The sequence below is a fragment of the Taudactylus pleione genome, unplaced genomic scaffold (genome assembly GCF_031769625.1).
Source record: "Taudactylus pleione unplaced genomic scaffold, aTauple2 ptg000070l, whole genome shotgun sequence".
Classification (NCBI taxonomy): domain Eukaryota; kingdom Metazoa; phylum Chordata; class Amphibia; order Anura; family Myobatrachidae; genus Taudactylus; species Taudactylus pleione.
Window position 1 is genome coordinate 9,384,324 of NW_028284472.1, and position 72,089 is coordinate 9,456,412.

General features: G+C 45.2%; 1 protein-coding gene across 1 annotated transcript; it reads left to right on the forward strand.

Annotated features, from left to right (window-relative positions):
- Positions 1 to 597: 597 nt before the first annotated feature.
- LOC148533755 (cytochrome P450 2C5-like) lies at positions 598 to 50,150 on the forward strand. The gene is made up of 10 exons (XM_088467243.1): positions 598 to 685; positions 7,431 to 7,609; positions 12,612 to 12,774; positions 29,726 to 29,875; positions 32,232 to 32,392; positions 35,557 to 35,733; positions 39,523 to 39,664; positions 43,447 to 43,631; positions 43,903 to 44,044; positions 49,029 to 50,150. The coding sequence occupies exons 2-10, from the start codon at positions 7,436 to 7,438 to the stop codon at positions 49,205 to 49,207; spliced, it is 1,473 nt and encodes a 490-aa protein (XP_088323369.1). The 5' UTR covers positions 598 to 685; positions 7,431 to 7,435; the 3' UTR covers positions 49,208 to 50,150.
- Positions 50,151 to 72,089: the final 21,939 nt, after the last annotated feature.

The window sequence follows — 72,089 nt, forward strand, 5'->3', positions numbered from 1 at the left end:
AGACAACATTCAGATGCCTTAATTTCATTATATGTCACCCTCATAACACTATACTTGCTATAATGTCAGTTGTGTCCTGTGTTTTAATCTACATACACAAAGGGAGCACTGTTGAGCAGTCACACCACTCATGCAGAATACACTGAGTTGGGAGCTAAACAAACAAATAAGTAACTTTGCACCTGGGTAATACCATTTTGCAATGCAAGGGGTACATATATATTTATTATATATTTGGATGCAGGGTAAATACTGGCTTCTTTTGCATATAACCCACAAATGTTGGACAGCTTTATTTTTATGCTGCAAGATAGATTAGAGCTAGGACACGTCCCTCAAAAATCTAAGTCTCCCTGCAAATTTTATCCACTCTTCCCCCATATGCAGTGTAAAATGGTTTACCCAGGTGCAAAGTTACTTGTTTTTGTTTGTGCATTGCTCGAAAGCCTCACAGAGTACAGTGAAAGATGGTTATACAGTGTTATTAAATGTCATATGTTCACAAGAGCTTGTATATGTGTTTACTGTGGGGTGGAGTCCTATGGAATTTATCTGGCTCTCTGTTGTGTAGTAATCCTATGGGTTACACATTCACCAGAGGTTATAAGCACGCACACAGCTCGCAGCACGGGGACAGGATAAGGAAACCGAAGCAGCACTTTGTCTATACTCTGCAGCGCACAAAGTAAGACAGAAAGCAACATTATGGGCTTTTTATTTTTATACAATATTTTGGCTTAGCTGTATTCTGTGACGTATCAGTGTTTATAACAATAAGTACATATCAGTGTATTTCCTGCTAAACGAAGAGCTCCTGTGGCTAAACGGTGTCTTCTAATAGATGTAAATCTGTATGACTATTTCTTGCTTCTTTCTATCATATTCCCCAAGCTGAATATCTCAATAACATGTACTTAATCTTTTATTTAGTGTTACGGCTGTGTATATCACCCACTGAATGGCTTTAGCGTTGCTTATAATTAGTTTACTGTGTAGTAGCATAGAGACTTAGGGGCTCATTCAGCGTTGGACGCATTGTAATGTAACTAGAGAAAAGATGCTCACAAAAAGAGTGTTTTTACATGCATATGCTCAGTCAGACACATCCCAGGCGTAATTCAGATATATTCTTGATAATGTTATTGTGAAAATCTCCAAGAATCCACAATAGGTCTAGTGACTTTACAGGTTCGCAACAGCAGTATTCCTCTTCAGAGAGGCAAGTTCCCCCTACTAGATCTTAGTCCAGGCTTGCCGAATTTCTGGCTGCCTCTTCCGGGAGAAGTAGCAAGCTCGGCACAGTTGGGAGGCGTGGCAAAGAATTGAGGGCGGGCCAGGAGCGTGACATTGCCCCTGGCAACATAATGGCTGTAATTTCGGCATCGTGTTGCCAGTGGCGGGGCCACGATGACGCAATTTAGTGCGAATCACGTCATCAGCCCCACCGCGCCCCCGCTGCAGGTAAATATTTTTTCTATTACATCCGGCGGGTGGGAAGGGGGAATATCTTCCCGGGACACATGCCTACTGTTCCGGTGAGGTCGGGAGCGGCACCCGATTTTCGGGAGGCTCTCGACCAAACCGGGATAGTAGGCATGTATGTCTTAGTCTCTAGATTTAAGTCAGTCACAGGTATTAAATTCAAATTTAGAATTCAACACAAATAAATGATCTGTACTATTTCACTACATGTTCACCCATTTATCCAACACCTTATAACATTATAATTTGGCGCTATTCTTCAATATGCTATACAGAACAACTTCTATGATGCTGATGCTCACTTCCAGCTGTCACATGTCTGACCACCTGACACTGGTCATGTGACCTGCTGCTGACCTCTTCAGTAGCTGCAGAGACTGCTGGAAATTGTGCTCTGCCTGTGTAATGGCCCCCAGCATGCGCTGCACTGTGTATAACCCACATAGTGGGGTATTACATTATTAGTAAATGCTAAAGTCACATAATCACATCTGTACACTATATAATAAGGTCCTGGAGTTTCATGTATAGAAGAGAGAGTGTCAGACCATACTTCTATGTAATGACTGTGCTATCGCTGCACTTTATATAGCCAATGTTTTATTTTATTTTTCTCGGTAATGTCATTGCATGATCTAATGATTCTGGGCGTGATACAGAGATTCACACTATTGCAGCCACGGTTGTGACTTTTTGTGGAGTTGCGGCGGCGATAATGTGGTAATACTACTTTTAGCTCCCCCTGTGTATTAGCATGCGCTGAGCTGTGTAACCCCTGGGACACCCACTTTCAATGCTCGCCGGATGTCATGAACACTCCACAAACGGCGCACCATCACATGCACCATCAACCCTTTCACCAGCCTTTGGCAGACATAGTGTTTCCTTTTGAAATTCCTCTATAGCTGTGGCTGAAAATGCGGCCGCTTTCACTGACACGCCAGCAACACTTCCATAACACGTCTATGAGACTGACTTTTTTTGCGTTCACTTCAGACCACCTCCAAGTCACCACCCAACATCCATGGTTTTGCCTCGCCATTCCTACTGCCAGTGACTCTGTACACAACAGCGTACACTCAGTGGGAGGTGTGCACCATAGAGGTTTTCAGAATTTTTTGCGCAGTAGCGGTGTGTACAGGATGCACACTGATCGGATCATTTGATCTGCAGAGTGATCTGCAAAGTGTGTGCCCAGCTTTACTGTAACATACATGTGTAATACTACTCACCCTGAAATAGCAGTGTAATTATGTAACACTAACTGGTGTATCCGGTTTCACCCGGGTAGACCTTAGATATTTTAATTTCCTTCATACCATTTTAACTTAATTTATATGCTTAGTTTATTTTTTGACTCTGGTGAAAAGGAGCATGCTAGTCTCAAGATTATGTTGTCACAATCCAGTGCATTAGTTCCTCTGTGGAGGGGTTAGGGTGGCTAGGGAACAACTAGGTAAGTGAAAGCTAGGTCTCCCTATTGCGGCCAAACCCAGGTTTGGCTATACCTGCCCAGAGGCGCGGAGTCTAACTCACTTGGTGGTCTTCACCAATGACCCCTCCAATCGGGATTTGGGTTTTGCTGCACCAAGTGGGCAGGTCGCGGCCCTCTGGACAGGTACCTGGGAGTGGCAGATAGACCGGAACTAGATTAAATCAATTTGTATATACAAAAAGGTACTTGAACACTGGAGATGAACCAAAAACTTGAATATTGGAGATGAACTAAATACTTGAACACTGGAGATGCACTGAATACTAGTAGACTGGAGATGCACTGAATACTTGAACACTGGAGATGAACTAAATACTTGAACAATGGAGATTAACACAGGGTAACGTGCTGGTAATTGCTAGAGATCCAGGTGCTGATATGCATAGAGAAACTCAGAGAAATGTGGACACAGGCATGTACTGGGATTTGGTAGAGGTTCGGCTTAAAGCTAACTGGTAATTAGCAGGAAATCTGACACCTCAGTACCACAGAGAAGCTGCAATAGAGGCTGAGCAGCACACTACAAGACACAGGAATAATAACATAAAACACTGGAATTCTGAGAGATAGCCAAAGTCTCAGACTGAGAAATAGAATGGAAGCTAATACAAGAACTACTGGAGAACTGTGATTAGGCTGAAGCAACACTCTGAAGGATATAGCACAGAGCAACACTGGTGAGTATTCACAGTCACTGGATCAGCAAAGTTGAACAGCAGTTTCCTGTTCCTGGAGTCAGACATAAATACCCCTGGGTAGCCTGTCATTGGATCAGAGGATCAGTCCAGTGACCACAGGACTTACATTGGGAGAGACTAGTCAGGTGATATGGACCAACATGGCTGCACCCATGCCCTGCACCTTGGAAACCAGGACGCACGTATGGAAGCCCTAGCAGACCCCAGGGAGAATACTCTGTCACCACTCACCTCCACTCCCAGTGACTGAACACCTAAGCCCAAGGACGCCGTCGCAGAGGGGAGTAGCGGCCAATCCCAAGCTGCATCCTGAAATACATAAATTAAGTTTATTTAGTCCTTAGCAGTGACTGCTCCAGAGGGGGGGCTGAAGTGCAGTCTAATATTCAAATAGGGGAGCAACACCAAGTGTCACCTTCACCCTAAATTCTGGCAAACATCACTGGCAGTTGGTGAGGCTCCCCTATTTAAATATTGGACTGTGCTGCAGACCCTCCTCTGAAGCTGCCACTCGACCCAGACAATGAGCTTACAGTCCCACAGCACTTGGTCCTTGTTTCTTTGTCACCCAATCACCTCAGTTGAGAGGAAACATTTTACCACTGTTCATCCCCTTAAGGGGTCGAATTTAAAAAAATCCCTACTTACTGGGTGCTTATGGCATAGAAGGCATATACTCCCTGAATTTCATGTTTCTAGTTCAAGGGGTTTGGGCAGGGTGTTTTTCACTGTCCTGCGGGCCAACCCTCAAGATATGCCCAATCTGAGAATCGCCACCCGTGACTTTTACAGGTTACCTCAGCACATGTGGTTCACTGAACCTGGTAACTGCCACCAGCAGAAGAAAATTGTAATGGTAAAGCATAAGGTGAACTTCTGCTCTCACCTGCATACACAATTATCAATACTTAGAAAAATAGGTAACATGAGCCATGTGAGGCCTTGGGTCATAAAAATACAAATCCAGAACTAGAATTAATGTTTAATTCAAGAATATCTTGAAGGTTATGTACAAAAAGTTACAAAGAATATAATAATGTTAAAGAGAATCACACCGTTACTTACAATTTCCAGAAAATAAAATAAAATAACAAATTGGAGAAACAAACCACTCAAATCACGTTAGATTAAATGGCTCTGGGACGAGGTTTTCCAGTGATGAATTAGGGATCATCTGTATCCTTTGATAGCCTCACACATGTATCCCTGCTTTTCCAGGCACCCCCTCACCCCCTCCCTGAGGATGCCTTTAACCCTTTTCAGCTCAGAGTGGATTGTCCAGCTGGCTGAAGCTCAGGGTTTCCTGGCCATATGAGCAGGGGTTCTTTGAAGTTGGGAAGCAGGCTGAGGTCCATAAATGTGCTCGGCGACTAGGTGAAGAAATTCACACCTGCTGAGACCAAGTGTCTCCCTGTGTAAACAACTATTTTTTGATCACTGTTCCCACACCAAACACAGGGCTCTTAATGACTTTTATCAAGGGTCTGGCCTATAATTTCCACAGACCTTCCTATAACCTCTCTTGCCCAGCTTCAAAAGGCTTGTCATCTTTCCACACGCAAACAGATGCTACATAATTGGACAAGAGAAATTTACATGTTTTTACCAACACAATATCATGTGCAGTTATGCCCATGCTGATGTGAAATGAGCTTTTCCGCTACAGTGTTGATGAGTCAATCAATCTGGGCATTGCACAGGGGGAGGAAACATTTTAGCCCTTTTCACCCCCTTAGGAATTGAATTTCAAAAAATGTCTGCTTAGTGGGTGAATAAGTCATGGAAGGCATATACTCACCAAATTACATGTTCCTAGGTCCAGGGGTTTCAGCTAGGCATTGATGAGTCAGTCAGTCAGTCAATGAGTCAGTACATTTGCATATACGAGGTCTGTCTAAAAAGTTTAGTGAATGGTCTGATATATTTGTATGCAATTCATGCAACAAGGTCTTGCATGTGCGCTGAAATGTATGGACATGTCTGGACCTGCCCCCAGTCGGAGTTTGCCCCACACTGCCATTACATTCATTTCAACAGAGTGTCCCGAGCAGTGTCCGTGCACAGCAATGAAGCAAAGGAGTTCATCTTCCACCAATTCCTTGCCACTGCGAAAGCATGCATAACAATCGTACACCCATTATATATATATATATATATATATATATATATATATGTGTTGCAAATGCCGGCACTCCACAAGAATGACAAAAACTATTGGTACCCCCGGTGCCCTCCTGGGGCCACTCACGTGTCCTGAATGTAGACAGATGATGTAAGGCGGCACTCGTGGGTTTTTGGAAAATAACAGCCAGAGACACTAAGTCTGGTCCAACGTTTCAGTCCTTCCGGACTTTTATCAAGAACACATGTTCAGTCCGGAAGGACTGAAACGTTGGACCAGACTTAGTGTCTCTGACTGTTATTTTCCAAAAACCCACGAGTGCCGCCTTACACGCCTTACATCAACTGTCATATATATATATATATATATATATGAGAGAGAGAGAGAAAGCGGAGGTGGCACTCAGTGGGACTTGGACAGAAATAACATTGCTACCACGGCAATACTGTCTAACATTTCAGTTTATTCCAACTTTTCTCAAGGACAAATATACAAAAATAACTCTTACTCTTAATAGACTCAAACCCTGTGAATAATCCATAGTCACTAAAGCTGGGTACACACCTAAAGATTTTCTGTCCAACCATCTAACTAGTTGATTGGTTGGAATGAAAAACTTATAAGGTATGAAAGCAAATGAAAATCAGCAATTTGCTCCCAAACACCAGAAAATGGACAAAAACTGTTGTTTGAACAAATTGTTTAAATCAAACATTTAACAAACTTGTCTGAACGACCATTTTCATCTGTTTTCCGGCATTTGGGACAAATTGCTGATTGTAATTTGCTTTCATACCTTACCAGATTTTCATTTCAACCAATCAACTAGTTGGATGGTTAGACAGAAAATCTTTGTGTGTACCCAGCTTAACAGAGGGTTTGCAGGGTAGGTCCGGAGAAAATGCAAGAAACAATCACCTAGCACTGTTTGCTAAGTAAGACCTCATTATAAGCACAATGGAGTGTGGCTCTAATCACCGGTAGGTTGTTGGTAACACCTGTGCCGCTAGTTTAACATCATGACAGGAGCTAGGCATCTGTCTCCACCTGAGTGTGATGTTCTGGAACTCCTAAGAGTTATTTAGATGTAGTGACACAAGTTCTGAGCAAATATTTTAGTAACTATTCTGTGCCTGTGACATCAGGTGCCCTGAAGGGCCCATTATTATTATGTGTGATGATTGTAATTCAATCATATTACATAATCAGACTCATTCCATGTGACTGTTTAATTGTGAGAAATTGACTTACAACTACATTATGGACCCGTGACTCAAATGAGTAGTCATGGGACAAAATGATGTAAAAGGACATTATTTACAGTTATACCCATTGTTTAATACATTATAACATTCCCATTCTTAATCCTTATTATCTACTAATTCTAAATGATGTCGGGAAGAGTTAATTAGAAGACCGCTTAAATAGGCCTATACAGGCAAACTTTTAAAACCAGTAGATTCTGACACCATACAATCATGGTAGTTACACTGGCGTCCATACACAGGAGCCAGCCTTCCAACTTCTGCTTCTCTCTGGTGGGAAGACCTGCATGAGGACGAAGATAGATCTTTGTTGTTTGTACAGTATATAGATGATGTGTGTAATAAAGAGTCTCTGCTTTGTTTTACAGAAAACATGGACGCTGTCACAATTGTTCTGTCCGCTGTAGTCATCCTATTCTTGACCTATGTTTATAAGAATCGGAATCACCACAAGTACAAGAATTTTCCTCCGGGACCGAAGCCATTACCGATCATTGGAAATTTACACATGATGGACATGTCAAAGCCTAATAAAACACTTTTAGAGGTAATACAACACTTCTGCTGAAATATCACTAAATCATTAAATTCCCTATAACCAGAGGTCAGATAATATATAAATCAACCAAACTTAATTATAAATTAAAAAACAGAACTGGGATCTTAACTGAAAACTGAAGATCTCAGGGCCTGGTTCAGACCCGCTCGCAAGCGCTTGAGTGCTCGCAAGCGGGCTGATGGTGGCCTCTGCACACGCGCAGCGGCCACACTGCACGTGCGCAAGCCCCGGAGCGAGAGAGAAATTCTCTCGCTCCGTGGCTCACTACAAAAGGGGCGGCTGTCGATGTTGATCGACAGCTTGCCCCATTTTGTAGATGTGGCGGGGGGGGTGGCTTCACAAATGCAGGTGTTCCCAAGCGAACACCTGGCGTTTGTGGGTGGCCCCACTGACATCACCAGTGATGTCAGTGGGAGAGCTTCCTGCTCTATTAGAGCCTGAAGCTCTCTGGGGCTTGCGGCCATGAGACCCTACCACCTACCACAAGGGTCTCATCGCAAGCCCGATGGTTGTGAGGGTCTTGACCATCGTGACCATCATCCTGGCTGCTTGCAATAGCTCTGGGTGGTCACCCTCAGCTATGCGAGCGGCCAGGAGGCCGCACCAATAATAAAAAAAAAAGCCCTGATTCAGAGCGAGTGCTCTTTCAGAGCGTCCGTCTCTGAATCAGGCCCTCAGTTCCTATCCGGCGCTCCCTAAATCACAAATATATTAATGCAAACATGCAAAGATTGGAGGTGTGGTATTTGTAAATTATGATGGTAAGTTCAAAACAACAATAAATCTTCTATACTACCAACAGCGCTGCGTACCATAATGTCAGTTGCTAGTCTGACACACACAGCAAAAACTACAAAAGAGAAAAGATAGGTTGCGCTGCTGCTGCTGCTAGATACTGAAAAAATGTTTAGTTGATCCACATAACAAACTTCTCTGAATCACAAAACATTTATTACACATAATAATATTGACATAATAATAGATAAAATATCTCTATAGAGAATAAATTCCAACAAAATTGTTGCAATTACTGTGACAGCTTTATATAACTGGAATGTATGTATCAATATTTAGATACACTTGGATTCGATTGCTCGCCGCTCAATGTATCAACTTTATTGAGTATCAAATAAGTTAATCTAAAAAAACAGCATGTAGGCTGGTGCTTGCAACACATAAAAGCTCCTTGTGTTTGAATAAAAACTTTTAAAGATGTGCCACCATAGATCCACCAAGGCGACTCTTCCTACAGTGAAATGCACAGTAACAATCCCCCTTTCAGTAGGATATCCAGCTACACACGTAGGTCTGTGTCTGGCTGGGATCTGTGGTGCGCCAGTGCTGTTTTTGTAAACTTAATTATAAACTTATTTAAAATGAAGACATTATGTGACATTCAAAAACTGTCAACTGTATTTATTACAAATGTATGTTCCAGAGGAAAGAACTGGCAGATGTTCAGCACCTCACTTGCTTCTCTGAGATCACACCACAGGTTGTAATGATCATCTAACCCTCTGTCAGCACAAGTGGGAGATAACAATCTTGCAAGGGCCAATTATCCCTTTCAAAGCAATCAGGAGATAACAAACACTTGTTCCAATACACAACCAGGCCTACTTAGGTGAGAGGTGACATGACCTATGTATGGTGAAATCATTCTACCCTGTGTATTGAAAGGGAGCGCACGCCCAGACTATAGCAAGATGCGCGCTGTACTGCTGCTTTTTCCCGCCATGATACAACTAACTACCTAACACACATTACCACTCACTACTGCAAAAAACACTCTCCAAAAACAAAAACAGACCCTCCTTTATCGAAACGTCGAAATTCCTGAAAAGTAAAGGTGACTTACCACCAAAACACCAAAGCCCAGCACATTTCTACTCAGGTATTTATTATCTTCTCATATTCTTTCTTTTCTCAATAGCAGCCTTACTGTCATGACAGTGCAAAAAGAGTCTGTGAATGATAGGGGATCATGCAGGATTTACAAAATGGACATAACCTCTAGGGACTTTTTGACTCACAAACAAAAAGCCGGCCTGTATGCATGACACACATGTCTTGGATCCTGCAACAAAGGGTGTGACACAAAGGACAATGAGGTGGTGCTTTGACTTACTTGGGGAACTCTGATGTACAGGTATCAAAACCCCACCCAGTGATGCCATGATGCCGGGAAGTTTGTCAACATCAAGGGGTAGCCAAGTGGTGAATGAGACCCTTCATTCTGGTTCGATCTCTGCCAGCAATGAGATGACCAAACCTCAGATGCCAACTCACTAAACCGGACCCATTGCTATCTACAAAGAGACCCAGTGATCAAATTCTCAATCCCCGGCAAATGACAGTAAGTGAAAGAGATATTATGTTCCAAGCAAAGCAGCATGAACTTAGATAACAGACAAAGACTTCACAGTGATGATGATCGCTGACCGTTAATCACCTAATGAGCCCCCAGGTTGATGCCCCAGAAAACGACTAAATTATCCTGCAACCTACAGTATCGCCCTTATAATTCAAATGCAACAATGATGGGAAAAAGCTCCAGATGCAGCTAATTCTAGATAAACCACCCCACTGTCCAGGAAGGAAGAGCCATCAAGATAAGCGCTGAAAACAGATAAATCCGAAGCATCTATGAACAGAGGGCCACAGATGTACCCCATTAAAGCCCTGCAGAGAAGCATCCCAAATACAGAGATCATTCTTAATCTCCTCAGATATGTGCAAATAAATTGTATGGTAACCTGAGGATTGCAATGGTCCACTGCAGTTTGCGGCAAAAAACTACCCATGAGGATAACACAATGTGAGAAATTAAACAACACAGATAAGACTAACACACTGGCATTGCGCAACTTAAGCATTTATATAAATCCTGTCATCTACCTACAGCTTATAAACCAAAAGGAATTAGCGGCAATAGACAAAAGGATGATTCAACATTCCCCTTAGTTAACAAGACTCACCTGATGGATAAGAAAGATGTTGAATGAGCTTGTAACTAACAGGGGCATCTTTGGGCACAATGCCAACTGGAGAGAGAACGAGATCAGGCCAAGACTGGGCAACAAATGGCCTTATCATGTGTCCCAAATGTGCTGGCTTCAAGATCTTGTCTTTGGCAATATGTGGTAAGTCAAGGGCCAACCTCAAATTCCACGGATTAGTTAACCGCACTACACCCAAGTGGAGTGGAAACTCCCCAAGTCACAAATGCCATTATTGAAATCATAACATCGCCCCCAAGATGCATTAGCATCAAAAGTATGCAGCGGAGCAGGATGACCATCCTGTAAAGGAAGTGGCATAATCATGTTTGTCGCCAACTGTCTGGTCTGTGTAAAGTCAAGACAAACTTCAACAGCAATACATGATGGCTAAACCATCCTGCTAATGCCTAAATTCCTCATCATACTGTATTCAAGTGGAACTGTTTGAGAAGCAAAAAAAAATACACATAGAAGATGCAAATACCTAATCATGTTAATGACTTGGAAGGCTGCAACTTGAGATAGCAGGCCGCACACATATAGAAACAGTTCGACCAATTGGTGTACAATCTTGCATCTTCACCCATCCCCTATTAGATGTACAGTCTGCCAGCACCTTTTTTGCCTTAGAAGTAATGGCAAATCTAATGACATATTTGTCCATATTAATCATCTCTCATATCTGAGCACGCAGACCATAGAGCACTGTTGTATTGGCACAATGGGCCTGATGGAGATCTGCACGCAATGCCTATATTTATGTAGTTTGAGCGATTGTTAGCCATTGCGCATGCATGAAAGCTGCCCTGCATTTGCGCAGCACCTTAGACTGGCTGATGGCCACCTGATCTGCTTTTGATGTTTCTAGTTTTAGATGCTGTCAGTGGGCGTCTCTAAGCAGTGGACAGCGGGTGAATCATTAGTATATTTTTGCAATAGTGATCCGTGAGATATCGCAGCTGCGATGGCATTTGCGTGCAGATCTGAATCTAGGACAATGTCCAAAGGGCCCATCCTCAGTTCTGCTACCACTATGGAGGAATAGCGATGATCCCTACAGTGGTGTGAGCGATCGCAAATGGCCTTATTTGAACCTATTGCGCCTACAACTCCCACTAGGTGTGGAAGAGGAGTCTGACACATGGCAATCGTCCAATCCAGGCAAAAACAACTGGCCAAGACTGGAGCAACACCTGAGGTTCTCACTGAGACATTAGCCAGGGCAGCATGCCAATACAAAATGCTGCTATCTGAAAAAGAGGAGATGGCATGTGGGACATTACCAGCACCTGCAGGAACAGACACCGCAAAGAAGGATGCACTGGCCCCATGGCGGCAAAAGTAACAGAGGACCTGATCCAGAAATTTATGGAACTACGATGTTCTCACCCATTGTTTTTATCCGCACATTTGCAGGACATGCACCGCACATGCGCAGATTTGGTCCGTGCCCCATAAGCTGCCACATGATTGAAATGCTGCTGGCATTTGGGGGCAGCAACTGGGGGTGTCCCAGAAAACAGGGATGCAAGTGGCTGCATCCTTGAATGCAGTTTCACTGGCCCCGGCAGCATGATATTGTTGGACTTGCTCAATAACCTGGGGGATACACGGATTTCTGATGCCCACCCAATGTTAATGCAGATGATCTGCTGCTACTTCTTCGAACAGGCCGGAAGTATGCATCTTTTAAAACTAGACGTCACCTGCGGCTTTTCCATTTTTTAGCGCATGTCTATGAATCAGGCCCTGAAAGAGAAGGAACAGCAGTGGACAAAGTAAGATCGCAAACTTGGCCGAGCTGCTGGACAAGAGTCCCCAATAGATATCCAGGCCTTACATTCATTACACCCAGATTTTTAAATATTCCCTTCACTACAAAGCACTATTTATAGGTACCAGTTGTATAAAGTGATTACTGAGACCTAATGCAATTTATTTGTGACTATAGTTTCATTTACTTTAGCTACTGTTTATTGTGTTTACAGATGTCTAAGGAGTACGGCCCAGTATTCCGAGTCCATTTGGGCCTGGCAAAGATGGTCATCCTAAGTGGTTATGATACTATCAAAGATGCTCTGGTAGACCATGCGGAGGAGTTTTCTGACAGGCCAAGCATGCCAATCATGTCTAAATTGTTGAAGGACTATGGTAAATGTTTTTATATTCCTAAATTATTATCTTTCTATCCGTCCATCACTTCAGAAAGGAGTTGGATTCTCCAAAGCCACTGCTGAGCCTTTACCTTACTTAAGATAACTTCTCATCAAGTCTCATTTGAGTGTCTGCCTTTTAGCTTCATTTATATATATAGGTGCGGGACTGGCACACCCGTCGTGATGTGGCTGAATGGAGCGTCGTTGCCATGGCGACCTTCCATAGCAACCTAGCTCCGTGACGCAACCGCACCAGACATGGCCTGTGATCTACACACACTTCCGGTCCCGCACTCACCCGGCGGATGGCGGGGGGGCAGGCTGCATGCTCACACTGTAGAATGTCACTTGGTATTTAGGTATGTATTGTATCACCTTGCTTTTGTTCTTGATAAAAGTCGTCCTGACTGAAACGTCGAAAGCTGACCCGTTGGAGTCGTGAGTCTCAATTAACAGGTCCTGTGAGTGCCGCTGTTTTTTCATATACATATCTTGGTTCTTTAACCATCAGAGGGCACCCAGGCAAGTATATTGCATATTGTGGAGTGCCGGCTTTACAACACTGTATTTTCCAATCAGGCATAGTGATCTATCCCTTTGGATTGCAAGGCACCCCTTGATTTGGATTACTCTACCCATTCATCAGAACATTCTATTTTTTTCATAAACCTTTTTTCTTTTTGAATCTTTTTTCATCTTTGTGGATTATGTATTTTTCTTTGGTGCACGTCCATTCTTTTTTCTATTATATTGTGGTTCAGACATAGGCAATAATCTTTAATGACTGTTTTTTCACTTATATATAATTGTTACTATATGACATTTTTTTTAATCTTTTTGACTGGTGTGGTTTCTGGTTTTGCCCACATTTTTCTATTTGCTACTCAGATACATCCTTTGCTTAGTAAGCATTGTTACTTATAATTTTTGTTGTTGTTATGTCTCAGACCAATAAAGGCATTTCCACCACACCATCCGATGGTAGTGGTTTTCTCAATATGCAGTTACCTGTAGGAGAAGTATTAAGCTTCAGTGAATCTGAAGCTGAAAGCCTTTACTTAAAAACACTTTATTGGACATGGCAGGAGCTTCTTCTGCTGATGAACTATTTTTTTTCGCTACTCAAACTAAAGAAAAAAAAGATTGATTATTATTTACATGGAGTTACCCTATCTGACTATCATAAGGAGAAAAAGACTCCTAGAGGCTTTAGGATTAAAAACGTTCCCACTATTGGCAGAAACAGCCTTGATTTTTGTAGGAGGTGGGTTGCAGTCCTAAATAAATGCTCCCCTGACCTCATTTTGTTGGTTATAGAAGAGTCACGAAGATAACTTTACAGCATTCGTGATCAGATCAAAACCTTTGAAAATACACATAAGACCAGTCTAATCAATGACAGTTCCAACAATTGGCTGGACAAACTCAATACCCAGATTGAAGAATACAAGAGGGATCTAATTAAGTACAAAAAAGAAAAATTGTTCAAAGTAAATACTGATTATCAGGAACAGAGAGTCTACTCTTGGGCTACAGGGAGAACTCTGAACCCCAGGACTCACAGAACCCACCTTAGAACACAAAGGCACTTCTTTGATACTGAAGGGTCCAGTGGTGCCAATTCTTCACAAAGTGATCAGGATTTTCCTTCCACCTCACATCAAGTCACACAACGACTCCCTTTAGGGTTAGTCACACGGGCCCAAAAAGGAAGCAGTCCTGAACTCGACATGGTAGGCAGGGGTCACGGCAAAAGTGTGTACAAGAAGAAAACGTAGTTGTTAATCTATCTTCTAGAACACTTACCATGTATGAATCCAGATTATTACAGAAGGGCTTATCGTTTATACCAACCAGTTCTTTTTGTCCCTTTTCATTGGAAAAGGGACATTTGGAGACTCAACAGGAGTCTTAAATTGACAGAATTTTTCAGCAATTCAAAACCCAAACAATTATCACTACCCCTCGCCCCTTTTAAGAAGGTTTCCTCATTTGAACCATCTTCCAATAATGCGTCCATTAAAAGTTTTATTAGGTTACTCGATCAGGAGGTCTCTTCGCAATTTAAAGGCACAATCCCTATACAACATAACTTATCTAAGGATGAGTTTAATGCCTGAACCACTCTCAGAAAGGATAACTCTATAGTTATCCGCTCCGCCGACAAATGGGGAGCAATAGTCATCCAAGATAGAGACCAATACATAAATGAAATATATCGTTAATTGAATGATACGCACACATATTCTCACTTAAATAATGACCCTGTCTCCAAATTTAAGAAAGAATTGGATGACACTTTGACATATGCCTTTGAAAATGGCCTTATAGCCAAATACACCATGCAATACCTTACAGTTAATAAACCCATGGCACCACTACTCTACACACTACCCAAGATTCATAAATCATTATCTGCACCTCCGAGACATCCCATCTCTGCTAGAGAGGGACTATATGGCATGACTTCAAAATACCTTGTTTCTTTTGTACAACCCCTCATCTCACAAGAACCCACTTTTTTGAAGGATTCCAACTCACTTTTAGAGAAATTACACAACTTAAGCAATCTCCCGCTGAGCTTACTCATGTGCACGATACAGACGTGAAATCGATGTATACGAGCATACTGCAAGAAAAAGGGTGTGAATATATGGAATCCTTCCTGAGATCACACCCCGCGTACTAAGGACCCAATATTGATCTCTACATATGACTTTTGAGACAAACATTAAGCAACAACTATTTTTTTATTCGACAAGAAATTTTTCCTTCAGATGAAAGGCTGCGCTATGGGGTCTCATGTAGCTCCTTCTTTTGCTAATGTATACATGTTTTCAGTGGAAAAGGATCTTTTTCTTAACAATCTTTATTTTAATAGACATCTCGGGCCAAATGTAATAGGGTGAGAGTTTAGAAAATGTGAGAGTTTTGCAGTAACCTCTCACATTGGTTGAGTTTTATCTTCAAAATGGGAAAACATCTGAATGAGATTTTAAATCGTGAGAGTTTTTTGTCTAAAAAAACATGCAAGTTTGCTCTGTTACTTTGTTTTTGGACTCTCACCCTATTACATTTGGCCCCTCATCTTTTTTATCCATTACATTGATAATATCCTAGTTTTATGGTCTGGAACAGAGTAAGAATTCATCAATTAGAGGATAATGTTAGTTTGCTGTGCTAAAAAGAATAAAAAAGCTGCTCTGTGTTACTGGATTGGTATATAGGTAAATGTTACCACATTGAGCGCTAAATGAACGTGTTAGTGTATGATACTACACTAACTTGTTTGTTTTTTATTTATTTATGCAAATACATCCACCCTGTATCATACACTAACACGTTCATTTAGAGCTCAATGTAGTAACATTTACCTATATAAGAATTCATCAATGCCATGTTAAAGATCAACTCCATGCACAATTACATCACCTTTACACATGAACAAAGCTTTATCAATATACACTACCTGGATATCCATTTCCACTGGTCTGGTAATGACTTCAGCACCACCATTTACCACAAACCCACGGACTGCAACACTTTGCTACATGCTCACAGTCATCATCCCATTTCACTTAAAATTAGTCTGCCATATTCTCAGTTTCTATGGGCTATCAGAGTCACCAGTGATCCCAAATTGGCAGAGGTTGAAAATGACAACATGATCACCAAATTTTTGAAATGTGGCTACAGATACAAGGATCTTCTTTCAGCCAAACACCGGGCCATATCTTTCAACAAACAGACCTCGGGTTCCACCAATCTCAAATCCAAAAATAAAAACACCATGTTATTTGTCAACCAACATAGCACTGCGTGTAAGTTTATCAATTCCACTTCCAAACGTCTTTGGCCAATCATCAATACTGACAATACCATTAAACCACTAAGGAACTCTAGGATCATGCTTAGATAAAAACGTGGGAAAAATGTAAAAGACTGGCTGGTACACAACAATGTCAACAATGGTTCCCACAATATGGAACAACACTTTCTATCCAAAAAACCTGGCTGTTATCGCTGCACGGATTGTACCACATGTGGCTACTTGGAGACGGGCCCGGATGTCGTACATCCACACTCCGTAAAACGCATACCCATCAAACACGTCCTGACCTGCATGTCTAAATTAATTGTGTACATGATTCGCTGCCCTTGTGGACTTGTATATATATAGTGAAAACTACTTGCACCGTTAGGATCAGAATGGCTCAACACCGGACAGCCATAAGACAAGCACTGGATGGGAAGGAGATAGACCAACCAGTGGCTCATCATTTCAAGAACCTATGACATCCATTATCTACCCTGGTATACAAGGTCATCGATCACATTCCCATGAACAAGAGGGGAGGGGACAGAGAAAAAAGACTTTTACAGCTTGAGATGTTTTGGATTCATAAAATGAACACTGTATCCCCATTTTGTCTCAATAAACAGTTATCTTTTTCATGCTACTTTTAAACACTGGGACTATTTCTCGTTTGGAGCGCATTTGTTCTATATTCACACACTGAGTATCTGTTACTCCAATCAATACCTCCCTGTGGGGTCTAGTTACTAAGCAGTGTTAGGAGACAGAGTGAAAAGTGATAAGGTGCCAGCCAATCAGCTCCCAACTGTCATTTTTCAAACACAGCCTGTGACATGGCAGTTAGGAGCTGATTGGCTGGCACCTTATCTCTTTTCACTCTGTCTCCTAACACTGTTTAGTAAATAGACCCAAATCTTTATACACGGATGTTTGTCTCTCTGTTTTCCCGGTTTCTCTTTTTTCATCATTTTTTTGTTTCTCTTTTCTTTTCATTTTCTTATATTGGGAGAGATGTACTAAGCTCTGAAAAGTGATAAAGTGCAGAGTGATAAATGAGCAGCCACTCAGCTCCCAACTGTCATGTTACAGGCTGTGTTTGAAATTGACAGTTGGGAGTTGATTTGCTGGTAGTTTATCACTCTCCACTTCATCACTTTTCAGAGCTTAGTACATCTGGCCCTTTAACTCCCCATACTTACCTGGTGGCTCTGTTGGACATTTACACTGGATTATGTTTGCCTTTGCTACAGCTATACTACACTGGGTACACCTTTTACCATATGGTCTTTGAAGCTAAGCAGTGTAGGCCAGGCTAGTACTTGGGTGGGAGACCTCCTTGGATATAGCAGTATCCGTGGTTGTGCCTTATCTGACATTTCCACCCCTTTTAGTCTCTTCATTTCTTGTCATCTATTATTTTGTGATTTTCTTTCCCACCATGTTCCAGTTCTGTTCCTTTTCTAAAATGGATGGAAGTTATTAGGACCCTGATCCTTGGAACAGTTTTCCTGCATTCGCATTGTGGTCCTTCCTCTTTACCCAATAGATGTCATATATATGTGCTATTGTCACCACATTACATTCTGTGTCACTGTTTGAGTGTTACTTGACACAGCATAGCCGTGATGTCACTAGGCACCATATCTCTATCTTTAAAACCCGGTCGCAGTATGTCTGCACCACAGTCTCACATCTGTTCACCTTGGATCTATGTCACTTTTTCTTTATAGCCTATATATTTATGTTCATCATTTGGTGTCCATGTTTTATTCTATTAGATTGTTCCACATGTCATTATACTTACCAGCCTGCCCTTGCACCTGTACACAGTTATCGTATATTCTGTCAAAAGTGATGTTTATGTGCGTTACACATGCATACTACCATATTTTCCCCTGAGTCCACCACTCCAGCAGTGTCTGTCATGGAGTATGTGCAAATCACAGGCCACGTCTGGTGAGGTTGCATCATGGAGCTAGGTTGCTACGGAAGGTCGCCATGGCAACGATGCTCCGTGCAGCTGCGTCACGATGGGTGCACCGGTCCCGACCTGTGACGTCAGTCACCCGGCAGATGCTGAGGGGCAGGCTGCACACTCACACTATGGGATGTCACTTGGTATTTAGGTATGTATTGTATCACCTTTTGTTCTTGATAAAAGTCGTCCTGACTGAAATGTCGAACGCAGACCCGTTGGAGTCGTGAGTCTCATTTAACAGATCCTGTGAGTGCCGCTGTTTTTTCATATACTGTCCGGCACTCGCCAAAAGAAAAAATCCAAATTGCCTGGGTGCTCGACCAGAGAGATACTGTATGTAGGGATAGTGGAGGGCACTCAACAGGACCAAACAACGTGTAGAAATGAAACCAGACGGAGCCGGTAGTCAGGTCAATGTTTCAGCAAACAAATGCTTTTATCAAGACATTGATTAAAGCATTTGTTTGCTGAAACGATGACCTGACTACCGGCTCTGTCTGTTTTCATTTCTACATGTTGTGTGGTCCTGTTGAGTGCCCTCCGCTATCCCTACATATATGTATAAGAACATAATATATATCTTTATATATATATATATATATATATATATATATATACAGTGCTAGCTGGAGTACCCGGCATTGCCCAGGATTTTAAGAATGTTTGTTTACACATCATCCTCCAACCAACCTCTCCTTAGGCAGGCCTCACGAAAAGTGTGACAAACTTCCTCATCCCCACAGTCCTAAGGTCTTCGAAGGAAGTAGGTCCTGTAACGATGTAAACTAAACTTCGGAGATAGAAGCATTCAAAATTTGTCGGATGTACAGAGTGTTGCTCTGATACCAGGATGACCATTTACAGCGACTCCCTGTTTTCTGTGCAGAAAAACTTTGGGAGAAGCATTCCATGTGTAATATTTTGGTAGCTCACAGTATAGCAGGGTCCTTGCAAAGTAATCATTTTGACACAGTTGCAAGAAAGAAGTGAATGTTGTTGCGTAATGTGGTATAGTCAGAGAGCTGAGAATGCTGGGAAAGCCTGCTAAAGCTCTCTTCAATAATAAACATTAAGATCATGATAAAACATGACAACACAAAACCCTTGCTCCGAGGCCCTACCCATATGCCGTGAGGCCCCACAATGAGCATACAGCAAAAATTGTGGTTTTAAATTAATTAAAAATTAACAGTAATTAATTTCTATATAAATTTTTTTAGTTGCCTCCGCCGTGTTTTAATACACTCATATATAAAATGTCATGATCTTCGCTTGTAAACTGTGGATTTGTATAGAAAGACAGAAGGACAAATTTTCACTTTGATATAGTAGAGAAGATAGAAAAGAAAAAATAGTAGATAAGCTAAATCCTTTTGTCATTCTGTACCTGACCTGTAGAGGGCGAATGCTATGCAAAAATTGTGGTTTTTCATTAATTAAAAATTAACAGTGATTAATTTCAATTTAAAATTTTTTTTTAGTTGCCTCCACCGTGTTTTAATACGCTTGTATGTAAAATTACACGTGTGAAAATAGGGTGAATAGGGTGTTTTGCACTGTGTAAAGCTATTTTCTCTGGTTAATACTGTACTTTAACCATTAACTAGACTTTCATATATTACACATATCACATATAATTTACAACATATAAAATATACCAATTGGTCAGTAAAAACAAAAATACAACAATATGAGGCAAAGGTGGATATTCCGTTCAGTAAGAACTGTCTGTTCCAAGGGTATTATAAAATATGATACTAATGTATCTGTTTTGTGATGATACTGTTATAACTTTGTATCCCTTTGTATATATAACATGCAGAACTTCCACCACTGATTTATTAGTACTGCAAAAAAAGTCTCTATCCCACTGTGAAAGGTTCAGGAGTTATATATCTCTGTGTGGGTGTTGATTTTCCTTAATGAAGAAATCCCACACATAAATAAGATATAAAAATGGTGTCTAATATATATCACAGGCTCCTGTTTTGATTTATACGGCAATAGACGGCTACACAGAGCTTCTCTGCAGTTAGCTCATAAATGTCTGAGAGGTGTTTGTCCCACAGGAATATTCCCTAATGGGCTCCTGGATGTTATTTCAATCCTGATTAAATTTATCCACAGCGGTATATGAAGCTGCTAGTATGCAGAAATAAAAATTTAGTCTCACCGCTGTTGTATGTATGTTTCTCTCTCTCCCCCTTCTCCGGATGGGAGTATAAGGCTCTGTCGGTCTGGGGTAAAGCAGGCGTCTTTCTCCTATTGCCGTAATATAAGTCTTTGGCACCAAATAGAGCATGCAGTCCAATATGTTAGTAAATAAATTATTAGTCTACACGCCGACTACAAGACCACAACTTGCGTAATATATAAAATATAATGACATCACAAATGCCTAGGCTGAGATACACAAACATATTTTCAAAAGGTGAAATTAGAGGATATGGTTTCAAAAATGGATTAAAACAGCTAAAACTGCATTCTCTGATATAGTGTCCCTACCCATGGCCCCTCTACCTGAATTTCAGCGAGTCAGAGGGGCAACTCCATGCAACTATATTACAGAGTGTAACTGCTCCTCCTGTAGCCCAGGTCAGAAGATGTGTTGGTGGTGTTGTGATATGGACTAAAATGGAGCTCACATCCACTAAAGTGGACAATGAATCCCCAATGTAACAGGGAGTGCTGCTGTAATTTATACACAACACAGGATGTGATGATATTATAGTCTTAGGTGCTGGTATAATCTTGGGTGATGTTATAGGCTGGGGTAATGATATAAACTGAGATTATAGGCTGGGGTGATGCCTTGGCATAAGACCAGAAAAGCCATGTTTTGTGTGTGGAATTATTTTAACCCAAATCCTGAGAACAGTTGTAAAGACATATGTACCATTTGTAAAGACAAAATTAGTAGAGGTAGCAGGACCTTAACCATCTAGGAACCTCCACGTCATCTGCAGTGCATCCGTCAAAAATGTTTTTGCAAATTTCAGAAACTTTGTCTAAAAAAGGAACAATGAGCAGTCAGCTTCAGCTAGCTCCCTTCTCTCTGCTAGATCCAAGCACCTGCCATCTTCACCACCAACACCTTCATCAACAATATCCTCAATCATGAAGTGATTGGTTTGTTTGGGCCCCCACAAAACAAGATACCAATGGGCATCTGACATTGCTGGCAATGATGTCTACTGTATGTGCACAAACTGGCTTTGCAGAGGCAAGATGTTGTTGCCATCATCATTTGATTCCTCACCCTCATCAGTGTATACATCATCTTCACACAATATTATTTAGTCTCCGCTGGAATCCACCTCTGTAATTTTTGGACGTAATTGGCGATAAAGGTCTTTCTCATAGAATCTGTAGTTCATTTTGATGGACATCATCTTTTCCACATTTTGCAGAAGTAGCCTCCTGGAAGGGTGAGCAACTCAAGTAAAGCCAAGCCAGTTTGTGCAAGGGCATCCACATTACCTTTTTGCCTGCCAGTAGTCAAACAGACTGTCTGAGATGCCTATTTGGATGCTATCATTAAAAAAAATTAAATCCTAAACTATTCTTTGAATGGCGACCGTATCAGATGGAGTCATGGAAGAGGCCTCATTAATTGTAGGCAATGCTTCTTGACCCAACCAGATGTTAAAACTTGGTTGTGCTGTCTCATCTGCATTACCAGTGGGTGTTTTGGGATAGTTTATTTTTTTCTTGGCAGATGCACTAGCTGGAGAATCAGAAGAAGAAGAAGCCATCGCTGCATCACGTTCCACTTGAGCTGACAATTTGCTTACCAACAGTGCTTTGCATCTCTTCATAATCTGTGTCAGTTGGGAAGAAAGACATTACATATGACTTAAACCTAGGATCTAGCATGCTGGCCAAAATGTATTGATCCGTTTGTAAGATCCTGAAAACCCTTGGATCCTTGTGAAGTGAATAAAGGACTTGATCAAAAAGTCCGACATACTTAGCAGAATCGCTTCATTTCAGCTCCTTCAGTTTCTCAAGCTGCTTTTTCCAACAGTCTAATTAGGGGAATTACCTGACTCAAGCTGGCAGTTTCTGAACTAACTTCACTGGTGACTAGGGTTTCAGCACTTTGCACAACACAGAAAGTATTTTCCACTGAGCTTGAGTAAGGTACATTCCCCCTCCTCTTCCTATGTCGTAGTTCGCTGTGTAGCTTTGGATGACTTTTTGCTATTCCTCCATCTGCTGAAGCATCTAAACATACCTTGGATGGTGGCAGGGCAAATTCAACATTTCTTTCAGGTGTTGCAATCTTCTACAAATGCCTGCTGAATGGCAAAAATTACCAGAATTTTTTCAGGCCACAGAGAGCATCTCCTGCATGGTCCTGTCATTTAAAAAAAAAATTTGCACCACCAAGTTGATTGCGTGAGCAAAACATGGGATGTGTTGGAATTCATCCAACTTTAATACTCTCTTATTGGTGGCTTTGTCAGAAATCACAAATCCTGAGGAGAGTCCAGGCGTGGTAAGCCATTTTGCAATGACTTTCCTGAGTTTTTCTAAAAGATTGTCAGCGGTATGCCTCTTAGTGAAACCAATGATACACAGAGTAGCCTGCCTCTGAATTAGCTGCAGTTTCTTAGATGCTGCTGCTGTTGGTGCCGCTGAAGTCATTACACATTCATTGGGATGTTACAGTCATGTAATCTTGCGTTTGATCTGTTCTGCTTGTCCACATATCTGTGGTTAAGTGGACAGTGGGTACAACGGCATTTTGAAGGACACTAATTAAGTTTTTTTAATGTCCCTGTACAGGTTGGGAATTGCTTTTCTAGTGAAGTGGAAACTAGATGGGATTTGGTAGCAGGGACACAGGTCCCCAATTAACTGTCTAAAAAAACCACTGCATTATTGGTGGATATTGGATGCACATCTAATAGTAGCATAGATGTTATGGCGTCAGTGATCCACAGTGGAACTGGGTGACTGCTGTCATACTTGCTCTCCCTTGCAAAGGATTGTTTATGGGTCAGTTGTTTTTTAAAGTACTACTAGTAGTTTTCCTGGTCCCCTTCTGGGATGAAAATCCACTCCCAGCAGCAGCAGGCATGGCGCTCAAGTATTATTCTGGGGCAAAGATTGATGTGAATGATTTAAATATTTTTTGTAAACGCCTCCACTCCTCCCCTTTCCTCCTCCCTCATAAATTTGCTTTGGAATAAAAAAATGAACTTAAATTTACTACTAATCAAACCTTCTTTTCCCTGCCTTCAACTACGTACATACTCCAACTCCCTCAGGCCTCTTGAATAATAAAAACATTTGTTTGCTGATGTGCCATTTTGGAAGTTGAACTGCCACAGCTGCTGCAATCTTTGACATGCGGTTGCTGAATGCCAAAAATGTGCAGAAATGTTTATGGCCACAGAAAGCATTTCCTGCATGCCCCTTTAATTTTATAAAATATTCTGAACCACCAAGTTGATTTTGTGGGCAAAACATAGTATATATTGTTCACCCATGCTCTCCCCTCCTCCCTCATAAATTTGCTTCAAAATAAAAAAAATTAATTAAATTTACTACCAATTAACCCTTCCTGTCCCTGCCTTTGACTACAAACATACTCCATATTCCTCAGGCCTCTTGATTAATGAAAACATATGATTCCTTATGTGCCATGTTGGAAGTTGAACTGCCTCGTGTTTGTGCCACCCACTGCTCTCACTTAGCTTAGTCAACCAGCTAGCTTGGTACATATTATGGGTCTAAATCGAATGAAAACAATATTGTGAGCTGTGAGGTGGTCAAAATTGACTGGAAATGCATGGAAATTACTGTTATTGAGGTTAGTAATACTGTAGGAACAAATAAAGCCACACATTTTGTGATTTTAGCAGTTTTTATCAATTTTTGAAAAAAAATACAGATCCAAAACTAAAACACGCAAGGATGGTTTTGGAAAAATCACATCCAGATCCAAAACACGAAAGAGATACAGATCCAAAACCAAAACACGGGGGTCGGCGCACATCTCTACTTGGTACAGACCTATAGGATTAGAATGTCAAAACTTTAACATGTTGTGCATGATACACAGTTGAATGGAAATCATCTGAATGTGCCCCTGAACTTTGTGCACATAAACAATGCATACACTCTCCTGTATGCCCAATAGCACACATCTTGTGGCGCACTTGTCCCTATCTATATGCTTATTTGCTATTAGACATCATTAAGAGTACACACGTGCACCTACCTTATGTTTCCACAAAGTCATTGGGGATAGAGAAGGTGTGATGGTTACATGATGTAAATACTTTACTGCAATAGATACATTGCAAGTTGCTCCATTGCATGTTAAAAATTGTAATTGTGGATGTTATTTGTTTATTCTCTGTAGCGCTGATTCGGTGTCTGGTGCAATGTGGCAGTGTAGCGCTGATTCTGAGTCAAGGCGCAATGTGGCTGTGTAGTGTGATTCGGAGTCTGGCACAATGTGGCTGTGTAGTGTGATTCTGAGTCTGGTGCAATGTGGCTGTGTAGCGCTGATTCTGAGTCTGGCGCAATGTGGCTGTGTAGCGCTGATTCTGAGTCTGGTGCAATGTGGCTGTGTAGCGCTGATTCTGAGTCTGGTGCAATGTGGCTGTGTAGCGCTGATTCTGAGTCTGGTGCAATGTGGCTGTGTAGCGCTGATTCTGAGTCTGGCGCAATGTGGCTGTGTAGCGCTGATTCTGAGTCTGGTGCAATGTGGCTGTGTAGCGCTGATTCTGAGTCTGGTGCAATGTGGCTGTGTAGCGCTGATTCTGAGTCTGGCGCAATGTGGCTGTGTAGCGCTGATTCTGAGTCTGGTGCAATGTGGCTGTGCAGCGCTGATTCTGAGTCTGGTGCAATGTGGCTGTGCAGCGCTGATTCTGAGTCTGGCGCAATGTGGCTGTGTAGCGTGATTCTGAGTCTGGCACAATGTCACTGTGTAGCGCTGATTCTGAGTCTGGCGCAATGTGGCTGTTTAGCGCTGATTCTGAGTCTGGCGCAATGTGGCTGTGTAGCACTGATTCTGAGTCTGGTACAATGTGGCTGTGTAGCGCTGATTCTGAGTGTGGTGCAATGTGGCTGTGTAGCGCTGATTCTGAGTCTGGAGCAATGTGGCTGTGTAGCGCTGATTCTGAGTGTGATGCAATGTCGCTGTGTAGCGCTGATTCTGAGTCTGGAGCAATGTGGCTGTTTAGCGCTGATTCTGAGTCTGGCGCAATGTGGCTGTGTAGCGCTGATTCTGAGTCTGGCGCAATGTGGCTGTGTAGCGCTGATTCTGAGTCTGGCGCAATGTGGCTGTGTAGCACTGATTCTGAGTCTGGCACAATGTGGCTGTGTAGCGCTGATTCTGAGTGTGGTGCAATGTGGCTGTGTAGCGCTGATTCTGAGTCTGGCACAATGTGGCTGTGTAGCGCTGATTCTGAGTGTGGTGCAATGTGGCTGTGTAGCGCTGATTCTGAGTATGGCGCAATGTGGCTGTGTAGCACTGATTCTGAGTCTGGCGCAATGTGGCTGTGTAGCGCTGATTCTGAGTCTGGCTCACTGTGGCTGTGTTTGCCTGATGCTGCAGAAGCCAGATACACTACCTTATGCTAATATCAGTTTCTGTAGGGCTAATGCAAGAAATTAATGTGGCTTGAAGTGGGAAGCCTCTCCGCCCATCAGCCGCCCATCCACAGCTGTAACCATCATCATTAGTATCGGCACCAGTCCCATGATACATTCCTTCTCTGTATGTGCCACTCAGAATAGCATGGAAGTTTGGGGACATGACACTCCCACAATACTCTCAGGACACTCCCGTGACACACCCTGGACACTCCCATGACAAACCCTGGTGGACACTTCCATGACACACCCTGGACACTCCCATGACATGCCCTGGACACTTCCAAGACACACCCTGGACACTCCCATGACACACACTGGACACTCCCATGACACACCATGGACACTCCCTCAAGACAGATTTCTCTGTCTATTTGCTTTATCACCGCTATCCCATGACACATCCTGGGCACTCCCCTTAACACACCCTGGACAATCCCATTAGACAGATTTCTCTGTCTATTTGCTTTATCACCGCCCTCCCATGACACACCCTGGGCACTCCCATGACACACCCTGGACACTCCTATGACACACCCTGGACACTCCCACAAGACAGATTTCTCTGTCTATTCACTTTAGCACCGCCCTCCCATGACACACCATGGGCACTCCCATGACAAGCCCTGGACACTTCCAAGACACACCCTGGACACTCCCAAGACACACCCTGGACACTCCCATGACACACCATGGACACTCCCTCAAGACAGATTTCTCTGTCTATTCGCTTTATCACCGCTATCCCATGACACATCCTGGGCACTCCCCTTAACACACCCTGGACAATCCCACTAGACAGATTTCTCTGTCTATTTGCTTTATCACCGCCCTCCCATGACACACCCTGGGCACTCCCATGACACACCCTGGACACTCCTATGACACACCCTGGACACTCCCACAAGACAGATTTCTCTGTCTATTCACTTTAGCACCGCCCTCCCATGACACACCCTGGGCACTCCCATGACACACCCCGGACACTTCCATGACACACCCTGGACACTTCCATGACACACCCTGGATACTCCCATGACACACCCTGGACACTCCCACAAGACAGATTTCTCTGTCTATTCGCTTTATCACCGCCCTCCCATGACACACCCTGGACACTCCCATGACACACCCAGGGCACTCCCATGACACACCCTGTGCACTCCCATGACACACCCTGGACACTCCTATGACACACCCTGGACACTCTCACAAGACAGATTTCTCTGTCTATTCACTTTAGCACCGCCCTCCCATGACACACCCTGGGCACTCCCATGACACACCCTGGACACTTCCATGACACACCCTGGACACTTCAATGACACACCATGGACAATCCCACAAGACAGATTTCTCTGTCTTTTCACTTTAGCACCGCCCTCCCATGACACACCCTGGGCACTCCCATGACACACCCTGGACACTTCCATGACACACCCTGGACACTTCCATGACACACCCTGGACACTCCCATGACACACCCTGGGCACTCCCATGATACACTCCCATGACACACCCTGGACACTCCTATGACACACCCTGGACACTCCCACAAGACAGATTTATTTTGTCTATTCGCTTTATCACCGCCCTCCCATGACACACCCTGGGCACTCCCATGACACACCCTGGACACTTCCATGACACACCCAGGACACTTCCATGACACACCCTGGACAATCCCACAAGACAGATTTCTCTGTCTATTCGCTTTATCACCGCCCTCCCATGACACACCCTGGACACTCCCATGACACACCCTGGACACTTCCATGACACACCCTGGGCACTCCCATGACACACCCTGGACACTCCCACAAGACAGATTTCTTTTGTTTATTTGCTTTATCGCCGCACTCCCATGACACTCCCTGGGCACTCCCATGACACTCCCTGGGCATACCCATGACACACCCTGGGCACGCCCATGACATACCCCGAGTACTCCCACAAGACAGATTTATTTTGTCTATTCGCTTTATCACCGCCCTCCCATGACACACCCTGGGCACTCCCATGACACACCCTGGGCACTTCCATGACACACCCTGGGCACTCCCATGATACTCCCGTGACACTCCCATGACACACCCTGGATGCTTCCATGACACACCCTGGGCACTTCCATGACACACCCTGGGCACTCCCATGATACTCCCGTGACACTCCCATGACACACCCTGGACACTTCCATGACAAGCCCTGGACACTTCCAAGACACACCCTGGACACTCCCATGACACACCCTGGACACTCCCATGACACACCATGGACACTCCCACTAGACAGATTTCTCTGTCTATTCGCTTTATCACCGCCATCCCATGACACACCCTGGACACCCCTATGACACACCCTGGACACTCCCACTAGACAGATTTCTCTGTCTATTTGCTTTATCACCGCCCTCCCATGACACACTCTGGGCACTCCCATGACACACCCTGGGCACTCCCATGACACACCCTGGACACTCCTATGACACACCCTGGACACTCCCACAAGACAGATTTCTCTGTCTATTCACTTTAGCACCGCCCTCCAATGACACACCCTGGGCACTCCCATGACACACCCTGGACACTGCCATGACACACCCTGGATACTTCCATGACACACCCTGGACAATCCCACAAGACAGATTTCTCTGTCTATTCGCTTTATCACCGCCCTCCCATGACACACCCTGGACACTCCCATGACACACCCTGGGCACTCCCATGACACACCCTGGACACTCCCACAAGACAGATTTCTCTGTCTTTTCACTTTAGCACCGCCCTCCCATGACACACCCTGGGCACTCCCATGACACACCCTGGACACTTCCATGACACACCCTGGACACTCCCACAAGACAGATTTCTTTTGTTTATTTGCTTTATCGCCGCACTCCCATCACACTCCCTGGGCACTCTCATGACACTCCCTGGGCATACCCATGACACACCCTGGGCACGCCCAAGACATACCCCGAGTACTCCCACAAGACAGATTTATTTTGTCTATTCGCTTTATCACCGCCCTCCCATGACACACCCTGGGCACTCCCATGACACACTCTGGGCACTTCCTTGACACACCCTGGGCACTCCCATGATACTCCCGTGACACTCCCATGACACACCCTGGACGCTTCCATGACACACCCTGGGCACTTCCATGACACACCCTGGGCACTCCCATGATACTCCCGTGACACTCCCATGACACACCCTGGACACTTCCATGACACACCCTGGACACTTCCATGACACATCCTGGACACTCCTACGAGACAGGTCTCTTGCATCTGTTCTCTTGATCACCACCCAGTTGATGCCCCGTGTATAAATTCACTTCTGCACATGCACACTATGGAAAACCTCGCTATACGCATCCATCTAAGGAGCTGCATCAGTGCGTCTCTTATTAGAAAATAAATTAAGATCTGATCACATTTAGATCAAATATAAAGTAATATCATGTAAAATGAATATAAATCAGGAATAACTATAATATCACATCACCGTCATTTATATTTATTCTGTGCAGGTGTTATCTTTGCTAACGGTGAGAACTGGAAAGTGATGAGACGATTTACTATATCAACACTGCGAGACTTTGGGATGGGCAAGAAGAGTATAGAAAACAAGATTATTGAGGAGGCTGCTTGTCTAACACAGACATTTACATCCTATGGAGGTGAGTGGTTACATTACATATAGCTTCCACAAGGACACAGATTACTGTAACTGTTATATTAATATATTATTCCCTCTCTATTTGTATACACCTCACATAGGAATGCATTTATGTAACCGATGTAAATGACTTGCACTGATTTATGTGCTATTTATTGATTGTCAATCACTCCCTGATCGGATTCCGTTACATTTCGTTCTCCCTCTTCCTTCTCATATTCTGTAATTTTGTGCATCTTATCGTTACTACAGTCACGCACTATTGTTATTCCATAGATAACAACTTTTAAAATTAGCTTTCATTTCCATTTAAATGCATATATCAGTGTCACAGAGGAAGTGGCCTTTCTGTGGTTAGCAACATTTTTCAGTTTAAAAATAAATAATCTGCAGACACATAATGAATTATACATTTTAAATATTATTTTTGGAGCCAATTGGTTTGTGCAAGAGGCATTTGTCATCCAGTAATGCAGGAAAACCTGTTGTCTTTTTAGGGAGTTTAACTCATTGCATTATCATATCTACAATGTTGCATATATACCTCTGTACTGCTTATTTGTTCTTTCACATGCTACAACATGCAGCATTGGGCCTATTTCTGAAGTGCACAGGCTCTTTCAGCCCCACATAGGGCCAACCGCACAGGCCCTTAGCCATCAGATTATGGCTGGAGGAGAATTTCTCTGAGTTTGGCATCATGACTTGTTCCCCATTACTAGGTTTGAACCCAATAGAACACATGTGGGATGCAGTTCAACGTGTCCTCAATGACTGGGTCCACCCCCATTAGGAAATTGTGGAGCTTTATTCAGGAGGCATGGTGTACACTATCTATACACTACTTCAGAGAGCTTCTGGAGTTCATGCCTTGTCGTGTTGCTGCTGTAATCTGATCGAAAGGAGGACTTGTGTGTTACTAGACCGGTGTCTAAGTTGTTGTGGCACATGAGTGTGGAAGTGAAAAAAAACAATATAATTAATGATTGGACTATTTGCGTTATTTTGTTATTGAGCCTATACTGTGTTTTTTAGCATAGCAATTCAGGGATCTTTTATAAATTATGTAAACCCAAAGACATTTATTAGAGGTTTCAAATGTATTAAAATCTAGCTGAAGTGCTCGGCGTTGCCCGGGCTAAATCTTCATGTTATTAAGTATTATTATGTGATATCGTCCAAATCCATCCAGTGGAAGGCCCAGAGCAGGCCCCCTGGGTCAAATTTCTGCCCGGCACACTCCACTGTGAGGTCCAACTGGGACCCCAACCACTCCATTAGGCACCCCAGACCAATTGCCACCCCTCTGTGAAGTTTTCATCCAAATCCATCCAGTGGAAGGGCCATAACAGGCTCCATGGGTCAAAGTTCTGCCCAGCGTTCCTGGGTCAAATTTCTGACAGCATACACTAATGGGAAATCCGACTGGAACCTCAACCCCCTAGTATGTCTTCTATGATCCAATGTTACCACTCTGTGAAGTTTGCGTCCAAATCCATGTAGTGGAAGTCTCAAAACAGGCTCCCTGGGTCAAAGTTCTGCCCAGCATACACCAACGTGAGGTCTGACTGGACCCTAACCCTCCTAAATCCTGGCCAGGATCTAAGTGGACCACCTCGTGTTGCTTTCATCTCAATTGGTGCAAGCGTGTCCAAATGCATAACCGGACAGACAAACAAACAAACTGACCAAGATTTATTGGTCTCACCTTGACACATTGTCGCTATATGATCTGATAGCTTGCTTTTGTGATACTAAATAACGATGTAAGATTTGGTAGCTTTACCTTTGAGAGCTGTGGAAGATACTTACCGACAAACAAACTTTTTTTCATATATATATATATATATATATATAAAGCTGAAGCCTTACTGGTAGGTGGTACTCCAAGACTGATGACTTTGTGAAGAAAAATGGTGCTTTATTGTATCGATTTGGAGTCCAGCACCCTTATGTCAGGACACACACAGTGAACACAGGACACACGAAGGGGTGCTGGACCCCAAAATGTTGCAATAAAGCACCATTTTTCTTCACAAAGTCATCAGTCTTGGAGTGCCACCTTCTTTCTGTTTTCCTATATATATATATATATATATATAGAGAGAGAGAGAGAGAGAGAGAGAGAGAGAGAGAGAGAGAGAGAGAGAGAGAGAATTTAATCATGATTTGATTCTTTCAGAAAACATTTAAAAAAAACCCAAAAAAACATTTTAAAATTGAAATAATATTCAACTGCATTTTTGAAGAAAGGCAACTGAACACACGCACACATTTGTTTAGGTATTTACTATATTTTTTTTTCTATGAATGTTGGTGATGCTAATTTGAGAATTTGTATATTTGTTAATTTCTAGGAAAACCCTTTGATAATTTGTGCATCATTAATGCTGCTGTAGCCAATATAATTGTGTCCATACTACTGAATCGCAGATTTGAATATGACGATCCAACCATTCTGGAGCTCATGTACTTAATAAATGGCAATATAAAACTCATGGGTAAACCTATTGTCATGGTAAGTTATTCTCATATTACTGTTTAAAGTTGTGATTTTTAGTTACTTTTTGCTTTTACTTTTCCCTGACAAATTGTCCATGGATTCAATGGTTGATCATTATAATCGGTACACGATCAGCCTTTTGTAACCTTAACAGATTTGCACATTTTTATTTTTGTGTTTAGTCCAGTGATTCCCAACCTCGGTCCTCAAGGCACGCCAACAGTCCTGGTTTTAGTGATATCCATGCTTAAGCGCCAGATGGTTAACTCAAAATAACTAAGGTACTAATTAAGTCACCTGTGCTCAACTATGACTATCCTTAAAACCTGGACTGTTAGTGTGCCTTGAGGACCGTGGTTGGGATCCCCTGGTTTAGTCCATATACTGAAGCTCTAGAGCACAGGTTCTCAAACTCGGTCCTCAGGACCCCCAAACAGTGCATGTTTTGCAGGTCTCCTCACATAATTACTAGTGATATAATTAGCTGCACCTGTAGATCTTTTAAAATGTGTCAGTGAGTAATGAATACACCTGTGCACCTGCTGGGTGACCTGCAAAAAGTGAACTGTGTGGGGTCCTGAGGACCGAGTTTGAGAACCACTGCTCTAGAGTAATGTACACCATAAAGCTGGCATGGAAGCTCAATTATATAACGAACTGGGTCAGTAACTGCAAAATCATCAGCTTTATGTTTACCATGTATACTTTCCTGAAATGGAAAATTGCCATCATATATAATACGTCAGAACACACATTATTACCCATAGTGTCATCATCACTCTTTCTTTTATAGCATCAAAATTCTTAACAGTTCTGTTTATTAAGAAAATCATTAGATTTATTCGTTTTTGGTCGGGTAATTAGATTGTGGTTTACAGTAAGTATTAGAAACCAGAAAATGCAGAGAAAATTCACATGGCACTTGTAAACCAAAAAATTCCCCATGTCGATGACACCCAGTCCGGTACTGAGCCAAACAAAATTTTCAGACTGCACAACAACTATACTTTCCACATCTATCACATTGTATTCCGACATTGATGCCAGTATGGAAAGTGGGTATACAAAGATACACAATAAACAAGTGTCGCATAGCAAATCAAACAAGTGCGTCTTAGTAGTCGGTGCCAGGCATTTCACACCACGTGGCATATTGAGGATCTGTTTCTATTAATTTACTAACCTACATAATCTCAATGACTATTGACCATGCCTGGAATGACAGCAATTTAAACTATCCTAACCAACCAATTATCAAGGTATCAATATAAGAATGTTATTCAGAAATATTGCCATATTGTGATTAAATAGCTTTTTGATATAATTAAATTGACACTAGAAAATTCACATGGTCTGAATGTCGTCATGAACTGTGTGTCGACATGACAAATGCCGATATTCACAATGTCCTCACTGACATCATGTAGACATTTCCAGAATGTCGACATTGTAAATGAATGTATACCCATTTTTTACATACACTTTTTACATACGCTATGTAGACAAAACTTATTGGACACCCCCACCTTTCAGCAGGTTTGGCATGGGTCCACTAGTTGTACTGCATGGTCACATTAACTCTGAGAAGTATAGTGATGTTCTCAATAACTCTGTGGCAGTTCTATGGAAACAACAAATGTATTTATCAGGACGACAATGCCACCTGTCATGTTTCCAGGGCGACGCTGTACTGATAAACAGAAGATTTGGTAACATGGATGGACTGGCCAGTTCAGAGTCCAGATCTTAACCCCATTGAGAACCTCTGTGATGAATTGGTGTGACAGGTGCATTATAGGCCGGCCTGACCTTCATTGTTACAGGTGATAACTGTACTGTACTTAAGGCGGAATGGCAAAACATACCGCCTGCTATTGTCCAGGAATTCGCGGACGGTTTGCCAAGAAGAGTCTCTGCAGGAATCACTGCACGAGATGGACCTACTGTACAAAGTACTGACGTCAATAAAAGCTCGATCTATTAACTGTCAGTAGACTTTTTGATGCCCTGTGCCAGAGAGAGCACTGCCCCCCCTCCCCCCAATTTTTAAATAGGGACATAAGATAGTGGAAATTAATAGGCCCAAACAGAGCCCGCTGCCCTGCGGTGCCCTGTGCCGTGGCACTGGTCACACTACCCTAGTTACTGCCCTGGCTGTCAGTGTCCAATCACTTTTGTCTACATGGTGGACATGCAACACATTTTCCAATTTATTACACCCTAATGATTGCCAGAGTATGTCAGAGATATATAAATGCATACACCGAGCATATAATATTTATTAGCAGTGGAAACAAAAAGAGCTACAGTATGATTACAAAACAATGGCAAGATTCTAGATTATTTATATATCAACTCAACTCATTTTTGTATTGTAACTCGTATAACAAGGTTTGACTATATACAGGTTGAGTCTCCCATATCCAAAATGCTTGCGACCAGGGGCATTTTGGATATCGGAATATTCCATATTTTGGAATAATTGCATACCATAAGGAAATATCTTGGGAATAGGGCCCAAATCTAAACACAGAATGCATTTATGATTCATATACATCTTATACACACAGCCTGCACCTAATTTTATACAATATTTTCAATAATTTTGTGGCTCAAACAAAGTTTGTGTACATACATGAAATTAATTTATGTTAGGGATGTGCAGGCTCGGATAGGTTCGAGTTTGCACGTGGAGTTCGGATTTTTCCCTCCAAAAAAACGGAACTCAGAACGAGGCAAAACGTCATCTTACATGGACGAACATCATCATTCCTTGTCTTTTGTCCAGGAATGATGATGTTCGTCCATGTAAGATGACGTTTTGCCTCGTTCTGAGTTCCGTTTTTTTGGAGGGAAAAATCCGAACTCCACGTGCAAACTCGAACCTATCCGAGCCTGCACATCCCTAATTTATGTTTCATATAAACCTTAAACACACAGCCTGCAGGTAATCTTATTCAATATTTGTAATAATTTTGTCATTTAAACAAAGTTTGTGTACATTGATCCATCAAAACACAAAGGTTTTACTATCTCAGGCATGCTAAAAATATTCCGTATTTTGGAATTTTCCGTATTTCGGAATATTTGGATATGGGAGACTCAACCTGTATAGAGAGAATGATTTCAATCTTTAAAAAATGTTCATATTTTCTTAAAATTGCCTTTTTCCTGTAAAGCTGTACAATAGCTTTCCGTCTGTGATGGACTGGGTGCCGGGCGTTCACCATACAGTGTTTGAAAACATTAGAACGTTACAGAACTTTATTAGAGCAACATTTAGAAAACAGAAGGAGGAACTGGATGTTAATGACCAGAGGAATCTGATTGATGCGTTCCTGGCTAAGCAGATAGAGGTACTGTATGCATTATTTGGCATTCATTACCCAAAAGTATAAGTGTACACTATGTAATTTCATTAATGCCTCCATTTATGTCCATAAATATCATGTTACTGTATTTTGTGTCTTTAAAAATTTTACATATAGAAGATTTATAACTAAAATAGTAATGCCAGCCTATTTTTTGCCAAAATGTGGTAATTCACAAAACTGTGATAAAACACAAATTTTAGGCATAAGTATATAAATATTATTTTAATCTCAGTTATGTGGTTTCTTTATTCACAAACACATTCAAGATTAAGAAGTAGATTCTAATGGAACCCCATGCAGCAATACTACACCGATTACCCTGGCAGGAAAGCCTTGCTAGTTTTTGACCGTATGCCATAGAGGTGCAAGCAAACACCAAACCAGGTTTCTCTACCATATTACCTTATTATGGCACCTATTCATCATCACTTACTTTTTACAAGAGCAGGCGAAAATTAAGTTATTGGGCCATTCACAGATTTCCTCAGCTTATCTTCCTCTGGCGGAATGGCCAGCTGCCCCCATACACTAGTATCACAGATATCTCCTGCTTACCTTCCTCTGACGGAATGGCCCGCTGTCCCCATACATTAGTATCACAGATATCTCCTGCTTACCTTCTTCTGGCGGAATGGCCCGCTGTCCCCATACACTAGTATCACAGATATCTCCTGCTAATCTTCCCCGACGGAATGGCCCGCTGTCCCCATACACTAGTATCACATATATCTCCTGCTTATCTTCCTCTGGTGGAATGGCCCGCTGTCCCCATACACTAGTATCACATATATTTCTTGCTTATCTTTCTCTCCCGGAAAGACCCGCTGTCCCCATACACTAGTATCACAGATATCTCCTGCTTACTTTCCTCTCCTGGAATGGCCCGCTGTCCCCATACACTCGTATCACAGATATCTCCTGCTTACCATCCTCTCCCGGAATGGCCCGCTGTCCCCATACACTAGTATCACAGATATATCCTACTTACCTTCCTGTCCCAGAATGGCCCGCTGTCCCCATATACTAGTATCACAGATATCTCCTGCTTACCTTCCTCTCCCGGAATGGCCCGCTGTCCCCATACACTAGTATCACAGCTATATCCTGCTTACTTTTCTCTATATCTGAATGGCCCGCTGTCCCCATACACTAGTATCACAGATATCTCCTGCTTACTTTCCTCTCCTGGAATGGCCCGCTGTCCCCATACACTCGTATCACAGATATCTCATGCTTACCTTCCTCTCCCGGAATGGCCCGCTGTCCCCATACACTAGTATCACAGATATATCCTACTTACCTTCCTGTCCCAGAATGGCCCGCTGTCCCCATATACTAGTATCACAGATATCTCCTGCTTACCTTCCTCTCCCGGAATGGCCCGCTGTCCCCATACACTAGTATCACAGCTATATCCTGCTTACTTTTCTCTATATCTGAATGGCCCGCTGTCCCCATACACTAGTATCACAGATATCTCCTGCTTACCTTCCTCTCCCGGAATGGCCCGCTGTCCCCATACACTAGTATCACAGCTATCTCCTGCTTACCTTTCTCTATTGGAATGGCCCGCTGTTCCCATACACTAGTATCACAGATATCTCCTGCTTACCTTCCTCTCCCGGAATGGCCCGCTGTCCCCATACACTAGTATCACAGATATCTCCTGCTTACCTTCCTCTCCCGGAATGGCCCGCTGTCTCCATACACTAGTATCACAGCTATCTCCTGCTTACCTTTCTCTATCGGAATGTCCCGTTGTTCCCATACACTAGTATCACAGATATCTCCTGCTTACCTTCCTCTGACGGAATGGCCCGCTGTCCCCATACATTAGTATCACAGATATCTCCTGCTTACCTTCCTCTGGCGGAATGGCCCGCTGTCCCCATACACTAGTATCACAGATATCTCTTGCTTATCTTTCTCTCCCGGAATGACCCGCTGTCCCCATTCACTAGTATCACAGATATTTCCTGCTTACCTTCCTCTCCTGGAATGGCCCGCTGTCCCCATACACTCGTATCACAGATATCTCCTGCTTACCTTCCTCTCCCGGAATGGCCCGCTGTCCCCATACACTAGTATCACAGATATCTCCTGCTTACCTTCCTCTCCCGGAATGGCCTGCTGTCCCCATACACTAGTATCACAGCTATATCCTGCTTACTTTTCTCTATATCGGAATGGCCCGCTGTCCCCATACACTAGTATCACAGATATCTCCTACTTACCTTCCTCTCCCAGAATGGCCCACTGTCCCCATATATTAGTATCACATATATCTCCTGCTTACCTTCCTCTCCCGGAATGGCCCGCTGTCCCCATACACTAGTATCACAGCTATCTCCTGCTTACCTTTCTCTATTGGAATGGCCCGCTGTTCCCATACACTAGTATCACAGATATCTCTTGCTTACCTTCCTCTCCCGGAATGGCCCGCTGTCCCCATACACTAGTATCACAGATATCTCCTGCTTACCTTCCTCTCCCAGAATGGCCCGCTGTCTCCATACACTAGTATCACAGCTATCTCCTGCTTACCTTTCTCTATCGGAATGGCCCGTTGTTCCCATACACTAGTATCACAGATATCTCCTGCTTACCTTCCTCTCCCGGAATGGCCCGCTGTCCCCATACACTAGTATCACAGATATCTCCTGCAAACCTTCCTCTGGCGGAATGGCCCGCTGTCCCCATACACTAGTATCACCGATACAGTATCTCCTGCTTACCTTCCTCTCCCGGAGTTGCCCTCTTTCCCCATACACTAGTATCACAGATATCTCCTGCTTACCTTCCTCTCCTGGAATGGCCCGCTGTCCCCATACACTAGTATCACAGATATCTCCCGCTTACCTTCCTCTATCAGAATGGCCCGCTGTCTCCATACACTAGTATGGGGACAGAATTCATCCAGTTTCGAAAATACAATATTTTTGGAGCTTGAGTGCAGGAGCATTCACCATCTTCAGATGGCGAGTGCTCCCGCTACCCGCTCTTTCCCTATGATAAGGAGTCCCGGGTCCCGAAGAGTGATCCTTTAGGATCCCTTCTGCCGGACGTCGGGGTTCTTGTGCGCATACGTGACCTGTAGGTAAGGCATGCGCACTTGTCTCACAGCTCTGAAAGGTGCAGCACTTCGAGGAGACAGCTGATTTTCAGATGAATTATGAATTTCTCCGGTGCTCGCGTCGAGTTGGATTGTTAATTATAGGGGACTCCGATGATTAACATAATGAATAGACCCCTATGTGAGCAACTGTGCATGCCTGCAAGGCTCCTATGAAACCATCTGTTTAAATGAATCTTGTGTCTCTGACGCATGAGTGCTAGTGCTTATCATTTTGCAAGAAGTGGGACAAATACTTTTTTTATGTAACTAAAATAATATTTTTTTATAAATCTCTGGACGAAATTGGACTTAAGAGCTTTATTTTTGCAGATTTAAAATATACATGATACAGAGTCAACCTATAATGCAATATGGGGTCTATGTACTAAGCCTTCAAGAGATATAAAGTGGATGGAAATAAAGTACCATTAAATCAGTTTCTAACTGTAATTGTAAAGTGACAGCTAGGAGCTGATTGGTTAGTACTTTATATCTGTCCTCTTGATCTTTCTTCAAGGCTTAGTACATAGACCCCCCAGTCTGTAAAGTGACAGTTAGGAGCTCATTGGTTAGTATTTTATCTCTCTCCAGAGTTCTGTTCTTATTTATCAGAAAACATTTTAAATCCATGATGATTTTCTATTCATATTGTACAGGGAAAGCCAGAATCCACATTATATTACCACAATGACAACCTGACTGTACTTATGGCGGATCTGTTTTCTGCTGGAATGGAGACGACCTCAACCACTCTGAGATGGGGCCTCCTGCTAATGATGAAATATCCAGAAATCCAAAGTGAGAAATGTATATACGAGTATGTGAGATAATGCACACCTAATGTGACATATAAGAATATGACACCTCAGGGATCTGTGCCCATATCTATATAATAGTCCTCTACAATATTTCCTGAGATGGACATGTAAAGTGGGGAGTCGCTCGCTCCCCCCACTACACTCCCTCTATGGAGACAGGGCAGATCAGGAGAGAGAGGGGTGAATCCAGCAGCATCGGGCACAGCACAGAGTAAGTTTAGTGGGATGGGGAAGGGTGAATGAGGTGAAATGGCACATGACTGGTTCATATTACTATATTATATATATGTATATAAAAAAAAATAAATATATATATATATATATAGAAACATATATAAATTCCAAACTATAATCCAAAAGACAGTAATACAATGTGCCGAGCTTGTTGATCCTTTATTTAAGTGGGCCTTGTTCTGTGCACTCTATTACTTTTTTTGGATTATATTTGTGGAACCCCAAGTGGTGACACTAAGTGGTATATAAGTGAGAGTTTTTAGAAGTGGAGATGTTTCCCATAGCAACCAATCACATTCTACTTAACATTTAACTTGCACCTTCTAGAAGACAATAGCTAGAATCTGATTGGTTACAATGGGCAACATCTCCACTTCTTAAAACTCTCACTTTAGCAAATATACCCCTAGATTTGCACCCAAGGCATTGAGACTGTTGTACCTGTCTGTCTGCCAACCTACTGCTCCCTGTCTCTCCAGCCACCTTCCTCCTGTCTTTACACAGAGGTTCAACCAGATTAATGCCCCCTGTGTCATCTCCTGCCCTGTGTCCCCTCCAGCTTCCTGCCCCTTTTTCTCTCCAGTTTCATGCCCCCTGAGTCTCCCCAGCCTAATATTCCATGCTCCTGCCCCCTGTCACTCCAGCCTCCTGCCCCTTCACTGCAAACTCCTGCCCCCTTTAATACCAGCATCCTGCACTACCACTCTAGCTTCCTGACTTTACAGCCATTTGCCCTATCACTAACCTCCTGTCTTTCCAGTTTCCTGACGTCTGTCACTCATGCCTCCTGCCCACTGTCACTCCACTCCAGCCTACTGTCACTTCAGCCTCCTGCCCCTGTCACTGCAGCCATCTGCACCCTTTTACTCCAGATTCCTTTCCCTTGACACTCCAGCTTCCTACCCTGCCACTACAGTCTCCTGTCCTTTCACCCCAGCCTCCTGACCCTATTACTCCAGCCTCCTGTCTTTCAAGCCTTTTGCTCTGTCACTAACCTCCTGTCTTTCCAGCTTCCTGCCCCATCACTCCAGCCTCCTGCCCTGTTACTGAAGCCTTCTGCCCCCTGTCATCACAGCCTTCTGCCCCCTGTCACTGCAGCCTTCTGCCCCCTGTCACTGCAGCCTTCTGTCCCATCACTGCAACCTCCTTCCCCTTCACTCCATCCTCCTGCCACATCACTGCAGTCTCTTGCACCCTGTCACTCCATAAACCTACCTCATCACTGCAGCCTCCTGCCCCCTGTCACTCCATCCTCCTTCCCATCACTCCAGCCTCCTGTCCCTGTCACTGGCCATCCACCTCCGGTCACTCCAGCTTCCTGCCTTTTGTCACGCCAGCTTCCTACCCCATCACTATATTCTCCTGCCCTGTCACTCCAGCATCCTGTCCCTGTTACCCCAGCCTCTTGTCTTTCAAGCCTTTTGCTCTGTCACTAACCTCATGTCTTTCCTGCCACCTGCCTACTGTCACTCCAGCCTCCTGTCGTTCCAGCTTCCTGCCCCATAACTCCAGCCCCCTGCCCTGTTACTCAAGCCTACTTCCCCCTGTCATCACAGCCTTCTGCCCCTTGTCACTGCAACCATCTGTCCAGTCACTGCAATCTCCTGCCCCTTCAATCCATCCTCCTGCCACATCACTGCTGTCTCTTGCCTCCTGTCACTCCATAATTCCACCCCATCACTGCAGCCTCCTGCTCCCTGTCACTCCGTCCTCCTCCCCCCATCACTCCAGCCTCCTTTCACTCCAACCTCCTGTCAATCCAGCATCCTTCGTGGACATCCTGCATGGTCCACTTGTTCAGCAGCACGGCATGGAAGAAAGACACGGCAGTGAGCCACATATGCAAAGAAGGCATATGTCAGAGGAGAGCAGCTGGGTCCTAGTGCCTGGCAGCTGTTGGCTGGGAATAGTCTGGTTAGTAAGTGATGGTGGCTGAGCTGGTGGGGTGGCTGTGGCTGCACCGGTCAATAGCCCTGCCAGCTTGAGCCGCCCCTGATTGTGTCCATGAAACACCACAACTCTGCTAAATGGAGAGTATTAAATATGATTTGCATAAAACTTTGCTGCAACTTTACTCATTTAGGAAAAACTGGTGTTATTGGAAGTTTCCAACGATAATGATATGTTTCTCAAATGTTTATATATATATGTATTCACCCAACTATGTATCATTATGTGTCAGTAAATCCCAATGACAAGAACACAAGGTGATGCTCACAATGGGCCTGATTGAGCCGGATGCATCTCCCGATTTCGTGCTTACTGCGCATGCGTCTGAAAACATGGTGTGCCTATGCGTCATTTGATGCGTCCACAGTAGCAAATAGTTGCATCCATTGTCGGATCTGTTGTTAATAGAGTCTTGTGTGAAGTACGTGTTTCTGAGCAGCAACTGCATGGCGAGTATTAAGATGCACGAAGCGGCCATGTCCGATGGGAATGTGATGGGGCGTTAGACGGGTGTATGAAGGGCATGCAGCCCAACTTATGTGTTTGATTAGGTTGTTCAGATATAGTTGGGAAGCCTATTTGTGACATGTCTCTTGCACCTAGCATGGGCCCTTATGGCAGGTGCAGTTTCTCCATCGGTGTGTGACCTCTTATATGAGCGGTTGAGCATCTCTGTATACAACCATTTTCAGTATCATGCCTGCAACACTCTAATGAGATGCTATATCTGCCTGCGCCTGATTGGCCATCCCCTTGTTTCCTTCCAGACGCTGCCCAGGAGCGCCCCATACACTGTCTGTGCAGCTCTTAGTGCATGTGTCTGAATCTGTATTGCGTCTCTGTATGAACACCATCGGGATGATGCATGCACGGTGCAACTCAGACACATGAGCATTGATTGCCCAACCCACAAGAAAACAGTCCCCTTATAAAGGCTAAGCTCCACCCCAGCTCTATCCTAATTGGTTGCTGATACAGTATATCTGTTTGCTTCCTTCTTTTCCAAACAGATATGGTAAGTCCTTTACTTTGACACTCCACATAGTGGGCCTGATTCTGAGCTGGACGTGTGTACAGTATGTCAGTAACATTTCTCTGAGTGCGCAGAACCAACAAAGTTATAGAATAGTGATGGACACAACAAGTATCTGGTTACTAAAACATAAATATAATCTAAAGCATTTTATATTCTGTGGTTATATTAGCATTAAGAATTGTTTATTAATAATAATAATAATAATAATAATTATTATTATTATTATTATTATTATTATTATTAATAATAATACAAACTATTATTAATATTATTTATATTATTATTATTATTATTAGTAGTAGTAGTAGTATTAGTAGTATTATTATCATTATTACTTTGTGCAAATTATAGGTAAGTTGTGCCAATTTAATTTGCCTACCTGCTTGTTGAATAGATATTCCTTAAAAGAAAACCTTTTACACACCCATATCTGGTTCAGGAATTTTTGCAATAGATTTAATTAGTAATGAAACTCCTCTTTTGTTTTCAAGCTACTGTACGAATACGTGACATGTATTGTACTGTAATCTCTTTTCTGGCAGAAAAAGTGCAAAATGAAATTGAGAGAGTGGTTGGATCAGCTCAACTTCAGGTAGAACATAGGAAACAATTACCTTACACCGACGCTGTCATTCATGAAATTCAGCGGTTCGGTGACATTGTACCGGGTAGTGCCCCACATGCAACTTCCCAAGACGTCACATTCAGAGGCTACTTTATTCCAAAGGTGAGTTTTGTATTTGCAAGAGCACATCATAGGTTACAAAGTTGGATTTAGTCAGGAGTGTTTGCTGGAACAATGCTATTACAATCAAAATCACATACTGCACTAGCATACACTTACTGTACTGTATGTGACAACTCTTGCTGGGTTAATGTGGATGGTAAACATACTTAAACCCTTAAGTTCAACAACTGGTTTTGATGATTAATGGGCTACAACATCTATGTATTTCTGTTACACAATGTACAGATTGTAACTGGCTATTTCTCACCAGGGGACTACTGTTATCCCATTTCTGACCTCAGCACTGAAAGATGAAGCCTACTTTGAAAAACCAGATGAATTTTATCCAGAACATTTTCTCACCCCAGAGGGACATTTCAAGAACGTCGAAGCATTTATACCATTCTCATTGGGTAATACTTATTCCAAGCATATTTTCTTAATAAGAATCTCGATATTGGGCAGGGCTAGGGAGACCAGATTACATGTTAACATTACCTGACTGGTCTTTGGGTGTCTATTTACTAAGCCTTGGATGGAGATAACGTACCACCCAATCAGGTCCCAACTGCTGTTTCACGGGCTGTGTTTAAAAAATGACAGTTAGGAGCTAGTTGGCTGGTACTTTATCTCCCTCCAAGGCTTAGTAAATAGACCTTGGTCTGTAGGAATGTATGACAAAGACAACTTTAAGCTGGAGGATTTATAGATTCTACACATTTACAAATAGGAGACTTTAGATCAACAGCATTGCTGGTTTTTAATAGTACTTGGCTCAAAGAATGGTAATCAGGTCTACTGACAGATGCTAGGCACTTGACACAACATTCCACAATGGGGGGAGGGTTAGGTTAGGGGCTCCTGGGGGGGGGACCTAGGGTTAGGCAGCCCCCCTGGAGGGTTAGGCTAAGGAAATGGGGTTAGGGTTAGGCACCCTGGGGGACAGTTGGGGTCAGGCACCACTCCCATGGAGACTTAGGTTTAGGCTGCGGGGAAGGGGGGATTAGGTTTAGGTACTTGGGGGGGGTCAGGGTTAGGCACTTGGGGGGAGGTTAGGGTTAGGCACCCCTAAAGGAGGGTTAGAGTTAGGGGGTAGAATAGGTTTAGATTTACTTACCTTTGTTAAGCTTCGGGATCTTCACCCCTGCCAGGCATCTGCATGTGGCCGGCGGTATAACATACTGATTCCCATGAACTAACACCTACAGTACTATCCTGTTTGATTAAATCTAATGCCAGCAGCTACTATGCACTTAGAACTTTGGTAAGGTTCTACTTTTAAACCTGTGTGCAGGTTGGGCTCAAACCAGATTAAAAGCCTACTTAACAAATTCAACATCTGAGTGATATCTGGTATAGAAAAGAGCATAGCAATTATCCTGTTATAATTGTGTAATTGATTTAATAGGACTAACCAGATGGGAAGATTTTAGTGTGAGTTGGTCAGCACAACGCGTATTGTAATATGTGAAATTAATATTATTTACAGTATTATTAATATGGAGAACATCTTGGATGTATAAACACACATATAATGTACAGAGCAGGCCCCATTGTGTCTCTAACAGGTAAAGCAATCAGAACACCAGGTTTATCAGCCTCTATTAGGAAACCATAGTTTTGTTTCCGGTGAAAGCTGGGGTGGAGCTCAGGGCTATAGAAGCTTGCTATTTCCTCTGGGCGGGGCAAACAATTCCAAGCTAGTGAACTGAGCTATAAGTAGTCAGTGTTAGAGCCACAAGAAAGTGTTTTTTTTTGTTTGGAATGTTTTCTTTACTTCTGCAATCCTGACAATAACAGAAAAGTGTTTGGGTATTAACTACGTGTGAGTGACATCGTAAAAGGTATCATTGTGTGTGTCACTAGTGGTGTCAGAAGTGGGATGTTTAGGAAAACTAATTTCAACTTTCTAAATCCATCAAAACAAAAAGTAAGATCTGCTGTAAAATCTTGAGACTGAGGCTGCTTCCCTTACAACATTGTAAAAAAAGTACTGTCAAGATTCATTGGTTTAGATGGACTCTGCAGATAAACCTTTGTTCAGCAATCTACTAAACCCCAGTGCTCTAAGCACCCAACTTCAGTCAGAGATCTTTTCTCCAAACATATATTGCTGCTGCCCTGAAGTTGGCTTGGGCCCGGCCATTGGGATGTGCTGGGAAGGACAGAAGGATCATAGATGAGAGATTTGTATTGCAACAACCGTAAGCATTATCAGCACCATGTCTCCAGGGCTGGGGCACATGTGCATATATCCGCAGTCTCCATGCACACTCCTCCCCAGCTGCCAAACATGGTGATGAGCAATGTCCTTTTGGCACAATGTACCTTGTATTTCCCGGGCTTCCTGTTGAGCTTCCTCGCCATGGTGGCCCTGTCTGAAAATATTGCTAACTTTCATGGGAGGTGCCTTCTGTTCACTGAAGGCATGTGGCTGAGCGGGAATGTCATGTTGGAGAGGGAGCACTTAACGGTGGAAAAGTGGTGGCTGGAGTCTGTCTGCAGGTATAATGTGAGGATGGACATCAGAATCCAATAACTACTAACCAGCAATGGGTTTGTTCCGATAGTAGTGTCTTTACCATACGATGGTGGCAGTCTGGTTTAAATGGAAATCATTCAATACTATTCTGATGGTTGTTTGTTTTTTAATTCGTGATAGCTATGCCTCCCTTGGCTCCTTCCTGGTTACTGTGTCTGCATCAGGGTATCTTCATGGGTTTGTTGGATGCTGTTTCTCACTCTCTTGTCTGCCTCAGATGTGACCCTGCTCAGTCCCTAAATTCCTCCCCTCTCTAGGCTGCTAAGCAACAGGGCACATTGCTATCTCTAATTGTCTCTCACTGTCTCAGAGCGCAGCCCTCGGCCCAGCAGCAGCAGTCAGTATCAGATGCCCTCTTGAAGTTTCAGCACCCTGACTAGCCAGTTTGGTGCAAGATTTTTTTTTCTGTAACTTGCTTTATTAATATCATAACTGTTCAGCTCCCTTTTGTTACAGACAAATGTTTCATAAATCTAACCCTTCCCAGACCAATGCTGTACAGAAAAGTGAAAACCACATCAAGATCCATCATTGGTTCAAGAGATTAGCCTGAATGAACAGAGAGATCCCTACACCTGGGGACTTTATTATAAATATATTGATTGTCCGGCAACTCGTGGTCTGGTCTGGCACCTCTTTTACTACGGACAAATTTAACACGTACAGCCATTGGTGGCACTGTGTTGGTGCTTACATTGATTCAACAGTGAAAGAGCCAGTAAGACTGATTGAATGTAGTCCGGATCCCTCACAATGCCGACTGTCATAATACACTGTACCGAAAGTGGCATCCGATGGCAAATACAGGGTTAGGGTTAGGCTGCGGGGGGAGTTAGGCTGAGGGAGGTTTAGGGTTAGGCTGCCGGGGAATGGAGTTAAGCTCTGGGAGGGTTGGAGTAATGTTGTGGAAGGTGAGGGATAGCCATCAGGATGCCGCTGTGTATTACTAACATGACTACTGTTATTCTGGCAAAACTGATAATCTGGCACAGTGCTGGAACTAAGGAGCTCATACAGACCCACTCGCTAAAATGCAAATGCTCACTGCTGCCGATGGTATGCATTGTGTGCATAGTGCGCATACCATAGCAAAGGTTCACAATGCGTTTGTTACCTGCGTATACACAGCCCAGCAGAGTGAGTGACAAGGGAAGCCATTTGTGGGTGGTGTTAGGGGCTGACCATGTAAAACGGGGGGGTGGACGCAGGCATGCCTGAGTGCCTCAACGGCGTTTTAGAGGTGTGTGTTATTAAGAGACAGCATCATAGTACACGTCACCTGGCAGGTTTTACACTGAAGTGCTCACAGTGCTTGAAGCAGGGTATGGTCATCCTCAAGCGCTGCTATCACATCCGATGTTACCTGATGTACCGATGGTTGCATACACTTCCTGGAGATGACTTGCACAAGTGGGTGTCTTAAGACAGGCCGGTGGGCATTTGCATACACAAGGCGATCGCTTTCTAAGAAATACTGGGCGTGCTAATGCATTGCTCTGCAATTTCTCTGCCTACGCAATTTACATATTTTACACATTCGCATCTAGCGAGTGGCTCTTAATCATGCCCTAAGGGCGCTGGAAATTGGCGGCATACCTGTGTGTATGTATGTGCATATATATATATATATATATATATATATATATATATATATATTGTGACACAGTCAGATTAGGGGTTCCCTCTCCAGGGTAGAAGGACTCCTTTCTTACACACACCCACAGCAGCAGGGAAGCAGCACACCAGTCTGGATGCAAGTACAAGCTGGTCGGCGCCAGTCTTTATTGTACAATGTCAGAAACTTCATAAAGAAAACATAAACATAAATCCTAGCCCTGTTGGGGCACTAACTTCACAAGTGGTTCCCTCACTACCAGAACCTGGCAGGGCCTAATGCCCTCACCAGCAACAAAAGCACAGCACAACACTCACGGATAGATTTTCAAGTGTCTCTGAGCAAAATCCCTGTCTGCTCTCCCAGGTGAGACAATCAGCCCTAAACACACTAGGCTTATATTGGCCACTCTCAGATGGAAACCCTAACAAGCCTGTTACCAGGCTAAGAGAACCAAAACCTGGAGTGGCCGTGGGTGGAGCCCTCCCTCTCCTCTCACCCACAACCCCCAGGTCCCAAACCGGCTTTTCAAAAAGCCGAGACTCAAGCCTGCTACACTGCAGACTTTCTCCTGGGGATTTAAAACACATAAGACAGGAATCTGGGATAAATGTCCCTGTCACAGACCACTTTACCAGTGATCCTATCACAATATATATATATATATATATATATATATATACAGGGAAGAAATAGGAGATATGACCACACCTAAGGGCTCCCGAGTGGAGTCAGCCCAAGCAGGACTGAGGCTGCCTGTGGAGACAATCCAGGTGCAACTGTGGCAGCCAAAGAGGCCAGTTTGCCTGGACGGTAATGGGGGCCATTAGGCCATGTCCAGACTTGTATGCAAGCAGGCCGGACCACAACTCTGTTACTGTGTTTATGTGAAGTTGTGGTAACCAATTCAGGCCAGTAGACCTTGGAATTGTGAAGGCTATAAGGCTGTGTCCATAACTTGTGGAAGCAAGCAAGACTGAGACTGTGTTATGTTTGCAGCTTGCTGCCATTATAGTCATGTTTCAAGAAGTGAGGTAGTGCCCTGCATGGGGGCTTTGTTCCTGAAATGCTGACAGTATATCTGGATGGATGGATAGATAGATATTAGATAGATAGATAGATAGATAGATAGATAAAACCACTTGCACCCCAAGGTAAAGTAACTAAAATGTGATAGATATTCAAGATCTGCAGTATTTATGGCAACTGATATTAGTGTTTCCTGTTTTCGTTGTCCCAGGTAAAAGAAGCTGTGTTGGGGAAAACCTGGCTAAAATGGAGATGTTTCTGTTCTTCACAACGCTGCTGCAGAACTTCACATTCCAGGCTCCTCCCGGAGCTAAACTGGACCTCACGTCTGCAATGGGTGCTACTAATGCCCCACATGCTTATGATACCTGTGCTATACCCCGCAGCTAGAATGCATATTAAGACAAGCTAATGTAAAATATATATCAGTGCTTCTTAGACTTATGCTGGGTACACACTAGATCGGGCATCAGACTAATCTGCTGTCCTAGCAGCCAACTGGTAAGCTATACCACGCTTACCAATCGGCAGCTCAATGTCTCTGGGCTGACATCACAACTGGGCAGGCATTTAAATTTGCCCGCCCAGTTTAGATGCCAATGTCGGTGCTCCCTGTGGCCAGTGTACGGGCGGTTGGCAGGTAGCCCGTACACACAGCCAGGTGCACCGATATATCTGTTAAATATATAATCATCGTTACCTGCTCTGCGATATACATCGCCGATGTACTTGCGATATATTGCTCATCAATAAAATGGACAATATATCTCCAAGTGTATGCCCAGTCTTACTGCATTAAAAAGAAACAACAGTACTGTATCAGACATACAAATTTTAGAAGGTTTTTAATGTTAAGAAATATTTCCTTCCCTAGCACTAATGTTGCAGCAATGTGTAATGAAATTGTAATTGGTGCTTCGCTTATGATGAATTCATGATAATTGCTATGGATAATAATACTATGAAGCACTTCATTCGTGATATGCAGGAAATGTTTATCCATATATGTTGCAAAATACAATAGTAATGAGGAGATAACACATGAGGGAACAAAATAACAAAATATTAACGTGTCATGGACCTCATTACTTCTACTTTGTGTAATCTAAGCAATTCCGGAATTCAATGGAATGTGGACACCTCAATAAATAAGTGTATCCAAGATACCTCCATAATGCTGGTAACACTGCTTTCATTGTTGTAGTGAGGTAAAGAACATTTTACGGGTAACTATAGGAGATTCCTCAGCACTTGTATGATCATTTTCATATACTTGTGTCATTTTGGTTTCATGTTTCCTTTTATTACATATTTAATAAATAATATTTGTTGATTATTACATTGTTTTCTATTACTCACATCCAAACATTCTACATCTGCCTCCCCTCTCCTACAAGCCCTCCACCTTCAGGGTCACGCATGCACACAAGCGCCCCAACATCCGGCGGCAGGAGCAGGACAGGGGTGGAGGGATGCTAAAGGATCCCTCTTTGCAACCCGGACCTCCTTCCTATAGGGAAGGCGCAGCTTGCGATCCCGGAGCAGGAGCATTCGCCATCTGAGGATGGAGAATGTTCCCGCAGTCAAGCTCCGAAAATATAATATTTTCGAAGCTTGATGAATTCTGTCCCTGTACTAGAGTATGGGGACAGCGGCCATTCGGCCAGAGGAAGGTAAGCAGGAGATATATGTGATACTAGTGTATGGGGACAGTGGGCAATTCCGCCAGAGGAAGGTAAGCAGGAGATATCTGTGATACTAGTGTATGGGGACAGCGGGCCATTCCGCCAGAGGAAGGTGAGCAGGAGATATCTGTGATACTAGTGTATGGGGACAGCGGGCCATTCCAAGAGACAAAGGTAAGCAGGAGATATCTGTGATACTAGTGTATGGGGACAGTGGGCCATTCCACCAGAGGAAGGTAAGCAGGAGATATCTGTGAAACTAGTGTATGGGGACAGCGGGCCATTCCGCCAGATGAAGGTAAGTAGGAGATATCTGTGATACTAGTGTATGGGGACAGCGGGCCATTCCGAGAGAGGAAGGTAAGCAGGAGATATCTGTGATACTAGTGTATGGGGACAGCGGGCCATTCCGAGAGAGGAAGGTAAGTAGGAGATATCTGTGATACTAGTGCATGGGGACAGCGGGCCATTCCGCCAGAGGAAGGTAAGCAGGAGATATCTGTGATACTAGTGAATGGGGACAGCGGGCCATTCCGGGACAGGAAGGTAAGCAGGAGATATCTGTAATACTAGTGTATGGGGACAGCGGGTCATTCCGAGAGAGAAAGGTAAGCAGGAGATATCTGTGATACTAGTGTATGGGGACAACGGGCTATTCCGGGACAGGAAGGTAAGCAGGAGATATCTGTGATACTAGTGTATGGGGACAGCGGGCCATTCTGCCAAACGAAGGTAAGCAGGAGATATCTGTGATACTAGTGTATGAGGACAGTGGGCCATTCCAGGAGAGGAATGTAAGCAGGAGATATCTGTGATACTAGTGTATGGGGAAAGCAGGCCATTCCGGAGAGAAAGGTAAGCAAGAGATATATGTGATACTAGTGTATGGGGACAGCGAGCCATTCTGCCAGAGGAAGGTAAGCAGCAGATATCTGTGATACTAATGTATGGGGACAGCGGGCCATTCCGGGATAGGAAGGTAAGTAGGAGATATCTGTGATACTAGTGCATGGGGACAGCAGGCCATTCCGGGAAAGGAAGGTAAGCAGGAGATATCTGTGATACTAGTGTATGGGGACAGCGGGCCATTCCGGGAAAGAAAGGTCAGCAGGATATAACTGTGATACTAGTGTATGAGGACAGCGGGCCATTCTGCCAGAGGAAGGGAAGCAGGAGATATCTGTGATACTAGTGTATGAGGACAGCGGGCCATTCTGCCACAAGAAGGTAAGCAGGATATATCTGTGATACTAGTGTATTGGGACAGAGAGCCATTATGCCAGAGGAACGTAAGCAGGAGATATCTGTGATACTAGTGTATGGGGACAGCGGGCCATTCCGGGAGAGAAAGGTAAGCAGGAGATATCTGTGATACTAGTGTATGGGGACAGCGGGTCATTCCGAGAGAGAAAGGTAAGCAGGAGATATCTGTGATACTAGTGCATGGGGACAGCGGGCCATTCCGGGACAGGAAGGTAAGCAGGAGATATCTGTGATACTAGTGTATGGGGACAGCGGGCCATTCTGACAAACGAAGGTAAGCAGGAGATATCTGTGATACTAGTGTATGAGGACATTGGGCCATTCCAGGAGAGGAAGGTAAGCAGGAGATATCTGTGATACTAGTGTATGGGGAAAGCGGGCCATTCCGGGAGAGAAAGGTAAGCAAGAGATAAATGTGATACTAGTGTATGGGGACAGCGGGCCATTCTGCCAGAGGAAGGTAAGCAGGAGATATCTGTGATACTGATGTATGGGGACAGCGGGTCATTCCGGGATAGGAAGGTAAGTAGGAGATATCTGTGATACCATTGTATGGGGACAGCGAGCCATTCCGGGAAAGGAAGGTTAGCAGGAGATATCTGTGATACTAGTGTATGGGGACAGCGGGCCATTCCGGGAGAGAAAGGTAAGCAGGATATATCTGTGATACTAGTGTATGAGGACAGCGGGCCATTCTCCAAAGGAAGGTAAGCAGGATATATCTGTGATACTAGTGTATGGGGACAGAGAGCCATTATGCCAGAGGAAGGTAAGCAGGAGATATCTGTGATACTAGTGTATGGGGACAGCGGGCCATTCCGGGAGAGAAAGGAAAGCAGAAGATATCTGTGATACTAGTGTATGGGGACAGCAAGCCATTCTGCCAGAGGAAGGTATGCAGGAAATACATGTGATACTAGTGTATGGGGACAGCGGGCCATTCCGCCAGATTAAGGTAAGCAGGAGATATCTGTGATACTAGTGTATGGGGACAGTGGACCATTCCGGGAGAGGAAGGTAAGCAGGATATATCTGTGATACTAGTGTATGGGGACAGTGGACCATTCCGGGAGAGGAAAGCAAGCAGGAGATATCTGTGATACTAGTGTTTTGGGACAGTGGACCATTCCGGGAGAGGAAGATAAGCAGGAGATACATGTAATACTAGTGTATTTAGACAGCGGGCCATTCCGCCAGATTAAGGTAAGTAGGAGATATCTATGATACTAGTGTAAGGGGACAGTGGACCATTCCGGGAGAGGAAGGTAAGCAGGAGATATCTGTGATACTAGTGTATGAGGACAGCGGGCCATTCTGCCAGATTAAAGTAAGCAGGAGATATCTGTGATACTAGTGTATGGGGACAGAGGGCCATTACGGGAAAGAAAGGTAAGCAGGATATAACTGTGATACTAGTGTATGAGGACAGCGGGCCATTCTGCCAGAGGAAGGTAAGCAGGAGATATCTGTGATGCTAGTGTATGAGGACAGCGGGCCATTCTGCCAGAGGAAGGTAAGCAGGATATATCTGTGATACTAGTGTATGGGGACAGAGAGCCATTATGCCAGAGGAAGGTAAGCAGGAGATATCTGTGATACTAGTGTATGGGGACAGCGGGCCATTCCGGGAGAGAAAGGTAAGCAGGAGATATCTGTGATACTAGTGTATGGGGACAGCGGGTCATTCCGAGAGAGAAAGGTAAGCAGGAGATATCTGTGATGCTAGTGTATGGGGACAGCGGGCCATTCCGGGACAGGAAGGGAAGCAGGAGATATCTGTGATACTAGTGTATGGGGACAGCGGGCCATTCTGACAAACGAAGGTAAGCAGGAGATATCTGTGATACTAGTGTATGAGGACAGTGGGCCATTCCAGGAGAGGAAGGTAAGCAGGAGATATCTGTGATACTAGTGTATGGGGAAAGCGGGCCATTCCGGGAGAGAAAGGTAAGCAAGAGATATATGTGATACTAGTGTATGGGGACAGCGGGCCATTCTGCCAGAGGAAGGTAAGCTGGAGATATCTGTGGTACTAATGTATGGGGACAGTGGGTCATTCCGGGATAGGAAGGTAAGTAGGAGATATCTGTGATACTAGTGTATGGGGACAGTGAGCCATTCCGGGAAAGGAAGGTAATCAGGAGATATCTGTGATACTAGTGTATGGGGACAGCGGGCCATTCTGCCAGAGGAAGGTAAGCAGGATATATCTGTGATACTAGTGTATGGGGACAGCAAGCCTTTCTGCCAGAGGAAGGTAAGCAGGAGATACATGTGATACTAGTGTATTGGGACAGCGGGCCATTCCGGGAGAGAAAGGTAAGCAGGAGATATCTGTGATACTAGTGTATGGAGACAGCGGGTCATTCCGAGAGAGAAAGGTAAGCAGGAGATATCTGTGATACTAGTGCATGGGGACAGCGGGCCATTCCGGGACAGGAAGGTAAGCAGGAGATATCTGTGATACTAGTGTATGGGGACAGCGGGCCATTCTGACAAACGAAGGTAAGCAGGAGATATCTGTGATACTAGTGTATGAGGACAGCGGGCCATTCCAGGAGAGGAAGGTAAGCAGGAGATATCTGTGATACTAGTGTATGGGGAAAGCGGGCCATTCCGGGAGAGAAAGGTAAGCAAGAGATATATGTGATACTAGTGTATGGGGACAGCGGGCCATTCTGCCAGAGGAAGGTAAGCAGGAGATATCTGTGATACTGATGTATGGGGACAGCGGGTCATTCCGGGATAGGAAGGTAAGTAGGAGATATCTGTGATACTAGTGTATGGGGACAGCGAGCCATTCCGGGAAAGGAAGGTAAGCAGGAGATATCTGTGATACTAGTGTATGGGGACAGCGGGCCATTCCGGGAGAGAAAGGTAAGCAGGATATATCTGTGATACTAGTGTATGAGGACAGCGGGCCATTCTGCCAAAGGAAGGTAAGCAGGATATATATGTGATACTAGTGTATGGGGACAGAGAGCCATTATGCCAGAGGAAGGTAAGCAGGAGATATCTGTGATACTAGTGTATGGGGACAGCGGGCCATTCCGGGAGAGAAAGGTAAGCAGAAGATATCTGTGATACTAGTGTATGGGGACAGCAAGCCATTCTGCCAGAGGAAGGTAAGCAGGAGATACATGTGATACTAGTGTATGGGGACAGCGGGCCATTCCGCCAGATTAAGGTAAGCAGGAGATATCTGTGATACTAGTGTATGGGGACAGTGGACCATTCCGGGAGAGGAAGGTAAGCAGGATATATCTGTGATACTAGTGTATGGGGACAGTGGACCATTCCGGGAGAGGAAAGCAAGCAGGAGATATATGTGATACTAGTGTATGGGGACAGTGGACCATTCCGGGAGAGGAAGATAAGCAGGAGATACATGTAATACTAGTGTATGGGGACAGCGGGCCATTCCGCCAGATTAAGGTAAGTAGGAGATATCTATGATACTAGTGTATGGGGACAGTGGACCATTCCGGGAGAGGAAGGTAAGCAGGAGATATCTGTGATACTAGTGTATGAGGACAGCGAGCCATTCCAGGAGAGGAAGGTAAGCAGGAGATATCTGTGATACTAGTGTATGGGGAAAGCGGGCCATTCTGGGAGAGAAATTTAAGCAAGAGATATATGTGATACTAGTGTATGGGGACAGCGGGCCATTCTGCCAGAGGAAGGTAAGCAGGAGATATCTGTGATACTGATGTATGGGGACAGCGCGTCATTCCGGGATAGGAAGGTAAGTAGGAGATACATTTAATATTAGTGTATGGGGACAGTGGACCATTCCGATAGAGAAAGGTAAGCAGGAGATATCTGTGATACTAGTGTATGGGGACAGCGGGCCTTTCTGTCAGATTAAGGTAAGCAGGAGATATCTGTGATACTAGTGTATGGGGACAGCAAGCCATTCTGCCAAAGGAAGGTAAGCAGGAGATACATGTGATACTAGTTATGAGGACAGCGGGCCATTCTGCCAGATTAATGTAAGCAGGAGATATCTGTGATACTAGTGTATGGGGACAGTGGACCATTCCGGGTGAGGAAGGTAAGCAGGAGATATCTGTGATACTAGTGTATGGGGACAGCGGGTTATTCTGTCAGAGGAAGGTAAGCAGGAGATATCTGTGATACTAGTGTATGGGGAAAGCGGGCCACATCGGGAGAGGAAGATAAGTAGGAGATAATGTATATGTGATATCTCCTGCTTTACCTTCTTGATGAATGGCCCGATAACTTAGTTTTTACAATTGCAGGTGAAAATGTGCATTTTCACCTGCTTTTGTGAAATTTAAGTGATGATGAGTAGGCCCCTATGTGGTTTAAACACAGTGATTCATTAATCCAATATTATTAGGTACAGCTCAATGTGTTTGTGTGTCAGACAGTGGGCCTGATTCAGAGCCGGACGCTCTGACAAGAGCGCTCGCTCTGAATCAGGGCGTTTTTTCTTTTTTGCGAAGCGGCCTTTTGGACGCTCACATAGCAGTGGGTTTCCACCCACAGCTTATGCGAGCGTCCATGATGATGGTCGCAATGGTCAAGACCATCGCGACCATCGGGCTTGCGACGAGACCCTTGCGGTAGGGTCTCATTGACCGCAAGCCCTGGAGTGATTTTGGCTCTATCAGAGCCAAAATCACTCCCACTGACATCACTAGTGATGTCATTGGGGCCGGAACCAGACGGTAGGCGTTCCCATGGGAACGCCTTGGTCTGGGCAGCCACGCCCCCGGCACCCCCACCAAAGGAGGCGTGCTGTCACTCACCATCAACAGCACACCCCCTTTGGTGCGAGACCCATAATGACGGCTTCCCCGTCGTTATTCGGGTCTCGCGCATGCGCATGACGGAGGTGCCTCCGTCGTGCGCATGCGCATTTGAGCAACATCGACCCGCTTGTGTGCGCTCAGCGCTCGCGAGCGGGTCTGAATCAGGCCCTGTCACCCTAGCAACTTTGTAGGTCAGATCACTCTGAAAATTCCGTAATTAGCATATTTGGTTCCACCTTCGCCAGCTCACCTTGCAGTTGTAGTTGTTGTGTGTGTGCAATGTTCCTTTAGACACTATGGGATTTAGGCCCTTTGTAAATTTCAGCTCCAGGCCCATGTGGACCTTAATCTGGCACTGGGCAGGGGGAAGTTTTATGACGAGAACTGAATAGCAATGTTCTATACTACCGACTGAATTTATTTAAGACAATGGGCCTGATTCAGACCTGGACGCAAGCACCGAGCGCTCGCCACCAGGTCGATGGCGGCCCACTGGGCATACGCACGGCTCCGTCGTGCTCATGTGCGATACCTGGATAGCGACGGGCGCTCTGTCGCTCCGGGTCTCGCAACAAAGAGGGCGAGCTGTCGATGGTGAGTGACAGCTCGCCCCCTTTGGTAGGCGGGCCAGGGGCATGGCCGGCCAAATGGAGACGTTCCCATGAGAACGCCTACCATTTGGGGGAGGCCCCACTGACATCACAAGTGATGTCAGTGGAGAGCTTCCGGCTTAATTTGAACCGAAAGCTTTCTGGGGCTTGCCTGCCATGAGACCCTACCAACAGGGTCTCGTCGCCAGCCCAATGGTCGCGATGGTCTTGACCATCGCGACCATCATCATGGCCGCTCGTAAAAAAAATAGTCCGGCCCTGTCAGAGTGTCCGGCTCAGAATCAGGGCCAATGTTTTATAATAAATGTAGGCAGAATACATTTATTACTTTAAAGAATATGAAAAAAATTACTTATTCATAAATACACGTTTTGCAGAAAAACATGATGTGATATGCAAAATCTGGAGTTATTTTCGTGTTCAGAAGCCAAAATTCTATAAGTATCACATAAATTTGTTAAAAAAGCTTTTTCATTGCAGACCTGTGTAATCATTAATGGTTTAAGGCTGATGTCAAATGCTTTTACCATCGATGGGGAGAATCAGATGGTTTCCCTCCATCGATGATAAAGTATAACATCATTTGTTTTTTGCAAAATGATGGGACACTGAGCATAGCTCCGCCCCCAAAACCTGTGAAACCCCGCTCCCAGGTCCTTATTGGCCCACGGGCCAGTCAGTCAAAGAACAGGGATGACCATCAGTTGGTAAAACCATCAACAGTCATCTATTGCATAGTTGGTTACCATTGATGGCCACTTGCTAAATCGCCATCGATTGTAACCATCAATGGTTATCACATGAATGGCCATCCCTAGTGAGGAGGGCACCGGCTCTCTGTAACAGGCAAGGACTCAGAGCAGTGCAGAAGAGGAGTTGAGACGAGGGAAGGGGCGGCCACCACACTGCCTGCATGTTCCATGTCTGCAGAGAGTGCATTGCAATGTGGTGCAGTACAGTGTAAAGGGTGGGCGGGAGAGGTTTGGCGGCTTATTAGAAGAACCTCCCTGGCTTTCGGGTATCTGGATCCAGTGACATGGAATATGCAGGCTTTTTGGTGACCCAGGCCATCAATCAAATATAAATCTCCCCCCCCTCCAGACAAGGAGCTGCTGCCAAATTACCTCTTGTGTGTGTATGTGTGTGTATACTGTATGTGTGGTGTATACTGTATGTGTGTGTATACTGTATGTGTGGTGTATACTGTATGTGTGTGTATACTGTATGTGTGTATACTGTATGTGTGTATGTTGTGATAGGATCACTGGTAAAGTGGTCTGTGGCAGGTACATTTGTCCCAGATTCCTGTCTTTTGTGTTTTAAACCCCCAGGAGAAAGTCTGCAGTGTAGCAGGCTTGAGTTTCGGCTTTTTGAAAAAACGGTTTGGGACCTGGGGGTTGTGGGTGAGAGGAGAGGGAGGGCTCCACCCACGGCCACTCCAGGTTTTGGTTCTCGCAGCCTGGTAACAGGCTTGATTGGGTTCCCACAGGAGAGTGGCCAATATAAGCCTAGTGTGTTGAGGGCTGATTGTCTCACCTGGGAGAGCAGACAGGGAGTTTGCTCAGAGACACTTGGAAAACCTATCTGTGAGTACTGTGCTGTGCTTTGTTGCTGGCGAGGGCATTAGGCCCTGCCAGGTTCTGGTAGTGAGGGAACTACCTGTGAAGTTAGTGCCCCGACAGGGCTAGGATTTACGTTTATGTTTTCTTTGCGTTATTTCTGACATTGTACAATAAAGACTGGCGCCGACCAGCTTGTACTTGCATCCAGACTGGTGTGCTGCTTCCCTGCTGCTGTGTGTGTGTGTAAGGAAGGAGTCCTCTACCCAGGAGAGGGACCCCCTAACCTAACTGTGTCACAATATGGTGGAGAATGCGGGCACCCACACACACTGAACTTGCAGCAAGAGGAAAACTTTCCATTTAAAAATTAAAGGGACAGACACCCAATTTGTGAGTGTGGAAATAACACTGTGTCCTTGGAGTCCCATAGAGGAGGCGTCAGCCAATGCTCAGAGAGGCAAGGTTCAGCTTCCAACCTACACCCCAGGACAAAATGGAGGACATTATTAAGGCCTTGCTCCAAGCTACAGCAGCTCAGCAGGAATCTTCCAGGGCTCAGCAGGAAGCTACAGCAGCTCAGCAGGAGACTAACAAACTTCAGCAGGAAACCGCCAGGCAACAACAGGTTGCCATCGAGGAATCCCGCCAGGCCTTAGCGGAAAACGGCCTGGCCATAAGAGAGGTGGTACAGCACCTGGTCGCCCGGCCCAGAGATGTTAATACTGGTCCTCCCACCACCACTCACTCCGTACGAGCCAGTCACTTCCTCCAAAAGATGACTTCGGGCGATGATGTGGAGGCCTATCTCGCCGCATTTGAAAGAATGGCCGAAAGGGAGAGTTGGCCCCAGGAGCAGTGGGCAAGTCTGGTGGCACCTTTTTTGTCTGGGGAGCCACAAAAAGCATATTTCGACTTATGCCTGGCTGATGCCAAGGACTATAAAAAACTAAAACAGGAGATCCTAACTCGCTTGGGAGTCACCACCTTTGTTCGTGCCCAACGGGTCCACCGCTGGGAGTTCCATAAGGACAAGCCTCCATGTTCACAGATGCATGACCTCGTCCATCTGTCCTCAAAATAGCTACAGCCCGAGATGCTGACGGGACCACAGATCGTGGAAAGGGTCGTGATGGACCGGTACCTGCGATCATTACCTGTGACTCTGCGCAAGTGGGTGAGCCATGCAGACCCTAAGTCCGCGGACCAGTTGGTCGAGCTGGTGGAGAGTCTAGTCCTTACAAAACGGTGATTGAGTATGTTTCTCAAATGCAGGAGAGAATTGCTGCGGTAGTGCCGATAGTGAGAGAGCACCTGGAACAGGCTCAACAGGCACAGCAGAGGGTATACAACCGCAATGCTCGGTTACGCAGCTTTGCTCCTGGGGACAGAGTGTTAGTATTGGTTCCCACTGTGGAAAATAAACTTTTGGTTAAATGGCAAGGGCCCTTTGAAATCTTAGAAAGAGTGGGGCAGGTCAATTACAAAGTTTACCAGCCGGGGAAAAGAATGCCGGAACAGATATACCATATAAATCTGTTAAAGCCCTGGAAAGATAGAACGGTACTGTCGGCCGTCCAAGACCCTCCAGTAGGTCCAGGGCCCTTAGTTCCCGAAGTGACAGTGGCAAAAACCCTGTCGGCAATTCAACAACAAGAGGTCAAGGAGTTTCTGATTAGAAATAGGGTGCTGTTCTCTGACGTACCTGGGAAAACCTCGGTCATTAAACATGACATCATCACTGACCCAGGGGTTAAAGTTAATCTAAAGCCCTATAGGTTACCAGAAGCACAAAGAGAATCTGTGTCGAAAGAAATTAAAAATATGCCAGAGTTAGGGGTTATTGAAGAATCACATAGTGAATGGTCAAGTCCCATTGTGTTGATTCCAAAGCCCGACAGGAGTGTGCGTTTCTGCAATGACTTCCGAAAGTTGAACAGTGTTTCAAAATTCGATGCCTACCCGATGCCAAGAGTGGATGAACTGATTGAGAGACTAGGGGCGGCAAGGTATTTAACCACTCTTGACCTAACCAAAGAGTATTGGCAAGTACCGTTAACCGAGAGCGCCAAACAAAAGACAGCTTTTTCGGCACCAGAGGGCTTGTTTCAGTACAAGATGTTGCCCTTCGGGCTACATGGGGCACCTGCTACCTTCCAAAGAATGATGGACAGGATTCTAAGGCCCCATAGACGGTATGCGGCTGCTTATCTGGATGACGTGGTCGTTCATAGTCCTGATTGGCAGTCTCACTTACCCAGGGTACAAGCAGTGTTGGACTCCATCTATAAGGCAGGTTTGACAGCCAACCCAAAAAAGTGTTGTCTAGGCATGGAGGAAGTAAAATATCTGGGATACACCATTGGCAGAGGCCTGATAAAGCCTCAGCTCAATAAAGTTGATGCCATACAAAACTGGCCACGGCCTCTGAATAAGAAGCAGGTGAGAGCCTTCTTGGGAATTACAGAGTACTACAGGAGGTTTAAACCCAACTTTGCCACCATGGCAGTCCCACTGACTGACCTGACCAAAGGCAAACAAAAAGTCATGGTAGAATGGAGTCCTGAGGCAGAGAAAGCTTTTCAGGAGTTGAAAGTAGCGTTGTGTTCCCAACCAGTCCTGATGACTCCTAATTTTGAAAAGGAATTCATAGTACAAACCGATGCATCAGAAGTAGGTATAGGAGCGGTCCTGTCCCAGAACAAGGAGGGTGAGGAACACCCTATTTTCTATCTTAGCAGAAAGTTGAATGTACATGAGAGAAACTATGCCACAGTGGAGAAGGAGGCGTTGGCCATAAAGTGGGCGTTAGAGGCTCTCAGGTACTACTTGGTCGGAAGAAAGTTCAAATTGATCACTGACCATGCCCCTCTGAAGTGGATGTCTGAAAATAAGGACAGTAATGCGAGAATTACAAGATGGTTCTTGGCGTTACAAACTTTTAAATTTTCAGTGGAACACAGGCCAGGAAGCCAGCTGGCCAATGCTGACGCGTTGTCACGCGTTCATTGTTTGGGGGCTTCAGTTGTTCCGCCCCACTGGTCGAAACAAAGGGGGGGGATATGTGATAGGATCACTGGTAAAGTGGTCTGTGGCAGGTACATTTGTCCCAGATTCCTGTCTTTTGTGTTTTAAACCCCCAGGAGAAAGTCTGCAGTGTAGCAGGCTTGAGTTTCGGCTTTTTGAAAAGCCGGTTTGGGACCTGGGGGTTGTGGGTGAGAGGAGAGGGAGGGCTCCACCCACGACCACTCCAGGTTTTGGTTCTCGCAGCCTGGTAACAGGCTTGATTGGGTTCCCACAGGAGAGTGGCCAATATAAGCCTAGTGTGTTGAGGGCTGATTGTCTCACCTGGGAGAGCAGACAGGGAGTTTGCTCAGAGACACTTGGAAAACCTATCTGTGAGTACTGTGCTGTGCTTTGTTGCTGGCGAGGGCATTAGGCCCTGCCAGGTTCTGGAAGGGAGGGAACTACCTGTGAAGTTAGTGCCCCGACAGGGCTAGGATTTACGTTTATGTTTTCTTTGTGTTATTTCTGACATTGTACAATAAAGACTGGCGCCGACCAGCTTGTACTTGCATCCAGACTGGTGTGCTGCTTCCCTGCTGCTGCTGTGTGTGTGTGTGTGTGTGTGTGTGTAAGGAAGGAGTCCTCTACCCAGGAGAGGGACCCCCTAACCTAACTGTGTCACAATGTATACTGTATGTGTATGTATACTATGTGTGTGTATACTGTATGAGTGTTATACATGCATACCCTCCCGGTTTTCGTGGGAGGCTCCCGATTTTTCAGGTAAGCCCTTACACCCCTCGGAAGGGTAGGCACTTCTCCCGCATTCTGCCCACTTCCTAGTGAAGTGGGCAGAATGGGGAGAATTTCCAGCGGTGAACGCGGGTCCCCGTGTAGGGGGTGGGTCTTAATGATGCGATTGTTAATGATGCAAACCATCAGGCCCCGTCCCCATCACAGCCCTCCTGCTGCTCCTACCAAGGCTTCTCCTGGGGAGCAGAAGCCAAAGGTAGGCAAATATGATGTGTGTGTAAACTGTATGTGTGTGTATATACTGTATATGTGTGTGTATACTGTGTGTGTATAGACTGTGTGTGTGTGTATACTGTATGTGTGGGTAGACTGTAGGCAGTGGCGGGCTGGGCTGGGGGGCAGGGTGCCATTTGACCCCCGGGCCGCAGCATCATGCGGGCCACGGGCCGTCTGTGTCACTGTGACACAGACTGCACCGCGTGTGTAGCGCTGACCGCACGGAGTTCGGTCAGCGCTACACAAGTGACAAACACACAGCCGCCGGCTCCGGCAGCTGTGTGTTTGTTTTGATCAGCAGCCAATGAGAGTCTGTCAGACTCTCATTAGCTGCTGCTGCACCCAATGCAGGAGCTGCTCCATCTTCCGGCTCCCGCAGTGGGCAATGGGAGAGGCGTCATGACGTCATATGATGTCTCTCCCATAATGCAGAGCGGCCTGGCCCGGGAAGGACAGATGGAGGAGCGGATGGTGACGGCGGGAGCGGGGATTCAGGTTAAGTGTTTTTTTTTTTTTTTACTACGTGTGTCTGCTGGGGGGGAGCTGGCACTACAAGGAGGAGACCACTACTGGGGGCACCACAAGGGGGGAACCACTACTGGAGGCACTGCAAGGGGGGGACTACTACTAATTGGGCCAATACAAGGGGAGGACTACTACTACTGAGAGCACTACAAGGGGGGGAGGACTACTGGTGGCACTACAAAGGGGGAACCACTACTGGACTGGGGGCACTACAAGAGGGAGGGGACAACTACTAGGGGCACTGCATAGGGAGGATCACTACTGGGGGCACTACTGGAGGCCTGCATAAGGGGGTCCTCTCCTGGGGCACAGGGGGGCACTGCATATGGGCACCACGATGGGGCTGTTCCAAATCTTTATTTTTACTTTACATTAATCCCATATGGACCCGCCTCCTCCCTGGAACACTTGAGGGGGGGGGGGCGCCGTAGCATGCACGTTCTTCGGGCACCCTGGCTACACACTACCCCTCTGCCAGGGCCGCCTGCATGCATTTGCCCCCAGGCTAAAAGTTGCCAGCCAGCCCCTGACTGTAGGTGTGTGTAAACTGTATGTGACACCCCCAACACTGGGTACTCAAATTGTAAAAATGGGGTTTCTGGGTTCTTTCTTATGTACAGAGAGGTAAAGAGGCGAATAAACTGACTTCAAACGATTATAGTTGATATTTTATTACAATAAAGAGACCATATCATGTCAATCTGCACTTTTGCAATGAAAATTACGAATTAACTTACTATTACAATTCACAAGAAAACAACAAAACAAGTTGTATTATTCAGGAACACAGCCTCCGTGCAATCGACAAATATTCCTCTCCTCCTGCTGATGTCAAAAGATGAATGCATGCAATACTTTCTAAGCAACAATTTATCTAAAACGCTTATAATCAATACCCTCAGTGTATTTATCAAACAGTAGTGACAAAAAATAACAGTGTCTATTTAGCTATCCTGTATGCTAACTATTTTCCTAAGACTTTCTGGCCAGAACACCTAATAGTTCATGAGCTCATATATCCCTAGAGTCGTGTTGGTGTGCACTGCGTTGCCCGGGTTATTAGTTAACTGCTCTGATTTTAGCCTGTTTTTAGCATTAATAGTTCCACTGCCTGTAGCTGTATAAACTGAGCTGGTCCTTAGTGCAATTGTCACTCTTCACAAATCCTGGCTGACAGTTATTGCTACTTTGTAATAATCACAACCAAGTGAAGGTAATCAGGACTGTTTCCTTTTGCAACTAATATGAGTAGCTTGTTTGCAATGTCTTTTTGCTACAACTGTGACTACAGCTAATGCTGGCCATACACGCTGCAATTATCGGGGCGATCCGCCTGATATCGGCGGGTAACTGTAGTGGGAGTAATGTCAGAGAAGGTTATTTATGACTATGTACTGTGCGGGCAGGCTGCTATGCTCAATTGGGATGTAGTCCGGAAGCCGACGGTCTAAATGCCGACCGCCGGCTTCCAGACACTGTAATTCCGACTAGGGACGAATGACAGGCGTCTAAATCTAGATGCCTGTCATTTGAACGACGTTGGGAGACCGGCGCCCGGCATCCCAATCGAGCAGATGTCGGGTGCCGCAGCGGACAGCTGTGGGGGGGGGAGGGTTAGGTTTAGGGCTCCCGGGGGGGACATAGGGTTAGGCACCCCCCCAGAAGGTTAGGGTTAGGCTAGGGGGAGGAAGGGTTAGGGTTAGGCACCCCCGGGGGGGGGACTTAGGGTTAGGCACCCCCCCGGGGGACTTAGGTTTAGGCAGCGGGGAAGCGGGGGTTAGGATTAGGCATTTAGAGGGGGGATTAGGGTTAGGCACAGGGGGGGAGGTTAGAGTTAGGCACCCTAAATCAGGGTTAGGGTTAGGGGGTAGAATTAGATTAGTTAGTACTTACCTTTAGGACGATCGGGATTTTCTCCTTTGTCGGGCAGCCGCTGTCGGGATTTGAACCGCCAGTAATACATATCACACCCGCTCAATTAACTGTTGATGGCTGTCTGCACTGTAGTGGGAGCTGTGTGGCAAAGTTTCTTACCACCGGGAATCCCCTTGAAGTTCCTCGTCCCGTCTCTCTCCCCTTGCCGAGTCAGTCGCAGCTTCCACTTGCCTGGACCAGCCACGCCTCCACTTTGGTGTCAGTCTCCAAAACCCGCCTCAGCCGCGTCTCCTCCCGACAGGGCTTTCTCTTCCTGCCGCGATGACTCTCCACTGCACCCGAAGTCTCTCCTCTGCTCCGGGACCGTCTGTGATGTACCGACCAGCTGCCTCAGGTACTTGCTGCACATCCCGTACTCCGCTCACCACCGTTGCCTCCGGGAACTGCTACGCAGCAGGCTCGCGAACCAGGCTATTATACCCCTTGCTCTCCGTCTCGTGGTCTCTCCAACGTACCCCCTTATCTCACGCGCTGGCTCCTCATGCATCCCAGTGAATAACAAGGGTATTTTTCCCCCCTGCTTGGGTTCCATTGTATCATCCTGCTCTCGTTCCCCCCCACAGTCCACAGGGTCATTCTGGCTGGTTTGAACCATGTTTTACCCCCATTCAGGGGACAGTTCAGACAGGCATGTTTCGACCACTACGCTGCCTAACATATTTTTCTTAACATAGCAAAACATATGCATATATACATTTTAGGGACATTCATGACAACATTCTGGCACAGTTCTTTTCCCCCAACATGGGATCCCCTAACATTCGGGGTACCACATTTATGTGTCTGTATACTGTATGTGTGTGTATGTGTGTGTATACTGTATGTGTGTGTATGTGTGTGTATACTGTATGTGTGTTTATACTGTGTGTATACTATATGTATGTCTATGTGTGTGTATACTGTATGTGTGTGTATGTGTCTGTATACTGTATGTGTGTGTATACTGTATGTGTGTATGTGTGTTTATACTGTGTGTATACTATATGTATGTGTATGTGTGTGTATACTGTATGTGTGTGCAGGGGCGGATTGGGATGGAAAACCAGCCCGGGAAAAATATGAAAGCAGCCCTAATGGGGTGGGGCCTGATGAGGGGTGTGGCCATCCTCATAGGGCCTGATTCTGAGTTGGACGCGGTTGCGGCCTGCCCCCAAAACCTGTGAAACCCCGCTCCCAGGTCCTTATTGGCCCACGGGCCAGTCAGTCAAAGAACAGGGATGACCATCAGTTGGTAAAACCATCAACAGTCATCTATTGCATAGTTGGTTACCATTGATGGCCACTTGCTAAATCGCCATCGATTGTAACCATCAATGGTTATCACATGAATGGCCATCCCTAGTGAGGAGGGCACCGGCTCTCTGTAACAGGCAAGGACTCAGAGCAGTGCAGAAGAGGAGTTGAGACGAGGGAAGGGGCGGCCACCACACTGCCTGCATGTTCCATGTCTGCAGAGAGTGCATTGCAATGTGGTGCAGTACAGTGTAAAGGGTGGGCGGGAGAGGTTTGGCGGCTTATTAGAAGAACCTCCCTGGCTTTCGGGTATCTGGATCCAGTGACATGGAATATGCAGGCAGTTTGGTGACCCAGGCCATCAATCAAATATAAATCTCCCCCCCCTCCAGACAAGGAGCTGCTGCCAAATTACCTCTTGTGTGTGTATGTGTGTGTATACTGTATGTGTGGTGTATACTGTATGTGTGTGTATACTGTATGTGTGGTGTATACTGTATGTGTGTGTATACTGTATGTGTGTATACTGTATGTGTGTATGTTGTGATAGGATCACTGGTAAAGTGGTCTGTGGCAGGTACATTTGTCCCAGATTCCTGTCTTTTGTGTTTTAAACCCCCAGGAGAAAGTCTGCAGTGTAGCAGGCTTGAGTTTCGGCTTTTTGAAAAAACGGTTTGGGACCTGGGGGTTGTGGGTGAGAGGAGAGGGAGGGCTCCACCCACGGCCACTCCAGGTTTTGGTTCTCGCAGCCTGGTAACAGGCTTGATTGGGTTCCCACAGGAGAGTGGCCAATATAAGCCTAGTGTGTTGAGGGCTGATTGTCTCACCTGGGAGAGCAGACAGGGAGTTTGCTCAGAGACACTTGGAAAACCTATCTGTGAGTACTGTGCTGTGCTTTGTTGCTGGCGAGGGCATTAGGCCCTGCCAGGTTCTGGTAGTGAGGGAACTACCTGTGAAGTTAGTGCCCTTACAGGGCTAGGATTTACGTTTATGTTTTCTTTGCGTTATTTCTGACATTGTACAATACAGACTGGCGCCGACCAGCTTGTACTTGCATCCAGACTGGTGTGCTGCTTCCCTGCTGCTGTGTGTGTGTGTAAGGAAGGAGTCCTCTACCCAGGAGAGGGACCCCCTAACCTAACTGTGTCACAATATGGTGGAGAATGCGGGCACCCACACACACTGAACTTGCAGCAAGAGGAAAACTTTCCATTTAAAAATTAAAGGGACAGACACCCAATTTGTGAGTGTGGAAATAACACTGTGTCCTTGGAGTCCCATAGAGGAGGCGTCAGCCAATGCTCAGAGAGGCAAGGTTCAGCTTCCAACCTACACCCCAGGACAAAATGGAGGACATTATTAAGGCCTTGCTCCAAGCTACAGCAGCTCAGCAGGAATCTTCCAGGGCTCAGCAGGAAGCTACAGCAGCTCAGCAGGAGACTAACAAACTTCAGCAGGAAACCGCCAGGCAACAACAGGTTGCCATCGAGGAATCCCGCCAGGCCTTAGCGGAAAACGGCCTGGCCATAAGAGAGGTGGTACAGCACCTGGTCGCCCGGCCCAGAGATGTTAATACTGGTCCTCCCACCACCACTCACTCCGTACGAGCCAGTCACTTCCTCCAAAAGATGACTTCGGGCGATGATGTGGAGGCCTATCTCGCCGCATTTGAAAGAATGGCCGAAAGGGAGAGTTGGCCCCAGGAGCAGTGGGCAAGTCTGGTGGCACCTTTTTTGTCTGGGGAGCCACAAAAAGCATATTTCGACTTATGCCTGGCTGATGCCAAGGACTATAAAAAACTAAAACAGGAGATCCTAACTCGCTTGGGAGTCACCACCTTTGTTCGTGCCCAACGGGTCCACCGCTGGGAGTTCCATAAGGACAAGCCTCCATGTTCACAGATGCATGACCTCGTCCATCTGTCCTCAAAATAGCTACAGCCCGAGACGCTGACGGGACCACAGATCGTGGAAAGGGTCGTGATGGACCGGTACCTGCGATCATTACCTGTGACTCTGCGCAAGTGGGTGAGCCATGCAGACCCTAAGTCCGCGGACCAGTTGGTCGAGCTGGTGGAGAGTCTAGTCCTTACAAAACGGTGATTGAGTATGTTTCTCAAATGCAGGAGAGAATTGCTGCGGTAGTGCCGATAGTGAGAGAGCACCTGGAACAGGCTCAACAGGCACAGCAGAGGGTATACAACCGCAATGCTCGGTTACGCAGCTTTGCTCCTGGGGACAGAGTGTTAGTATTGGTTCCCACTGTGGAAAATAAACTTTTGGTTAAATGGCAAGGGCCCTTTGAAATCTTAGAAAGAGTGGGGCAGGTCAATTACAAAGTTTACCAGCCGGGGAAAAGAATGCCGGAACAGATATACCATATAAATCTGTTAAAGCCCTGGAAAGATAGAACGGTACTGTCGGCCGTCCAAGACCCTCCAGTAGGTCCAGGGCCCTTAGTTCCCGAAGTGACAGTGGCAAAAACCCTGTCGGCAATTCAACAACAAGAGGTCAAGGAGTTTCTGATTAGAAATAGGGTGCTGTTCTCTGACGTACCTGGGAAAACCTCGGTCATTAAACATGACATCATCACTGACCCAGGGGTTAAAGTTAATCTAAAGCCCTATAGGTTACCAGAAGCACAAAGAGAATCTGTGTCGAAAGAAATTAAAAATATGCCAGAGTTAGGGGTTATTGAAGAATCACATAGTGAATGGTCAAGTCCCATTGTGTTGATTCCAAAGCCCGATACAGGAGTGTGCGTTTCTGCAATGACTTCCGAAAGTTGAACAGTGTTTCAAAATTCGATGCCTACCCGATGCCAAGAGTGGATGAACTGATTGAGAGACTAGGGGCGGCAAGGTATTTAACCACTCTTGACCTAACCAAAGAGTATTGGCAAGTACCGTTAACCGAGAGCGCCAAACAAAAGACAGCTTTTTCGGCACCAGAGGGCTTGTTTCAGTACAAGATGTTGCCCTTCGGGCTACATGGGGCACCTGCTACCTTCCAAAGAATGATGGACAGGATTCTAAGGCCCCATAGACGGTATGCGGCTGCTTATCTGGATGACGTGGTCGTTCATAGTCCTGATTGGCAGTCTCACTTACCCAGGGTACAAGCAGTGTTGGACTCCATCTATAAGGCAGGTTTGACAGCCAACCCAAAAAAGTGTTGTCTAGGCATGGAGGAAGTAAAATATCTGGGATACACCATTGGCAGAGGCCTGATAAAGCCTCAGCTCAATAAAGTTGATGCCATACAAAACTGGCCACGGCCTCTGAATAAGAAGCAGGTGAGAGCCTTCTTGGGAATTACAGAGTACTACAGGAGGTTTAAACCCAACTTTGCCACCATGGCAGTCCCACTGACTGACCTGACCAAAGGCAAACAAAAAGTCATGGTAGAATGGAGTCCTGAGGCAGAGAAAGCTTTTCAGGAGTTGAAAGTAGCGTTGTGTTCCCAACCAGTCCTGATGACTCCTAATTTTGAAAAGGAATTCATAGTACAAACCGATGCATCAGAAGTAGGTATAGGAGCGGTCCTGTCCCAGAACAAGGAGGGTGAGGAACACCCTATTTTCTATCTTAGCAGAAAGTTGAATGTACATGAGAGAAACTATGCCACAGTGGAGAAGGAGGCGTTGGCCATAAAGTGGGCGTTAGAGGCTCTCAGGTACTACTTGGTCGGAAGAAAGTTCAAATTGATCACTGACCATGCCCCTCTGAAGTGGATGTCTGAAAATAAGGACAGTAATGCGAGAATTACAAGATGGTTCTTGGCGTTACAAACTTTTAAATTTTCAGTGGAACACAGGCCAGGAAGCCAGCTGGCCAATGCTGACGCGTTGTCACGCGTTCATTGTTTGGGGGCTTCAGTTGTTCCGCCCCACAGGTCGAAACAAAGGGGGGGGATATGTGATAGGATCACTGGTAAAGTGGTCTGTGGCAGGTACATTTGTCCCAGATTCCTGTCTTTTGTGTTTTAAACCCCCAGGAGAAAGTCTGCAGTGTAGCAGGCTTGAGTTTCGGCTTTTTGAAAAGCCGGTTTGGGACCTGGGGGTTGTGGGTGAGAGGAGAGGGAGGGCTCCACCCACGACCACTCCAGGTTTTGGTTCTCGCAGCCTGGTAACAGGCTTGATTGGGTTCCCACAGGAGAGTGGCCAATATAAGCCTAGTGTGTTGAGGGCTGATTGTCTCACCTGGGAGAGCAGACAGGGAGTTTGCTCAGAGACACTTGGAAAACCTATCTGTGAGTACTGTGCTGTGCTTTGTTGCTGGCGAGGGCATTAGGCCCTGCCAGGTTCTGGAAGGGAGGGAACTACCTGTGAAGTTAGTGCCCCGACAGGGCTAGGATTTACGTTTATGTTTTCTTTGTGTTATTTCTGACATTGTACAATAAAGACTGGCGCCGACCAGCTTGTACTTGCATCCAGACTGGTGTGCTGCTTCCCTGCTGCTGCTGTGTGTGTGTGTGTGTGTAAGGAAGGAGTCCTCTACCCAGGAGAGGGACCCCCTAACCTAACTGTGTCACAATGTATACTGTATGTGTATGTATACTATGTGTGTGTATACTGTATGAGTGTTATACATGCATACCCTCCCGGTTTTCGTGGGAGGCTCCCGATTTTTCAGGTAAGCCCTTACACCCCTCGGAAGGGTAGGCACTTCTCCCGCATTCTGCCCACTTCCTAGTGAAGTGGGCAGAATGGGGAGAATTTCCAGCGGTGAACGCGGGTCCCCGTGTAGGGGGTGGGTCTTAATGATGCGATTGTTAATGATGCAAACCATCAGGCCCCGTCCCCATCACAGCCCTCCTGCTGCTCCTACCAAGGCTTCTCCTGGGGAGCAGAAGCCAAAGGTAGGCAAATATGATGTGTGTGTAAACTGTATGTGTGTGTATATACTGTATATGTGTGTGTATACTGTGTGTGTGTAGACTGTGTGTGTGTATACTGTATGTGTGGGTAGACTGTAGGCAGTGGCGGGCTGGGCTGGGGGGCAGGGTGCCATTTGACCCCCGGGCCGCAGCATCATGCGGGCCACGGGCCGTCTGTGTCACTGTGACACAGACTGCACCGCGTGTGTAGCGCTGACCGCACGGAGTTCGGTCAGCGCTACACAAGTGACAAACACACAGCCGCCGGCTCCGGCAGCTGTGTGTTTGTTTTGATCAGCAGCCAATGAGAGTCTGTCAGACTCTCATTAGCTGCTGCTGCACCCAATGCAGGAGCTGCTCCATCTTCCGGCTCCCGCAGTGGGCAATGGGAGAGGCGTCATGACGTCATATGATGTCTCTCCCATAATGCAGAGCGGCCTGGCCCGGGAAGGACAGATGGAGGAGCGGATGGTGACGGCGGGAGCGGGGATTCAGGTTAAGTGTTTTTTTTTTTTTTTACTACGTGTGTCTGCTGGGGGGGAGCTGGCACTACAAGGAGGAGACCACTACTGGGGGCACCACAAGGGGGGAACCACTACTGGAGGCACTGCAAGGGGGGGACTACTACTAATTGGGCCAATACAAGGGGAGGACTACTACTACTGAGAGCACTACAAGGGGGGGAGGACTACTGGTGGCACTACAAAGGGGGAACCACTACTGGACTGGGGGCACTACAAGAGGGAGGGGACAACTACTAGGGGCACTGCA

Excerpts from the sequence above, each read along its gene's own strand:
- LOC148533755 (XM_088467243.1), top strand. The coding sequence starts at position 7,436 with ATGGACGCTGTCACAATTGTTCTGTCCGCTGTAGTCATCCTATTCTTG. Across the intron at positions 35,734-39,522 it reads TCCTGGCTAAGCAGATAGAG|GGAAAGCCAGAATCCACATT; the intron begins GTACTGTATGCA and ends CATATTGTACAG. Across the intron at positions 43,632-43,902 it reads GAGGCTACTTTATTCCAAAG|GGGACTACTGTTATCCCATT; the intron begins GTGAGTTTTGTA and ends ATTTCTCACCAG.